Source organism: Sinocyclocheilus rhinocerous, unplaced genomic scaffold (assembly GCF_001515625.1).
Source record: "Sinocyclocheilus rhinocerous isolate Xijiao unplaced genomic scaffold, SAMN03320098_v1.1 scaffold1475, whole genome shotgun sequence".
Lineage (NCBI taxonomy): Eukaryota > Metazoa > Chordata > Actinopteri > Cypriniformes > Cyprinidae > Sinocyclocheilus > Sinocyclocheilus rhinocerous.
The window spans coordinates 89448-150396 of NW_015657965.1; the positions used below are offsets into that span (position 1 = coordinate 89448).

The 60949-nt window shown below is 34.7% G+C and overlaps 2 protein-coding genes across 2 annotated transcripts in view; both read right to left on the bottom strand.

Moving 5' to 3' along the window:
- Positions 1-10748, bottom strand: part of LOC107721796 (protein turtle-like) — a 28926-nt gene extending 18178 nt beyond the window's left edge. The window contains exons 1-5 of the mRNA XM_016529961.1: positions 10673-10748; positions 7325-7669; positions 6880-7227; positions 5466-5564; positions 2555-2867 (exon numbers count right to left, since the gene is read on the bottom strand). Of these exons, the coding sequence (XP_016385447.1) occupies positions 2555-2867; positions 5466-5564; positions 6880-7227; positions 7325-7669; positions 10673-10724 (1157 nt within the window). The 5' untranslated portion in view covers positions 10725-10748. The remainder of the gene's footprint in view (positions 1-2554; positions 2868-5465; positions 5565-6879; positions 7228-7324; positions 7670-10672) is intronic.
- Positions 10749-22628: 11880 nt separating this feature from the next.
- Positions 22629-57962, bottom strand: LOC107721799 (uncharacterized). Its single transcript, XM_016529965.1, has 20 exons — positions 57943-57962; positions 57471-57572; positions 53379-53726; positions 52925-53281; positions 50662-50763; positions 49323-49667; positions 39932-40279; positions 38915-39313; positions 33385-33471; positions 33183-33275; positions 32902-32976; positions 32190-32303; positions 30791-30928; positions 30498-30590; positions 26201-26299; positions 25903-26001; positions 23910-24005; positions 23580-23678; positions 23046-23074; positions 22629-22905 (listed from the first exon to the last, which is right to left on the bottom strand). Exons 2-20 carry the CDS (start codon positions 57520-57522, stop codon positions 22774-22776), a joined length of 3105 nt encoding a protein of 1034 aa, XP_016385451.1. The 5' UTR covers positions 57523-57572; positions 57943-57962; the 3' UTR covers positions 22629-22773.
- Positions 57963-60949: the final 2987 nt, after the last annotated feature.

Consider the following 60949-nt stretch of genomic DNA (forward strand, 5'->3'; position numbering starts at 1 on the left):
TTATTATTACTATTATTATGCTTCAAATTAAAGTGTATGTTGTAATTCACCTCATAGTTGGCTTGGTTCATTGTTTATAACACCTTAATGAAGACATATATCTTTTGGGGAATTACTATGGGAAAAAAGAATGGGAAAAATACTTCCAGAATCAGCGCCACTGAAAAAGCTCTAATGCTCTCTATAATACTACTGCTGGAGAACCTGAAGTGTTATGATATTTTGATGTACAGAGACCCAGAATCAGCAAATAAAATATCCGTTTAAACTGATGGACTCTAAACAATGAATAATCTGTTTAATGCTCTGTTCTGTTGGGATTTAAAGGGTTTGAGGGTTAACATTGTGCTGAAGAGCAGATGCTTCAGATGAGGATGGACTGGAAAACACTGACAATGTGCTGCATGCTGCTTTATTTACAAGACGGTGACTGTGTAGTTGCTGATGCAGTGATGCCTATATGTGGGTCAAAGACGTTAAGATGTCCGCATCAAAAGAAATGTACAAAACTGATTTTATGTCCATAGAAAGCACATTAAATCTAAGTAAAGTGTCTACTTTTAAGGTTTCAAATAAGTTTTGGGAGAATAAAATGTCAAAATTTGGTTGAAATAATGTTACATTGTCATTCAGTGTAACACAATGTGTATGTAAAAATTCAAATAACATGCTTATTCTGACATGTACATATTAAAATATATAAAGGAATAAGGGAGCATATTACATTTTATTGTGTTTTAAATGAGTAAAAAAGTCTTACTGACAAATGGGCGAAACCTAGGATAGTGGCACATTTAAAAAATGTAAAATTACAACTAATTAGTATTTGGGGTGAAAGTAATTAGTCTTTTAATATGTCATAATTGATTTTTGTTGTAATTATGCCTGACAAGATTGTTACACTGAATTATATTTTAGTGGCTCTCTTCTGTAAATCAGGGGAAAATGTATGATATGTATTTTTTGCTCAGAAAAACAAAAACAAAATTGCAATTAAATTACATTTTTTTTTAATAAAATTTTTTTTTAGGAAAAACAACAACAATTTAAAGCAGTATTACACTTATTGTTTTTATGCTTAAACCCTTTTTCGTCTTTGACTCGTATACATTAGTTCATGCATGTGTGCTATTGCTAGCTAATGCTTAACTGTAAGAGATTTACATTTTACAGTAAAGGTATTTGATATTAATAATTCAATAAATATCTGTAAAATAACAGCTTTTTTTCTGTAAAACGTATAAAGAAAATGTATGTAAAAGTGTTTGCACTTTACTTAAATTAGGGTATTTTACTTTAATTGAACAGTTTTTGTTTAATAGCTATTGCTGCCAGTCATTGAACGTTTTTTTTAATATATATATTGAAACTTAAAAGATCTACTTTGAAATCAGACCTCATCCTGTTACTAAATACAGAACCCAGTTAAACAAGCAGCACCAAGCCATTAAACTGACACCGCTGTGATTTACAGTTCAGTGTTTTGTTTTGAACAAATGTAAGGTTTCTCATTTAAACCGGACTCATCCACAAGGTCTTTGGCAAACTTTAGACATGTTTAGACACACGTCTCTGATGCAGGACAAGCTCATATTAGAGGTGAATAAACATGTACAATCCCATCCAGGAATACATGTTCAGACTTCAGCTCGGAGGAGATCCTTTACTTTCAGACTGAAGAGTTTCATCAGGTAATGTAGGAGCAGATCAGTGGTGCATTACAACATCTCACAATTATATTCATGACTGGAATTACATCGACTAGTTATGATAATTCAAATTTCATACCACAAATAATCAACCTAATGGAAATCATGTATTGATTAGGCTCAGTGTTCTTTTCTGTTTTATCGGTTTACTTACCACTTAAAAACGGAATATCTAGGGAGAAAGAAGAACAAAAACAAGATTTCAGTCAAAATTAACAAAAGCTTTAAGATGTAACAGGGTTAAATGTTCTATTATTGTTTCATTATTAAAATTATATGAAATTATGTGTTGTTAAGCTATTATCAATGATATTTTAATGGCATGTGCTGATAATATATGTCTTCTGTTTTTGTCACACCAGCTAATGCACAGCAGACACAAAGAGCATGTGGACACTGAAGACACACTGAACAATGTCTGGATGTCATTACAGTAGAAACAAAACATCAAAGCAAGTCTCATTTATGGTCAACAAAACATGCGCAGACACCCTTTAAGCAAAAATAATATTAATAAATAGTGTGGTTTGAAATGTTTAAACAATAGATGTAGTGTTGAAAAACAAGACATAAGTATTGAGTCATTTAGTATTTGTCAAACTTTAGTGGAACACGTTCATAGTTCATGTGATGAAAATGTTTTAATTGTACTTTCGGTGCTGAAACACCTTTTTTAGGCCTCTGCACAGCCTTATTTGCATAACAAACTCTGACAGTTTATGACTGAACATGCTTCATGGTAAAGTCTATAGAGACACATTTTACACTGATATAATGGTTAAATCGGCATACATTTTTATTCATCTATTCACTTACCCTTTTCCAAAGTAATCTGAGTTGAAAACACACATTTCTGTTCGCTGTAAACTCTACATGTGTATTCTCCAGCATCTTCTATTTTCAGATTGTCCAGCCGGAGGGAAAAGTTTCCATGTTGAATCTGATCAGTGAAGAAATGAGCTCTGTCCTGATAATCCTGCTGCTGTTTCTCTGATTGACTCTCTCCATCCTGATACAGATGAACCAGAGTCTTAGTGTCTTTTCTTCTCCACTCCACCTTCAGATCCTCCGTTTGTAAAGGTTTAACTCTATAACAGTTCAGAACCACTGAAGATCCCAGACGAACAAGTCTGTTTTGAGAATATGTCACAGTGAACCCTGAAAATGAAAAGAGTTTGTTAGTACTGTAAAGTATCTTGATGGTGAAAAGAATGATGTACATAAATACACACATGCTGTACTATTTAGAAAAAATGAAACATAAGTACAGTACTCAAAGCAGTGTTTGGTGTCAAAGTTGTAGTTAATCATTCTATAATTATTTAAATTCAGCCACATTGCAGAGGATAATAACATATGCACCTAAGTTTAGCTTCCCTCAGAACTACAATCATCACACAGCCCTGATCACAAGATCAAATATGAATTGAAATAGGAATTGTGTTATTTCTCCACTATATTGCAAAAACAATGATTGTTTTCAAATAGGTTTCCCAAATACTACTTACTTCTCTCAGTGTCATTGATCACACAAACGAGTCTCACACAAATGATCACATCAAGATACAAGGACAGACTGCTTCATAACTCTATGGGCCCTTCATACACTGTCACTGCATTATAACTGAATTACTGTCAGTCATTTACAGCTCAGGCACTTCAGTGGGAATGCATTTAAATTGAATTTACCACAACACAAAAAGATGGACTGAACTTGGACTTAAAATGGAGGAATTTACTGACCTAAAATTCAAAGAAATTCAACACAGGTGATGCATTCTGGGAAATCCCTCCATCCATCATTTCAATCTGATTCAAATTCAGGTATTGAATTGGAATTCAAAAGGCATTATAAATTCAATTCTCAATGGCACACAACTTTGCTGCTTATATATTGTAATTCTATTTTAATTAAATTTATGTATGGTCACTTGTCTTTCACCTTCTATTACATGAAAGTAAGTTGCCGGTTGATTATATATTTGTTTTGTTTTGTTTTCCATTGGACTCTAAGTGCATGACAATAAAAGTTTTGACTTTGGTTTGTCACTGAAAACCATTTTAAAATATAATCGTCTCAAATATCACAAAACTGATTATTATTTTTGTATTGGACTAATTTTCTAAAGGGTCCTGAGTGAATGAAAACAGACTGAACTGTATGGCGGTGATGTAAAAGAAAAAAATCCTCAGCTGGATTTCAAAGATTTTACTTGATCGGGCAGTTTTTCTCAGCTGCTTTGGTGCATTTCTCAAATCACAGTTGAAAGTTGTTCAACCTCCTTATCATCTAGTCACTTGTGCACATCATAAAAGCATTTTCTCATTCTTTTGAACAAATTGCCAGTGCTGTGGTACATTCATGTAATTGATTATGCACAATTGTCTGCTGTTTCATATGTTATCAAGTGCTATCAAGTGTTATCAAGAATCTACATATATTATACTGGTTCTCTGTTGATTAGTCTTACCGCCCAAAACATTAGGTATTACTTTATTGTATAAAAGTCATTAAATGCAAAATCATTGAACTAGTTGTCATATTCTGGCAAGCATATTTTCTATGCATATCAACAAGCCATTTTTTATTTTTTTTGTAAATTTGGATTTGTGTGAATCTTGAATTTCACTAATTATGGGGTAATGTAAAGTGTTAGATCACACCAATGATCAACCAGTGTAAAGGTACATCTCATGAAGCTTGGCAAGAATATAGGCAGAGCACTGTGTTACAACAAGAAAACAAACACGGTCGATAGCCTGGGAAGAAGAAGAGTAAGGATATATATATAAGGATGTATAATATGTATAATAATTGAAGTCTCTTGCAGTATCCCACAAACGGTAATGTGTAAATTATTACTGTTGAAATTTATATATCCAATATATCCTATTTGCTATTTTTGTTTTTTGCCTACTGTGGCCTAAAGAGCATGTTCTGCTTATCTTTCTTATTATCAGCAATCCAAAGGAATCAAGTATTTAATTCTGTTTCTGACTGAGCGGACTTTGGCACATTTGTCTGCTGTGATTTACCTGCTCTAAATGATGGCCGTAAAACACTGCATTAATTCACTAGGGTTTAGCTCATGAAGATTAATTATTGTGCAATAATGTTGCTTAACTGTATTAATATTTATTAAGTCATGCAAGAGTGGTGTGTTAGCACCATGACCAGGAGAGGCATAAAGTGGTCCTGCCTGTCCCTAACGGCACACTTTACATGCACCTCGTCTGCAAGAAACGTCTCATTTGGCACTTTATGAGTTAGATTAAGGGATGAACTAATTTCTGGGTTTGCCAATGTTTGTGCCATCAGTGTTTTGAAAGATCATTTTAAAAGAGTTTTAAGGCACAATGTTATATACTGTTTTGATTTTATGATTATATAGAAGAATCAGTACTCACCAGCATCTTTCAGACTAAGAACTCAATGTCCTTCATTTCTGACATTAGATTTTATCATTTCACCATTTTCCACTCATTTCGTTTGATACCTTTCTCTGTGATTGTTGTTTCAAATCTTTAAACAAGTTTTCAGTCTTTAAATATAGTCTTAAAATGAACTTTATTGTGTGCTGGTCTGTTATTGTTGTATCATTTTGATCATGTGAAAATCTGGCTCTTTTGGATAAAAGCCTCACTGAACCACTGAAGGCTATTCTAGCATTGTTAACACATATTGCTTGCACTCTTCTCTATTTCCTCTCAATATTCAAGTCCCAAATAAACTACAGTAAATAAGAATATGTGTACCGTTTTGATATCTGCAGTAGATCAGGCAGCAGAGCAGAAGTGCAGATCCAGACGCAGAAACACAGAGAATCAACACCATTATGTGTAAAACAGAGAAACCTGAAAAACACAGACATTACACTGAATACAAATGTTATGGGGTTTTCTTTTATACTGCCCTAAAAAAGAAAATATTCTTTATTTGTTCAAATATGTACAGTTTCTATCACACACACACACACACACACACACACTCTCTCTCTCACACACACTCACACACACACACACACACACACACCATGTTTCCATGTTTTATGGGGACATTACATAGGCGTAATAGTGTTTATACTGTATAAACTAGGGTGACCATACATCCTCTTTTTCCCGGACACGTCCTGGCCAGGATTTCTATATTGCCTAAAAAAAAGGTTTGACCAATAACATGCAGGCATTGCATAATCAACATAATCAACCAATCGTGGCAGATGGGATCTACAGAGAATGGTCAAAGTGATGAAAATACACATACATATGCACTGCGCAGACTGATCAGTGTTTGACATCAAAGGAGTCGTCTGCTCTCTATAGCTCTCTTACTTTTAGGTACTTTGATGTCATACAACGATTGGATATTTTAGGCAATATAGAAATCCTGGCTAAGATGTGTCTTGGAAAAAGAAGATGTATGGTCACCCTATATAAACTGAATTTTTTATCCCCTTAAGCTGGGCTCAGACTACATGAGTTTTAGGCCGATTTATCCCTCCTAACAACCTGAGAAAAATCGTATCCAGGACCTTGATCAGTTCCGGTGTTCGGCAGAGATTATCTGGTAATGTGAGGTGTTCACAGATCGAATCTTATGATTATGGCTATGATTACGTCAGTACTTTCACAACAGCCGATGTGCAACTGCAAAGCAAGCTGCCGTTGGACAGTGAAGATGGAGGAATGGCTTGTGGAAAGTTGCCAACAACACGACTCCCCCATTATAATGTGTCAAAAACATACCACAACCATAGAGACAAAGAGAAGATCTAATGGGGAAGATCTAATAGGTTAGGATTTAAAAACTCCTGTAGTGTGGGCCCGGCTTTATCCTAACCCTACCCCAAAACCTACCCCTCACACAGGAAGTGTCCTCATAAACCGTGTTTACATTGTAGAACCCATGTCTTCATATACATTTATCATAAACCATATATACCACACACACACACACCTCTGTAGCTCAACAATCCTGCATTTAAGGTGATTTACCATTTACTATCACATCCAGGAATAATCATTCAGAAATAAATTAGTTATAGAAATATCTGACAGTTAATCAGTTTCAAAGTACTGTAAACTAAACGTGACTAAACAACAAAAAGTAATTTATGTTACTTTAGGTCCCAATTATTATGTATGCATGTATTTATCCATTAGGCCTCACCCAGTCGCTCCAGTTCTACAGTTGTATTGGCTGAAAGTCCTCCAGCAAACACGTGACACATGTAAACCCCTTTATCCTCAGTTCTGACACTCTTCAGTCTGAGAGAGAAGTTTCCTTTGGGGATTTCAGCAGTGAAGAACTCAACTCTGTCTCTGTATCGCACATGTGCTGAATCTGGTAAAATTTCCTTATCTTGGTAGAGCAGAACCTGAATATTTTCATCTGTTTTCTTCCATGCAACTTCAATGTGTTCAGGTGTGATGTGAGAGTCCACAGAGCAGTTCAGAGTGACGTCTTCACCCACAGACGCAGATATGGACTCATCTGAGCCTGATACTAGCAAACGTACTGAAAGAATACAAATAAAACTAATATTATGAGCAACAAATATTCTCATGAAATACTAGATTAACTTTCTACTACAACTAATTGGGTTTTTACTCACCAACATCTTTTATTTCAATCACAGTCTCACCAGACTCTTGCTGACTGTAAACTGTACATGTGTATCGTCCCTCATCTTCAGCTCTCAGATCGTCCAGCCGGAGGGAGAAGTTTCCATGTTGAATCTCCTCAGTAAAGAAATGAGCTCTATCCTGATAATCCTGCTGCTGGGCTTCTGTTTGACTCTCACCATCCTGATACAGATGAACTAAAGTCTCAGAGTCTGGTCTTCTCCACTCCACCTCCAGACCCTCCACTGATAAAAGTTCATCAACATAACAGGGCAAAACCACTGAAGATCCCAGAGGAGCAACCAGAGGACCAGGGGGACCGTGCACAGTCAACCCTGAGACAGAGAAATGAAATAAAGATGAGAGATTAAATAACCTTTTGTTGTAGTAAAGTTTTAGTTGTAGGGTTTTCCCCCTTTACTATCTATATTATAAATTAAATTCAGTTTCTACTTTTAGACTTTGTTCACAAAATTGTAATGATGAGAGTTTAATAGAGCTGCTTTCACTTTCTTGAAGGAAAAAAAATGTTGTAAGGCCGGTTAAATCAAGCAACCAGGAAATATGAGCAAACGGTAACATCTAAAATAGACTAATGTGAGATTAACGTAAAAGTTAATGTAAAATGACCAAATCAAAAGACGACAGATAATAGATACTGGCCTGGTTTCACAGTCAGGGCTTAGATTAAGCCAGGATTAGGCTATAGTTCAATTAGGGCATTTAAATAGTTTTTATAAACATGCCTTAGAAAAAAACATCTTGAGACAAAACAAAGGCACTGATATATGTTAAGATCAATCAAGTTTATTTCAGTTGAAACAGCTCAGACTTACATTTTAGTCTCAGACTAGGCTTAAACCTTGTCTGTGAAACCGGGGGACTACTGTATATTACTGTAGACTGTGGACTACTGTATAAGAAATTCATCAGAAAATGAGGTGTGCATAGAAATCCCATCATCATCTCCCAAGAAAATAAAACACACACACACACATATACAGTATATATATATATATATATATATATATCTGGTTCATCCTTACTAACAATAGAAATGAACCTCCTCACACACCCAGTGCTGGTACAGTGTAAGTCTGTCTGCAGTCTCACTCTCACATTATACTTTTTTTTTTAGTCTACATGTAGGGTGCTGCTAACATCTGCTTGAAGCAAGGGTGTAGAATTGGGGTGGGGCTCTAGGGACATGTCCCTACCAATAACCAGCGACTACCAAACTGTCCCTTGCAATCATTTTGATCAAACAATTAAATATAGGGTAGAGTGGGAGAAAACACCCCTCTCGAGGACTGTGTATTTTTTTTTTTGTGTGAAAAAAAAGGTAAATCTGTTCAGAATAATTATCATAGTTTGCGTGGCAATGACATAAATTATAAACCAAGTATGAAAAATGTCAAGAGTTTTCATGTTATTAGATTTTTAACAAAAATTAAAGTAGTACATTTGTAAGTGGGGTAAAATGCCACCGTGGGTGGGGTGAGTAAAAAAAACTAAAACAACAAACAGTTTGAGTGTGTAAATTCATAAGAATCGACAAGGAGTGTCTTTAAAACCCCTCTTTTGTGCAGAACTACTTTTTGTGCAGAACTACTACGTCACTTTAGAACTAGTAACGAAGGAACGTTGAGTTGCTTCATTGAAAGCTTATTGTATTACTAGTAAAAGCAGTGTATTATGTTTAGTAGAGTATTGAGAGAGAGATTGTCTGAGCAACTGTGATTACCTGCATCTGATACAGCATTCATTCTTCAGATTAAACTCATATTCACAATAAAACATTAGTTTGAATGTCTGCCAAGGAAAGCGATATCTTTGATTTAACGTTAATATCCTTTCATCTGTTAAGGGTGATTTCTGATGACAGCGCTGCTCACCGCATTTGTTTGCTGCGTCAAGCTGTTGTTGAAACTAAACACAACTTCCGTTTACAACAGAGCTTATTTTTTTCAATGTAAAAGTGTTTACGTTACTCATAAAAACCAAAAACAGTCTCTTGTCGCCATCTAATTGCGGAACAACATAACTAATCACCATCATGAACACAAACACTGTTTCTCAATACTAAACACTACACTACTAATATTTATATAAAATATTATTGAATAATAATATTTAATAAACAACAACAACAGCCATCATAAGTTGCGAGGCAATTCAGCCAAAATTACAAAAGCAGCGCTGTGATATACAGCATTGAAGTTACATAAACGATGAGATTTTGCCAAAACTATTTGAGAAAAGAAGAAAGAACTGTTGTATATTCTTGTATAATAGGAATTAACAAAGTTGCGTCGATGAGTTTGAAATACGGTGTTTGAAAAAACAGAGCAAACGGAAAGAGAAAGCGCGATCTATGGCTATTATTAGCTCTATATATAGCCTAAAGCATACGGATAAAAAGACAAACGTTGTGCTGAAAGATGCACAATACACAGTCTTCCAGCCTAGGATGAAGTTATTATGTACATTAACAATAATTTGTGACAAATATAATGTGATTTTATGGTAAACTATGTGAGTGGCGCTCTTTGGTGCAGCATGATTTGGAACAGCGTCCTGGATCACCGCAGACAGTCTTTAACTTAATTTATCTTAATGTTGTCAAACTGAATTTACAAAGCAAACTGTTAGCTGAAATATAAAATAAAAAAAACAACAACACTGAAATAAGGGTGTGCGGTTTATCTGTCAATTATCTGCATGTGAAAGTTGTGTACTACAGCAACAGTACAGTTTCACAAAATCAAAAGTGTGTGATTATTGTCTGTTTAACATACTAACATTTAAAAAAAACTGTTTATGAATTATGAATATGTTGGCTACCATAAGCTATAAATAAAGCAGACTTTAGATAAAACTGCGGTCAAAGGTCTATCATAAATGCAAACTTGATCATGCAGTGTATACAGGATACACTAGTCTCCACCGTGGTCGCGCTACTCGTTTGATAGTTTGAAACTTAAAAGTCTGACAGAGCAGAGATTACACAAAGCTGCTTCTTTGCAAACATGAATATTAGCATAAGACTGTGATTTATTGAAATTGAACAGAGACAGAAAGCGTATTTACCAGCACTGAGCTGCCAAATAAACCAGCGACTGTCTTTTTTTAAGTGTTTTTCAGAGCATATAAACAAGCTCAAGCTCATTTCAAGCACGGAGGCAGAAGGTTTTTAAGATCACGAGCAACATAAAATCAGTCAAATGTGTCTAAAACTTTGACAGATATTGTAAGTTTGCAGAGATTTAAACTAGTTGTTATTATTGACGTGACTTGTTTTCAGAATCAGCTCAAAGAGAGAAAAACAATGTACTTACCATCAGATATAACTGGAATTACAGCTACAAAAATTAACATAAGTAACTCCATGTTCAGGTGAAGTTATGATCATCTCTCTGCATCGTCAAAGTGAAATCTGAAAGTGATCTGGTGCACAAAGACAATACAGTACAGGTTAATATTTAAACCTGTTTTATTTTCTTCCTTGTGACTGATAAAGAGTTCTGTAGAACAAAAGTTAATCCAGACAAACCAGTTCTGATTAAATGGAAAAACATCACTATGAAAAAATGAAAAGCATCCTCAATGGGTGTAGTCTCTGAAACTGCACGCAGGTCTGAACAGGAGCACTACATTAAAATTGTGTTTGGTGTATTTTAATAACACAACAATTCTTTACAGTTTAGTCTGATTTATCCTCAACATGAATAAGGGGCGGGGAGAAAAAGAAAGAAAAGGAAAAAGAAAGAAAGAAAAAAATAAACTATCGAGTTGCTGTGTAACCTGTTGATTCAGTTGAATGACTGTCAGGCCATTAAACATTGCAGGTTTTGTTGTTCTTGTTTTTTTAATGAGTATTTCCTCGTATGCTTCATAAGTTAAGTCTCCCAGCAGCTCATCGGTTAGGCCTATTTGTGTCTCATTGGACACATCTAAAGAAATGATGTTATTTGTTTAAACTTCAAAGCCAAATACAAGTTTGTAAACAACAAAACTTGTATATTGGGGTGACTGGGGCTAGTTGTCACACTTTTTACTCCAGTAAATATTTCTCAGAGTGAGTTTTTTCTTAAAAGCTAATTTCTGTGCACGTCTGATATACAAGTCAAATATAATTAAATAAATAATTTATACAACTAAACAAAATTATTTATTAATTAAGATTCATGTATGATGTTTGAATGATTGTCGTTTGCATTGTGAGTCCAAATGGCCTGTGAGCACAACAGTGTATTAAACTTCACTTCCCACAGTACTTCATCCCGTAGTCCATCATTAAAATGTCCAGAAAACCATACAGTTTTGAAGACCAGTGAGTTTAGTTCAGAAAAATGTTACAGTTTTTTTTTTAGGTGTATATTTTCAAAACTCTTTATACAAAAAAATCCAAACTGATCACACTTGTAACGTCGCGAGTCACTCCTGTTTCGAAAAATGTGCCAAAGCAATTGAGAAAAACTGTAGTATAAATCTAACAGCAATAGTCATGTTACTGCTTTAGCTTCATTACAATTCTTGTGTATTAACTCTGTATTAATTCACGTTAATTAGTACAGATAAAAATAAAAAACATGCATCTACTCCAAATGTTGAATTAAGAGAATGAATTAACAGAACAGTGAGTATAGTGATAAACCAGTTTGTGTGATTTCAGTGTCTGTGATTATAGAAGAAATGAGAAGAGTTCTGCTGGGGTCACAGCAGATGTTAAAGCCTCCTGTGGAAACACAATCTTTGGATGAAAGGTGTTCTCAGAGTCACCATCTTCATTGCATTTGTTTGAGAGGCATGATGGGATGGTGCTGACCTGTGAGGACAAGACGTGAGGAGACGCTTCCATCAGTCTTGTCCTGAACCTCATGCCCTGCTGCTAGTTTTCAAGTCTGGCACATTTACAGAGCAGGACAGAGATGCTCTCAAGCTCATTAACCTCATATTTGGTGAAGGTTCATCTGAGTATGTGATTGTTGTCTTCATGCACGAGGAGAAGGAGTATGTGAGCGTTAAAGACTCTGACACTGAATTGGTAAAGGTGAATTGGCTCTACTGCAGACCAGCAGACATCCACATTATCAACTACAGAGGAATGGAGAGCAATCACAAGGGCAGAAACTTTTGGAGAGCATCGAGAAGATGGTGGAGGAAAATGGAGGCCATCAACTGAAGATTCCTGAAGACCCAAGGCTGTTCTTGATGAAAGAAGACAGAGCTTGCCAAACAACATACAAGATACATACAGGTAAACCTTTACCTCCAGTGCACAAATATTTGTGAATTTAATTTATTATTATTATTTTGATGCAATAGAATAAACTGCTTTTATGATCTGTAGATTAAATAACTGCTTCCCAGCTCTCTCTCTTTCTCTGTTTTTTTTCTTTAATGTTGTCCGTTCAGGTTTTAGTAGACGGGCATGTAGCGTGAATCATAGTAAGTATGAAGTGCATATTAATTTTACAACACTCCTGATAACATTTATTAAAGACATAAAGATTATTTATTAATGCAATTATGCAATGCTGGATTTTGCCAACTAAACAAGAAAAAGAGAAAGTATGTCCATTTCTAGGTGATAAAGTGTAAATTGCCATTAACTTGCATCATTAAAACATTGTGACATAAAAACATGGCTCTACCTTCTTTTCTGTAAAATTCCCAAAACGTACCTACATGTAAATTGTGCTACAGTTTCCAGCTGAATTGAATATTAGTGGCAGTAAAACACCAGCAACTTTTATTCTGACTTTCATTATAATTTCCATGCATAATATTGATTAATGAAGATTTGTTTTAGTGCAGTGCCTTGTTCAATACTATGCTATTATCTTAAAACTCTTCACCATAGTGCAGGATTAGTAAACTAATGCATTTTGAGGTTTGTGTCACATAACCAGCTCGGCAGCTCCATATGTATGGCTTTTCTGACAAAGTAAACTTGCTCGGTAGTGCACCTGGTACAGCACTGCACTCAGGGTTGCCAGCATAGGCGGAGTTTAGGGGGGCTGGGCTCACACACACCCCTTGTATCCCTTTAAGTATTCTTAAAGGGGTCATATGATGCTATTTAATTTTTTCCTTTCTCTTTGGAGTGTTACAAGCTCTTGGTGCATAAAGAAGATCTGTAAAGTTGCAAAGACTAAAGTCTCAAATCCAAAGAGATATTCTTTATAAAAGTTAAGAGTCAGCCACACCTACCTAAAACGGCTCGTTCTAACACGCCCCCACATATCTACATCACTATGTGGGAAGATTTGCATAACACCGCCCAAATGTTCACGCAAAAAAAGAAGGCGTTTCTCAATACTAAACACTACACTACTAATATTTATATAAAATATTATTGAATAATAATATTTAATAAACAACAACAACAGCCATCATAAGTTGCGAGGCAATTCAGCCAAAATTACAAAAGCAGCGCTGTGATATACAGCATTGAAGTTACATAAACGATGAGATTTTGCCAAAACTATTTGAGAAAAGAAGAAAGAACTGTTGTATATTCTTGTATAATAGGAATTAACAAAGTTGCGTCGATGAGTTTGAAATACGGTGTTTGAAAAAACAGAGCAAACGGAAAGAGAAAGCGCGATCTATGGCTATTATTAGCTCTATATATAGCCTAAAGCATACGGATAAAAAGACAAACGTTGTGCTGAAAGATGCACAATACACAGTCTTCCAGCCTAGGATGAAGTTATTATGTACATTAACAATAATTTGTGACAAATATAATGTGATTTTATGGTAAACTATGTGAGTGGCGCTCTTTGGTGCAGCATGATTTGGAACAGCGTCCTGGATCACCGCAGACAGTCTTTAACTTAATTTATCTTAATGTTGTCAAACTGAATTTACAAAGCAAACTGTTAGCTGAAATATAAAATAAAAAAAACAACAACACTGAAATAAGGGTGTGCGGTTTATCTGTCAATTATCTGCATGTGAAAGTTGTGTACTACAGCAACAGTACAGTTTCACAAAATCAAAAGTGTGTGATTATTGTCTGTTTAACATACTAACATTTAAAAAAAACTGTTTATGAATTATGAATATGTTGGCTACCATAAGCTATAAATAAAGCAGACTTTAGATAAAACTGCGGTCAAAGGTCTATCATAAATGCAAACTTGATCATGCAGTGTATACAGGATACACTAGTCTCCACCGTGGTCGCGCTACTCGTTTGATAGTTTGAAACTTAAAAGTCTGACAGAGCAGAGATTACACAAAGCTGCTTCTTTGCAAACATGAATATTAGCATAAGACTGTGATTTATTGAAATTGAACAGAGACAGAAAGCGTATTTACCAGCACTGAGCTGCCAAATAAACCAGCGACTGTCTTTTTTTAAGTGTTTTTCAGAGCATATAAACAAGCTCAAGCTCATTTCAAGCACGGAGGCAGAAGGTTTTTAAGATCACGAGCAACATAAAATCAGTCAAATGTGTCTAAAACTTTGACAGATATTGTAAGTTTGCAGAGATTTAAACTAGTTGTTATTATTGACGTGACTTGTTTTCAGAATCAGCTCAAAGAGAGAAAAACAATGTACTTACCATCAGATATAACTGGAATTACAGCTACAAAAATTAACATAAGTAACTCCATGTTCAGGTGAAGTTATGATCATCTCTCTGCATCGTCAAAGTGAAATCTGAAAGTGATCTGGTGCACAAAGACAATACAGTACAGGTTAATATTTAAACCTGTTTTATTTTCTTCCTTGTGACTGATAAAGAGTTCTGTAGAACAAAAGTTAATCCAGACAAACCAGTTCTGATTAAATGGAAAAACATCACTATGAAAAAATGAAAAGCATCCTCAATGGGTGTAGTCTCTGAAACTGCACGCAGGTCTGAACAGGAGCACTACATTAAAATTGTGTTTGGTGTATTTTAATAACACAACAATTCTTTACAGTTTAGTCTGATTTATCCTCAACATGAATAAGGGGCGGGGAGAAAAAGAAAGAAAAGGAAAAAGAAAGAAAGAAAAAAATAAACTATCGAGTTGCTGTGTAACCTGTTGATTCAGTTGAATGACTGTCAGGCCATTAAACATTGCAGGTTTTGTTGTTCTTGTTTTTTTAATGAGTATTTCCTCGTATGCTTCATAAGTTAAGTCTCCCAGCAGCTCATCGGTTAGGCCTATTTGTGTCTCATTGGACACATCTAAAGAAATGATGTTATTTGTTTAAACTTCAAAGCCAAATACAAGTTTGTAAACAACAAAACTTGTATATTGGGGTGACTGGGGCTAGTTGTCACACTTTTTACTCCAGTAAATATTTCTCAGAGTGAGTTTTTTCTTAAAAGCTAATTTCTGTGCACGTCTGATATACAAGTCAAATATAATTAAATAAATAATTTATACAACTAAACAAAATTATTTATTAATTAAGATTCATGTATGATGTTTGAATGATTGTCGTTTGCATTGTGAGTCCAAATGGCCTGTGAGCACAACAGTGTATTAAACTTCACTTCCCACAGTACTTCATCCCGTAGTCCATCATTAAAATGTCCAGAAAACCATACAGTTTTGAAGACCAGTGAGTTTAGTTCAGAAAAATGTTACAGTTTTTTTTTTAGGTGTATATTTTCAAAACTCTTTATACAAAAAAATCCAAACTGATCACACTTGTAACGTCGCGAGTCACTCCTGTTTCGAAAAATGTGCCAAAGCAATTGAGAAAAACTGTAGTATAAATCTAACAGCAATAGTCATGTTACTGCTTTAGCTTCATTACAATTCTTGTGTATTAACTCTGTATTAATTCACGTTAATTAGTACAGATAAAAATAAAAAACATGCATCTACTCCAAATGTTGAATTAAGAGAATGAATTAACAGAACAGTGAGTATAGTGATAAACCAGTTTGTGTGATTTCAGTGTCTGTGATTATAGAAGAAATGAGAAGAGTTCTGCTGGGGTCACAGCAGATGTTAAAGCCTCCTGTGGAAACACAATCTTTGGATGAAAGGTGTTCTCAGAGTCACCATCTTCATTGCATTTGTTTGAGAGGCATGATGGGATGGTGCTGACCTGTGAGGACAAGACGTGAGGAGACGCTTCCATCAGTCTTGTCCTGAACCTCATGCCCTGCTGCTAGTTTTCAAGTCTGGCACATTTACAGAGCAGGACAGAGATGCTCTCAAGCTCATTAACCTCATATTTGGTGAAGGTTCATCTGAGTATGTGATTGTTGTCTTCATGCACGAGGAGAAGGAGTATGTGAGCGTTAAAGACTCTGACACTGAATTGGTAAAGGTGAATTGGCTCTACTGCAGACCAGCAGACATCCACATTATCAACTACAGAGGAATGGAGAGCAATCACAAGGGCAGAAACTTTTGGAGAGCATCGAGAAGATGGTGGAGGAAAATGGAGGCCATCAACTGAAGATTCCTGAAGACCCAAGGCTGTTCTTGATGAAAGAAGACAGAGCTTGCCAAACAACATACAAGATACATACAGGTAAACCTTTACCTCCAGTGCACAAATATTTGTGAATTTAATTTATTATTATTATTTTGATGCAATAGAATAAACTGCTTTTATGATCTGTAGATTAAATAACTGCTTCCCAGCTCTCTCTCTTTCTCTGTTTTTTTTCTTTAATGTTGTCCGTTCAGGTTTTAGTAGACGGGCATGTAGCGTGAATCATAGTAAGTATGAAGTGCATATTAATTTTACAACACTCCTGATAACATTTATTAAAGACATAAAGATTATTTATTAATGCAATTATGCAATGCTGGATTTTGCCAACTAAACAAGAAAAAGAGAAAGTATGTCCATTTCTAGGTGATAAAGTGTAAATTGCCATTAACTTGCATCATTAAAACATTGTGACATAAAAACATGGCTCTACCTTCTTTTCTGTAAAATTCCCAAAACGTACCTACATGTAAATTGTGCTACAGTTTCCAGCTGAATTGAATATTAGTGGCAGTAAAACACCAGCAACTTTTATTCTGACTTTCATTATAATTTCCATGCATAATATTGATTAATGAAGATTTGTTTTAGTGCAGTGCCTTGTTCAATACTATGCTATTATCTTAAAACTCTTCACCATAGTGCAGGATTAGTAAACTAATGCATTTTGAGGTTTGTGTCACATAACCAGCTCGGCAGCTCCATATGTATGGCTTTTCTGACAAAGTAAACTTGCTCGGTAGTGCACCTGGTACAGCACTGCACTCAGGGTTGCCAGCATAGGCGGAGTTTAGGGGGGCTGGGCTCACACACACCCCTTGTATCCCTTTAAGTATTCTTAAAGGGGTCATATGATGCTATTTAATTTTTTCCTTTCTCTTTGGAGTGTTACAAGCTCTTGGTGTTCAATCACAAATGCAGACATGGTTATATGTTTACACGGCATGATGCAACGCAACGCGTAAAAAGACAGTATAAGTCATTATAATCCATAATGAGGAGAAACAATAATGTACAGTATGTGGAAAATAATGTGTTTTTTTAACTTTAAACCGCATAAACACATTTCATTAAACCAAAATAATGTCAAAATAATGTTCTTTTTAGCAGCATCATATGACCCCTTTAAAGTTAAAGGTTTATCATCTTGTTTTATGTCTTAACTTAATACTGAAAACAAAGAATAAAACACTAAAAATTAAAACTTAAGCATTTGAACACTTTATTTGAAATAAAATGTATGTTTTTACTCAACCATTTCAGAATGAACTATTTTTTTCATACACATTACACAATTCTACACAGGATTGATTAAAGCAAGCAAATTCAGATCCATCAAACCCAAAAATCAAAAAACAAAATATATTAAATTTTAATAAAATAAATTTTTCCATTTAAGTGGCGAAGGCATAATATACAAAAAAAAAAAAAAAAAAAGTGTTTCATTTTCAGGTACAATAGGTGGAAAGGCTGAAGGCTCTTTGGCCAGTTGTCGGTCATCATCTGTTTCAGACTCTGAAAGCTGAAGAAGGCCTTTTTCCTGGTCTTCCTCTTTCAATTTTAGAAAGCACAGCTCTTCCACTAAACCTCTGAAGACTTTTGGTTGTTGCAAAGCCATCCGACTGCAGTGCAGACAGGGGTCTTCTGCTATCTGTGGCTATCTGTGACAGGATGTCAAAAATGTCAAATGCTGACAGAGTCAAGAAGAGACTGTATATTTCTTGCTTTTATAATCTAAAAAGTACATTCCGGATAAACTTGATAGTAAAGTCAGCTGTATGTAATATGAGCATGTGCATTGCCTGGGCATTTTTGTATCATATCGCATGCAGTGTCTGTCCAAACAGTGACACTGATGCAGAAAATGTGCATATAAGCATGTTTACCTGGGGTTTAGTAATGTACAGTGTAAAACAGCAGCATATGAAAACCCAGGATTATTTGTCAACCCCAGGTAAATTATATTCTGTGTGAAACATGAAGCAAGATAAACCAGTATTGAGTTTACCTGGGGTTCACATACACCCAGTGTTAACTTTTTCATGTGTGAAAAGGACTCATGTTTTTCATTCTAATTAATTATAATAATCATAATAAAGAAATATGCAGAATATTATGCAAATGAACATCAATGAACAGCATAACATATCGCTGTTAGGTTGTGTGTTTTACTAAATTGTGCAGGCAAACTACAATTTGCCAAAAGACTACTATTAAATACCATTTCTTGCCACTGTATATTAACAAATAACTCACAAAGTTCATACTTTCTGAAGTGAATTGGAAGCTGCGCCATCTGGTCCTTTTAATAACACTGGGCAGTGGAAATTGTTGCAACAACTTTTTCCAAGTAAAGCTGAGTGTCTCTGAATCGTAATATGCCTGTATAAATAAAAAAATCTGCATAAAACATTGGTCAGCATCAGAAAATTTAACCATTGAAATAAAATACAGTGCCAAGTTAACAATCCATAAAGTGAGACGATCAAGTTCTAAAATATTAACAGACGTGATAACGCACTTCATCACATATAAAAAAAATAGACTAGAGAGAGACATGTTCTGTATAAACTGCTTATATAGGTGCTTTCTGACGCTTTGACGGAAAACAATGCATAGTTTTTTTTTTGCATAGCTTGTCCAAGGCTTTTCATTTGAAGTACGTTTTATTTTTATTGTATTAAAATAGAATTAGAATTCATTTAGATACTATTTATACACTTATTTGCTTAAAGTTGTCTTGTGTTTGATGCGAAAAAAAGCCAAAAGTTTAAGATTGTTTTAATCAGTTTGTACATAAAGAAATTATTATTATTAATAATTATTAACTCATTCATCACGCGAAAAGTCTTGTACCGGCAAATGACTTCTTCTCACCGGTGATTCCCGATGGTTTTAGAGGACAATTACTCCTCGTCGCCCCCTGTCGTTTCAAAGAATAGTACAACGGCGAACACGACAAGTATAAAAGCCTCGTCCGTTTGGGGAGGTGCACGCGCAGTCAGCGGAGGCTCGCAGAGCGGAGCCAGGAGAAAGTATAAATCCCGCTTAATGGCTTTTGATGGCTATTTATGGGCTATCGGCTCCAGTGGTGCAGATGGATAAGCGCTTGCCCTTGGCTTTTTGACGCGATCGACCCGGGTTCGATCCCGCCTTTGGGGAAGAAGTATGGGTCACCACTGATTGATGGATGTCTAAAACAGGCCAGAGGCCTGGCCCGCGTCTGAACTATGACGTGAAAATTGGCCCGAAGCCCGGCCCGAGGGGTGTAAAAAAGTCGGGGCCTGGGCTGAAATGCAGGGCTCAAGTTCGGCTATCAGAAATAAGTTTCTCAGTTATGAGGAGAATAAGAAACTGGCTCTGATCTAGCACACATAGAATGATTTGACTGAAAATTTATCAGAAGAGATGAAAGATAGTGGTCATCTATGCAATTTGGAAAAGAGGCGGCTTTTCTGCATTATGGTTTTTTTACTCTTTGTACAGCAGTTATTGTTCATTCTAAATGTATTTTTAATGTAGAATATATGTGTTACATAAGTACATGAAATGTAGAACATATAAAAAAATGGAGAATACAGAAAAAAAAATGGCTCATGGCTCGTCTGTCCCCCCACGCATAAAAGTGATGCTCCGCCTATGGTTGCCAGGTATGCATAACAATAATAGGCATTAATCCAACATCATAAAATGTAGCCACAGACACAGACAGTCATGTTTAGCTGTTTCAAAGAAAACGGAATGTAAGTTTGTAAACTTTTTTATTATTACTGTTTAATAATATTTTTCATTTTTAGAACCCATAATACAGAGGTTTCAACCAAAGTCAGAAAATCCCAGAAAACTAGTGCAATCAAAATGTTAGTATTACACAAAATTATATCAATTTACTTTGGAGTATTATTATTATTATTATTATTGTTGTTGATGTTGTTGTTATTTCTCACTGGCTTTATAAAGTTTGTGATTGCACATTTGTGTTTGTGATTCATGATTTGTCCTGATCAGGTTGTGAGTCTGTTAAAGAAGATTGATGAGATGATGTGGAATAATAACGCCAGTTTCTACAATGACAAAATGTTTCAGGAGCCCGAGAGAGCATTCAGACTCATGCAGATCAATAGAGAGAGAAGAGGAGGTCAGACAAGAGATGGAGGCAATTAAAGCCAAATATGAGATTGAAATAAAAAAAATTCAAGATGAACTAGAAGCGAAAAATGCAGGCAGATGATGGATGAGGCCATGAGGAGATACAAAGAGACCGCTGATATGCATGCTGCAGAACTCAAGAGAACTGAAGCCAGAAATGCTCAAAACATTAACAGCTGGGTGAAGGACCATGGAAAATCCTGTGTACTTCAATAACAAATGGTAAATGATTGATTTATAAGATTCTGTCAAATTAAAGTCAATATATAAAAACTGTTCTGTGCTGTTGAAAGGATCTTCCTAACCCTAGCAGGACATCTCATTCCATGAGCTTAACTTAAATAAATACATAAATAAATAAAAACAAATCAATCACTCTTTCTCTATGCTTTCAATATTTCTATTCCTCCCTGTTCAAGCTTACTATTCATGTTTATTGCCTCTTTGTGATGAGTGTAAATGTATATTTAAATAAGTTGGTTAATGTACTGACACAAAAATATAGTGTATTTTATACAAATAAAACTTACAAAAAAAAAAAAACAAAGTTTAAGGCTGATGTCTCTATTCATTTTCACAGAAGTAAAGCAGCAGATGTTATAAATAAAAACAGTTAACAATGTTATTGAATAGAATATATTACAACCGTTATTGCACGACATAGGCCTATTCTTATACACAGACAAAACAGTCGGAGATGCGTTTATGCTTTTTTTAATATATTTTATGCATTAGTAGTAAACTTCGCAAGTTCTCTTGTAAAATAAAATAATAAAACAACAACATGGAATAAACTGTGTACAGAAAGCGAGTAAAGCACTCTCAACATTAGGCTACTAAAAAGGTCAGTTTAATCTCGCAAAAACTACCGTTAATAAAAAATCTGACTACACTGCACAATTAATCTCTTACACTGCATCTTTGTTGTTTATGATGAATCCGGTGCTTGCACGTACACCGATCTTATTATTATTATTGCAGCTTAGATGTTCAACTAGCTGCAGCACTCCGACTTTGCCACAAGGAGCAGTGCGTACGCCTGCTCAGACCCTGACGTGACGGTAAGTACTTTTCCACGTCAAAGACCATTTTTATAAATATGAACGTTGCCGTGGATTTTAGCGTACGCACACTCTAAGATCAAATCTGTGCATACGCACATTTTATAAATGAGGCCCCTGAACTCTAGATCAGCACAACACACACATCAACTAAACTTTACTGAAGTGATCTTATAATATGATAATAATATGACTGAATCAGCAGCCACTGACCTTGAGTAATATTTAATTATTCAAACATTGTAGAAATGATGAGGATGATGATGATGCTGTTGTCTTTATTCTCTCAAGCTCCCAAATTAAACTCAAAGTAAATAACAGTACGTGTGTCATAATGCTTTTATAATGTGATAATGTCATAATAAAGGATCTGTTGTCTGAAGGTTTAACTATTCAGTCTCAGTGTTTCTGATTCATTTATGTGATTGAAATTTGCTTACAGCTAGAATGAGTTTTTAAAGCACAAATAAGCATCACATATATACAAAGTAAAAATGTTTTGACACACTAAAACACACCCTGCATATATTTACAGCTATTTACAAAAAAACAAAAAACAAAACAACAACAAACAAAATACAGAGCTCTCAGTGCAAAACCACTGATATTAACAGTGAATAACATCAGTGTAGAAACACATGAGATTCTGATCAAACATCAGTGAGTTATTGTTTGATTGTTTGGTGCTTTTCACAATCCACGTGTCGTCTCAAAGCAGCTTTGCAGGAGATTGTGCCTCAAGATCACTCTGTAATAATCTCTCTCATGTTTGAGACCGCACTGAATCAGGCTGATTCTGCTCCTGGTCTCCAGTATTCAGAGGACGCATCTCTTGTGTGTCTCCTGGGCTCTGGTTCTGCTGTGATCTTTTGACTCGTATAGATCTCACTTTGTTCTGCGTTTAGGACAAGACACGTCATTTAAACAAGTAACATCCTCATACTTTTGGATAACTATCTAGCATGAAGTAAAGTCTCCTGATGTTGCAGGTCAGTTTTACTCTCAAATCAATGCAGTTTTATGAATGACACTAACCTGACAAGACTTCAGACAGCTTGCGATCTCTGTGAGGTCAGAACAGAGAGAAAGACATTAGTGAATCTGTTTGAATCACATCGCTCTCAGAACTAGTCCTTCACTCAGACCTGCACGATGACTTATAGTTTTAATAACTGCTGTGTGGCAGCTTTGGTTTAAAGTGTTATGTTTAAATTGATCCGGTTGATCTATGCTCACACTTGAATCTCTCTGAATGACTGTAATGGTGACCGAGTGAGTGAATCTCAGTCTTAAGGGGCATTTTTAAGTGTTATGACAGAGTAAAGGGCAGGTTATTATTAGATTATTAGAGTGTGAGATGAATAAGGTAAGGTAAGAATCTCTCAGTTATTAAACACTCGCTGTCAAACAGCAGCTTCACAGCAAATCAACACAAACAGAGACACACAGCACTGAAGGAACAATCATTATATACTGAGAAATGTGAAGAAATGACAAGAAAACACACGAAGACATGCAGCTGATTTTGATGTAAATGTGATCTAATGGTTTGAAATGGTTTATACTCACTGGATCCTGAGAATCCAGAAATCAGCAGAGATGCAGCAAATAAACATTCAGAAGGAAAGACAATGAATCTCAGATCTGCCATCACACGATCACCGTTCACTGAAAAACACAGTTATTTTTAATATAATCACCACTGTATTGAGAAATTAATTCAGTCTTAACAGCTGATGAAAATTCATATTTTACTGTAGAATAACTGCTCCAGATAAATACAGGTGAATTCAGCTCATAATAATAATACATGTTTAAAGTAGATTCACCATGAACTTTCTTCAAAGTTAGTCTCCTCAAATGAAACCCTGTATATTAAAGAGTATGTTGTTCACTCACCTGTTTTGAGGATCAGTTCTGTTATTAATGCAGCAGAGTTCAGTAAAACTACACCGACTGATCCAAACACATACACCGCAACATAACGCTGGAAATCTGTCAATCAAGATTAAACATTTAATATGAGGTTCAGACAGATGCAACATGATAGTGATATTAATATCATACACAATCAATGAAACAATGCTTTATTTTAACTCATCAACATTTACTTAAATATTATTAGAGAAAATGAGGCCACATTAAAAGCTACATAAAACACATAGTCTTTGCTTGCTTGAATTATTTGATTTCTTACTAACAGTTTAATCTGATATGAATGATTTCAGTTATTAATTCTTCTACAGATTATCTGAGACTGACTGACTTTTTTCCTATGAAATATTTTAGCACTCATCATAAATTAGTTATCATTTGAAATCTTAAACACTCTCAATTCATCCTGTAAAACTGTTTTGTAATTGGACATTGTGTTACCATAGAAACAGCACTTTAAAACAAACCAGCAGGCATTTACAATATTTACTGCATTATTATTATTATTACTTTTTCTAAATCTTGACAAAACACATATCATTGCAACGGTCTGAGACTCAGGGTTCTGTATTTGGCCGCTGTTTTATGATAGAAGTGATATTGTGACAGAAAAGTATTCATTTGTGACAGGAGAATGCATCAAAACAATGTTCAATAGAGTGTGGGAGTTTGGCTATTTTTGGTACAGCGCCTGAATAAAATTACACAGAAAACTCCATTTTTGTTTTATCAACTTAACATTGAGAACACAACTGGGTCACCCTCGGCTTTGACTGCCCATCAGTTTTATAAAATATAGGCAATATTTTGCATAAAAAACTGAAATGTTTAGTGCTTTCACTTCAGCAATAATATCCTGAGTGTCTTCTTTAAAAAGCAGCCTGGTCTCATGTTTATACGTAGGTATTAATACGTAACATTTACAAGCACAAAACGTACACTTTTGTACGTTTTTATTAATGATAAAACGTACAATTTAGACGTATTTCAACGTTTAAAACGTACAAATCGCTACGTATTTTTAGCTAAAAAACGTAAAAATATTTACGTATCTTTTATATCAAGATATTCATATCAATGCATTTTTATCATTTTATCAATAAGCGATTTAGACCCCTTAACCTACCCTCAAACCTAAACCTACCCATTTTATAGCGAATATGCATTTTTATCATTTTATCAATAAGCGATTTAGATTTTTAGACCCCTTAACCTACCCCCAAACCTAAACCTACCCATTTTATAGCGAATATAAAAGGATATAAAACGCAAATGACCAAAATACGCAGGAAAATAACCATTTTAGTAACAATATAGCATCAAAATATTTTTGTAGTCGCTAATTCCACTCCTACCTATAAACCTAAACATTTCTGTACAGCATAAGAAAAACATGACAGACAGATGCCATTACAATCATTTATTTATTGCAAAAATGTCAAAAGCAGTACCAAAATTCAATATTCATAAGGATTCATTTTTAGGTGTCGTCAATACTCAATTTTGTACGTTTTAGTGCCTGTAAAAACGTAAGTAAATGTACTTTTATAGAACCACATTTTACGTAAAATAAATACGAATTATCATGAGATCACGTTGTAAAAAGAGACCAATCTTCGGACTGTACTCTTAAACATTCATGAATTAAAACCATTTCAGAGTTCAGAGCACTTTCTCAAAAGAGGATCGCCAGTAACAGGTTCAAGTTTAGTGTTTATCACTGATTCATATTGATTTATATTAATGAGATGAATCAATGTAACCGATCCCACTGTGTGTGACAGCCGTTTCCATCATTCACAACTTTATTCATTTATTTAGTCTTTTCTGAACACACACAGACCTGCTTAATATTGCTGGTCCTGCGCTGTTTAATATTGTGAAGCGCATGAACCCAAAGTGATGCAGAACAACATCACACAGAGAAGATGATCAAAGTAGATGATCGATACTGTACCTCGAGACAAGCTGAGAAAAGAGTAAGCAGCATCTGTGAAGAACATAACTGTCCAGAGTATCTGCAGAAACACCATCACACAGCCCCATCCGATCGGATCTGTAACACAATCAAATACAGTCACATTCTTCATCTTCATCTTCATCACACAGAGCAGCTGTAGATCAGAGAGTGAACCAGACACAACACAGATCAGATTCAGATCTCCATAAACACTACAGCATCCTGATCATGTGATCAAGCCTCTGAGACACCGCTCTGTTAACAAGTTCACATCAAAACACAGATATTACTGCACCTGTCTGATTGTCCAGAGTCAATATGTAGAGGCCGATCATCACTGCATTCGTCACTAATGTGAAGATTAACATCACTGTCCTCACGACTGAATATGATACTGAAAAACACGAGAGTGTGAGAATAACACTTTCATTCTGACAGAAACAGAACTGACTGAATAAAGAGAGACAGAGACGCCATGATTCAAATCACTGAAGAATCAAATCCTTCACTTCTGCTGGAGATTACACTCAAATCATCAGAGACACACACAGAGAGAGAGAGAGATTCAGAAATCAGTCATGAATACACTGACAGACTTTAATGTTTGGTCAAATCAGGGACAAAGACAACACAAACACAATCAACAACATGACACATTCATCCAAACTTGATAGATGATTTGACTTTGAGACTTTATTTCGAAGATGTGAAATAAATACAATAAAAGCTAATAAACAATACAACACAATACAAAACTATATTAACTTATACATGTCCGAAAAGGAGTAGGAAGAAGCATAAACTTATTTAATCCTACCCCTTCTCCACTCTGCATCGATAATAATAATCATAATTTATAATAATAAAAAAAACTATTATTTATAAATAATAATTTACAGTTTAATGCAGAATGTCACGGAATTTGTCAAAGTTTGGATGAATTAATGAAAAGTGATGTGGACTAGTATCTGTGACTATTAAGCCGCAAAAAGACTATTTAAAAATGAATCCTGCATTTATGCATGTCTCTGTGTAAATAAATGGCTCTGAGAGCAGAAAAAAAAAAATATGTGTATGTATATATATATATATATAAATAGCATCATATCATATACACACAGAAATTTAAAGGTATTCACAGCAACCCATCAAAATAAAAGTTTGGTTTAACTTGAAGAAGACATTGTGGCAGAAATATATAACTATAATTCAGTAGAATGTAAGTAATACTGCTACTACTACTGTTGAAAAATTAATAAAACGTTATTTTTTAAGGAATAATTACACAATATTTCTTCCATGTTTTAATTTTAATAGTAAATCTCCTTTATTTGCCCAAAAAAGTAACATTTGTTTAATTTTCATTAATTAAAAGATAAATAAAATTAATGTTTTGTCCCTTTATTTGATAACCAGAAAAATTTAAATACACAACACAGAATTCCTCATAAGGCTATTGTTGTTATGCTTTCAAATAATTAGACATGCTAAAACACAGAATTTGGTAACAATAAAACATAAGGTAAAGAAAATAAAACATTTCATAGGGCTCTAAACATGTACTTTTTGTTAAACTTTTAATAAACTGATGTTAAATTGTATTGTTTTCATGATTTTAATTAATTAGATATACGTAATTAATCCAGAAAAATTAAAACAAAAACAAAAAAACAGAATTTGGTAAAAAATAAAACATTTCATAGGGCCCCCCAAAAACTATTTTAACCCTGTAAAGCCTGAATGTTTTGTATCACATTTTGTACGAATGTTTTGGCTTTTATGGCTCATATAGTGAGAATATGAAGCTCAATGTACAGTTTTTTCACACATTTCTCAACACTAAAGTCACTTTTTCAAAACTCTTCACACAGTTCTCCTAACCATCTTTTAACTTGACACAGCAGTTCATTTCATATTCAAAATGCACTAAAACGACCAAAACACGTCATTAATGTCTCAAATCAACTCATTCTTTCATAACACTAGCAAAGGTTTTCACCAAACAAACACACAATGACCTCACAAACACTAACAACAGGTTGCATTAGACAATGTTTTCTTCTGTAAAGTTTCTTTAGAAAACAAGAGTAATACTCTCTACTGTTTATAGTTCACTGCAGTATATGTTACACATGTTTGCATTACAGTACAAAATTATTCCTAATTTTTCCCCTTTTGTGTAGATGGTAATGAAAGTGCAAGACTAACACTTGTGAAGATGTTCAGCTACATGCAGCTGCTTTGATTGTATTTGATTTTCTGCATTCAGAATATTTGTCTATATGATATTACTGTAGAAATGTTGCACATTTCTGTCTTATTCATTTCTGTTCTGTGCTAGGTTTTAAGCTCACGTTTAACAGTTTTGAAAACAGTATGCAAGCATGTGCAAATTGGCTTGTATAGTACATCAAGTTTTGCTGGTGTTTGTGTCGAAGTGAGAAAAGAATTCATGTAATTTAACAGATGTCGTCAATGAATGCATTTTGTGCCAAAGCAATGATAAATGATCCAGAGTTTAGCCCACAGACACTGATGTTGTGCTCACTGTGTGAAGAGTTTTAAAAAAAGTGACCCAAGTATTGAGAAATGTGTCTTAGCGATCATAAAAAAACTGTAATTCAGAGACTCAATCTGTATTTGCTGCAGATGCTGATATTTCTATGATGGAATTCTGATGCTTGTAATGTAAATCAATGAGATCTTTATAACAGCATTCCTGAAGATCATGTGACACTGAAGACTGGAGTAATGGTGCTGAAAATTCAGCTTTACATCACAGGAATAAATTACAGTTTAACTGAGATTCACAGAGAAAACAGCTATTTTAAATTGTAATACTATTTCACAATTTTTACTGCATTTTTGATCAAATAAATGCAGTCTTGTGCAGAACAGACTTCTTTCAAAAACACTAAACATTCCCGGTGAGCCCAAGCTTCTGTATGTAGTTCAGATGAAGACAGATTTCAGCAGAAACTTGATATATTTGAGAACATTAGTAGCACAGAGCCATGAACGCTGACAGCGTCTATAATGTCTCCATGTTTCTAGATGAATATGTCTCTTTGTAAATTCTGGATCAGTTCTAGATTCAGCTCACATGAATATTCCTCAGTTCTGAGTATTTCTGGATTATTTTGCTGCTGTTGTAAAGGCAGAGTTCAGCTCATCACATCACTCCAAACCCTTCGTTTAAGACTGACGTTTGCATTCTTGAACGAGGAGGATGACATGTTTCTGAAGGACTGCTGCTGTTCTTTATGTCTGAGGAGCAGTTACTGAACTCATAATATTGTTACTGTATGAACTTCGAGTAATTAAGCAGAAGAAAATGTCTATATTTACATGCGAATGAGTCATCTGACAGGGTTTTTTATTTATAATTACTGTAGCAAATGAAGATTTTCAACCTGAAAATGAAACATTTTTTTCTTTTTCTCTTTTAATTCTTTCTTTTTCATTATTTCATTCATTGTTTTTTCCCCTTCATTTCATTTCATTTTCTTTTTTTTATTGTTTTCTTACTTTTTGCACTTCATGCAATTATTTTTTCTTCATTTTCTTTCACGTCTTTTCTCCTTTCTTTTGAATTGTTTTTCTTTTATTTATTTTCTTTATTGTTTCTTTTTTTCTTTTTTTACTTTTTTTCTTTAATTTTTTTATAGTTTTTTTTTCTTTTACATATTTTTATTCTCCATTTCTTTAAAATTGTTTTTTTTTTCATTTATTTTCTTTTTTTTTTTCATTTTCATTTTTCGTTTTATATTTTTTTCATTTCTTTTTTTGTTTCATTTCCTTCTTTTATTCATTCATTGTTTGTTTTTTCTTTTAAATACATTCCAGTGTTTCACATTGCATGTGTAATGCACTACATTGAATGTCAGTAGCATGTCATTTTTAGTTGATCATTTACATGAATCCCCCTCATTAGTTGTTAGAGTTATTAATATTAATAATTATTTTTGATGTAGAAAAGCATTGATGGATTTTAATGATTTTTAATCTTAATTTTTATCTTATTTTCTGTCTATGGGATTTTAATGATTTTTAATCTTCAGTTTCATCTTATTTTCTGTCGGTGGCATTTTAAATGATTTTTAATCTTCATTTTCATCTTATTTTCTGTCTATAAGATTTGAATGATTTGTAATCTTCAGTTGTATCTTGTGTTTTGTCTATGGGACTGAGCTCTGAATGCATCAGTGAATCAGGTCATTATATGAAACACAGCTCAATAAAGGAACCGAACTAGAAACCGGATGTGCTGTGATTTTTAAATACTCAGTGAAGCTGTTAACACTGTAAACCGGCTGCAGCTCACAAACAGATGCACAGATGATGTTGTAAATGCATCCCATGCAAAATAAAACAAGTCCTGAAGTCACATGATTCAGTAAGTGTAATCTGATTTGAGGAATCACTTTGTTTCTGTGAATAAGTCATCATCATATGACTGTGTTTCTGCAAACACTGATGATTAATATCACAGAGACACTGATGATTAATATCACATAGACACTGATGATTAATATCACAGAGACACTGATGCAGTTCAACAGAGATCAGATCACGATTCAGCAGATACTTACAGTTGAGCCCATCACTGGAATAGCATTTATAAAGCCATCTGTCATTTGTCATCATCATCAGTAACACTGGTAAAATGACAATCATGATCAACCCTAAACACAGGAGAGGAATTATATTAATGCTGGATATTATAGTTCATCAGCAGGTTCACAGCAGATTACAGTAAATCATAACGAACATCAGTCTCAGTCAATAATGAGAGTTATAATGTGACACTAGAGAAGAATTAAAATGTTCAAATGTCAACAAAATGAACACAAATGAACCACAATCATTATGAATATGAACTCACCTGCTTCACCACCGGCTCCAAAAGTGTAGAAGAGGAGGATGAATTGTAAAGTAGGCAGAATTTGAAAGGTCATATCAGCCACAATATCAAAGATTTTAACTATCCGGCCACTTTTCTTCCCAACCTCTGTAACTAAAACTAGAAGAAACAGTTTTGATCATTATGATCTGATTCGATTATTTGATAGAAGTTGTGAGCCATTAAAATGGCAGAATTTAAAACAACAACAAACAATAAAATCAACAACAGAAACAGATGAACTGAACGGAATTAATTAACACGACTGTGTTTCTAATTAAAAAAACTGCATTATGATATTATAAGTAAAAGACCACTATGTACTATTTCTATTAATACTCTAAACTGTCAGATCTGAACATTAAAATCTGTTTGTACATCATTATCGAAATCTAATGTGTATTGCATATAGATTATTACATTACAGTTTTTCTCAGTTGCTTTGACACTTTTCTTCAAAGTAATGTAATTGGTCTCAAAACTATTAACAGAGCTATCTAAACACACTCTTCACACACACTCCAGCAAAAAGAAGCGCTGCATTGTTTCTATTAATGTACTTATTAAAAGTAAATACTGACGTCAACAGATGTCTTCTCTATTGAATTAACCACAAATGTTCAGCTATAGATGCACAAATACATTAACAAAAACACGTTTTTTTGTCAAATTCTTCAGGAGGGAGATTTATATACTGTTCGGTGGAATTTTGTCATACTTTTAAACTTTGCCAAACTGCTTTAGTTCAGCCAAATACACGTTCACAGCTCTGTATATATACAGTATGCAATGATCCACTGCTCTTCTTCCATTCAAAATGAGCTTGAATGTTGTCAAACTTCAATTCTGAAAAATGCTTGGACGTCTAAAGAACTGAAGTTGTCCCAGGAGGACTGCAAACCTGCACTATCAACAGTACAATAATTATGAATATAGAAGTGGATTGAGTTAGTAACTCTTCAGATCTGCCCACTCCACCACCTTTCACACTTACACCTTTCTTTTCACATATTCTTGCATACTCTTATTCTTTTCATGCTCTTTGTATACTTTCCCTTTTTATAGTTAAAGCAGTCGTGTTAAACGTGTGAACAATTAGGAAAACGGCATTTTCTGATATTTTAAAGATTTAATTGCCTGTATTAACTGTTATGAGAACATCAGAGCATTTTGTGCAGTGTTTTGAGAAAATGATTCACGTGATTTGTGATTTGTATGAAATGATTGAAAACGTACAATCTGTTTAGGATGATTACAAGTGTTTGGAGAAATGTGTCAAATAGACTGTAAAGTGATGAAGGACGTTCAGTTTCATCTCATTCACTCAGTGTGTCTCTGGTACCTGATGACTGACAGGAATGAATCACGCAGAAATACTTACGGTAAATGATTTTGCAGAGGCAGCACACAAACACTATTGCAAACAGCACTATTACCACGGCTCTGTCAAACGCATCATAATTCAGAAGTTTTTGCCAAGCACTTGTAAAAAGAGCTGGAAGAAAGGAAGAGATAAAAAAGAAACTAGTATTATCAAATATACACACAGCCGGAATATAAACACAGGTAAGAAGCACGACAAACACTCCTGTCATGAATGAAACTGAGGTTTTTAATGTAAATCATCTTGCAGTATTGTATTTCACTGACAGCCTGTGATAATCTGAGGTTCAGCGTTTTGTTTTCAGTGTGTTCCTGATACTGACCCCGTGACCTTTGTGCTGCTCATATGACGTGTGTCATGACCACAAAACATGCTAAGAAAGAATTTAGTGGTAGTTTTAGTTTTAAACTCCGTTGAGTTTGTTAACGTAAACTGATATTTAAGTGTAACAATGCAGATTTCGTTCATAATGAGCTGTAGATCAGTGTATTTAATAAGATCATAAAAGTGTTTCAGTCCTATAAACATACAGAGATTCACTGAACACACGTACTAACACAAATCATGCTTCATGTATGAGCTACTTAATGTTTCTGCATATGTTATGCAGAATATTCAGAATATTACAATCAGATTCTGACAAGCACAGTTTTTGTTTATTTCTGTTAATGTGCACTTTAATGTGTTCATGATAATGATAATTGTTTACCTGAATAAACAACAAGTGAGAGAACTAAATATTCTGCCACGTAACTGTATTTCAAAATCAATGATTTGATTTTGCCTGTAAAACAGAAAATATTTAATGATTACAATCACAATATCATTCACAACATCAACAAACTGAAACAAAATGCCACTAATACACAATTTAATGAAAGTTTTAATCAATTCTCTTTTGGTAAATCACACAAAGATTAAATGATGTCTGAACATCTGGGTATATAGTTCACTTTCTGATCACTAAAACACAGATCACATGAATCATACCTGTAAAATTACTAATATACGGAGCTGCCCAGAGCAACAAGAGAGGTCTCAGAAAATAAAGAGCACAACAAGATACTGTCTCGCTCAGAGAGCCTGAAACAAAACAAAAATATATATAATAACGTATCTGCACTAACAAAACACTAATATGTTACTGACATATTATAATGCATTGATAAGCAATCAGTAGTGAAACACTGACCTTCAGAAACACCCCAGAGGACAAAAGCAAGAAACATCAGAACATTTGGACAGAAGACTAGAGCCACCTGAAGACGGAAGACTAGATCTAGAGAGAAAAACAAAACAAAAGAACTCACACTCAGTCACATGGTAAATTATTCTTTTATTAAATATTCGTCCCACTGGTAACACTTTAGTATAGGGACTAATACTCACTGTTAACTAGTTGCTTATTAGCATGCCTATTAGTAGCATATTGGCTGTTTATTAGTACTTATAAAGCAAATATTAATGTTTTATTCTGCATGAACATATGGTAAATCTCTTAATCCTGCCCAATACCTAATCTTAACAACTACCTTACTAACTATTAATAAGCAGCAAATTAGCAGTTAATAATAAGAATTGGTCCCCAAATTAAACTGTGACCGTCCCACTTTATATTAAGTGTCTTAACACTCGTGCGCTGTTCAGGGTCATTTAAGACCCAAATGATGTTTGCTAAAAAAAAAAAAAAACTTCCCTTCATCCAAATGACATGAAACTTCATGACTTTGTCAACACTTACTAGCTCTGCAAAAAAATACAATAATAATAAATAAAAAAACAAAACAATTAGGATGATATCTGGTTGCATGTTACTGTAAAAAACTAAATTGCACTCAGGATGTTCGGGGTGTCTGGAGACCCCACATTTAAATGCATGGGAAAACAATAAAATAGATTCCTTTTCTTTTTAAATTGTCAAATAACATCACTACATAATCCACAAGCAGAACACAAAATACACAGAAATTAAGAGTCAACCCTTGCACACATTCATAATGCAGAACGCTCGCACTCACATGCACACACACACACACACACACACACACACACACACACACCACCCTCCAAAAAAATCAATCTTAGAAACCAATGGGAGACTATAAAATATTGCTTTCTGCTACATAATTTGTCCAAAAAGTCAGTTACAATGCAGAAAAAAAAAAAAAAAAACTGAAGGGGTGATACCACATCACAGGGAAAAACACATACAACCCCCAACCCACCCTCCAGAGCCCCCCAAACCCACATAATTACTCATAAGAAATGAAAAGTGACACGATACTGTGAAGTGGCTGTCTCTTACATAATTTGTCAAAAAAAAAACAGCTACGATGCAGAACACACACAGAAATGGAGTGACACCACAACACATCCATGATGGAGACGAAATGCATACACACACACACACACACACACACACACATACACATATACACACTTATTCACACATATAAAACCATGTTCAGGTTTGACTGTAATAATGTGCCATAATTGCATAAACATACAGTGTAATAATGTCATAAATGATACTTCAGTACAAAAAATGTTAAACTTTGATAGTCATTTTATATTGTTATAATAATGATTTTATAATGTCTTAACAAAGATCTAAAAAAAAAAAAAAACTTGTGAAAAGATGCATGTCTTTTTAAAGCAAATTTTACTTAAAGAGTATTTTTTTTTACTAATTTTTAAAAATATTTTTCAATTTATTTATATAAATAAAAAAGAAATACAATAAACCATCCCAAAACTGCACAAATGTAGAGGAAAAACATTAAATTACATTATTACGGGGTGTGGTTATGACTTGTCTTTTTAGCACTTTTTGTGAGCTCCTGGCATTATTCTGTTAAAATCCTGTGCAAGGCAAGGCAAGGCAAGTTTATTTATTATCTAGCACATTTCATACACAATGGTACTTCAAAGTGCTTTACATGAATGGAAGTAAAATAATCATTAAATACTACTAATAATAATAATAATCACAACAATAAAAACAAGGAATTTAAAAAATGTTAGTGATCTGCTCTTAACACACACACACACAAACATTCTGAAGCTTTGTTCAAGCTTTTCGCCACTAAGTGAAAAATCCTTCCAAAATACCCAACTATTCCACTACTTCACACCCTACTTACTTTGACCATTATAAACCAAACAAATAGAACTCAGAGGTCCTACTTTCAGCAGATTAACCAACAAACTTGTCTTTCTTTGCCCACATTCTCTTTGCCTTCACAGCATTTCTTTACATAAAATGAAAATAATCATATAAAAATAATCACAACAATAAAACAAGGAATTTGAAAACTTTTAAAATGATTTAAAAATGGATTTAAAATGAATTTAAAACAATTAAAAATAGAAAATGATTATACATAAAGTACATATGTACTACTATATATAAACCTGTGTGCTGTTGAAAAAGCTAAAATTAAGCACAAATCGAAATCATCCCCAGTGAAGGAACAGGACATTGAATGGGGTGCTAGTAGTGCAGTTAGCTCAACGGGCGCTTGCAGTACCCCCCAGTCTGAGGAAATTTGCACAAACACTAGGCAGAATCTAGACGTGATTCAGACATTGGATGCAATGAGAAGTGACTTTGCCACAAAGCTCTAAACATGAGTCATGATGTTAAAAGGATGTGAGGGATTTTTCGGGGCGCATGGATCTGGCCAAAGAGCGCATTAGCAACATGGAGGCATTAGCAATAATTTGAAAAGATGTGGTTTAAGGCATCAGTATTTTATTTTGTAAACTTTGTAATAATGCCAGGAGATTCAAATGTCTCCTGTTTGTTTTATTGCTCTGTCTTTGTATTTTGATTAAGCTAATTGTTAGCTTGATTTGGTTTAACTGCTCCCTTGTTGACATTGGATCAGTGTTGGGACGTAACTATATCCCATGGTGATGGAGTGGGGATGGGGGTGGGACTGACTGTATTGTTCGGATGGACAGCATGCGGGATTTGTTCACGGCAGCTTTCTGAGTTATTAGTTTGTTTTTGTGTCCTTTTTTGTAACTCCTTACCTTGTCAGCCCTTTTGGTTAACTTCCACATTGAATATGTATTTATTATATTTTTGCTGTTCTTATATTGTACAATCTGTCTTAAGGTAAAATTTTATCTAAATAACCCCAATTTTTGGGAAAATATTTATTTATTTTATTAATTGCCTTTCTTCCCGGTACAGCTATAATAGCAGGTGACTTTAACTGCATCCTTGACCCGTTGCTTGACCGTTCATCAGGACTGGATGGCTCTCAATCTCAAAGTAGGAAAACAATTTGACAAGCTATGAAAAATCTTAATTTATGTGACCCTTGGATAACACAAAATCTATTAAAATAAGAATATTAATTTCCCATCTTCTTCTAAAACCTCTTCTCGTATAAATTATGTTTTAATTTATATTTCCCTACTTACAAATATAGACATTTGTATATATGATCCTCATTATTTTATATGCTGCAGATTCACAATTATCCAATGGTTACCCTACATGGCGGCTACACCCGAAATGGCTGCAGAATACTGACTTTGTTAAATTTGTTGGTGAACATATAGACCTGTACTTTGCAATAAATACTGCCCAGACTTCAGCATCCACTGGATGGGAAGCTTTTAAGGCATATCTTAGAGGCCAAATGATTAGTTATACCAGTTCTGCACCTAATACATTTAAACAAAATAATAATAATAATAATAATTATTATTATTATTTAGATGCTGAAATTAGATATTTAGAGAAAATTATAAGCATAGGAAAATCCACTCAAATTAAACAGAAATGATTAGTCCTAAAAACTGAATATGAGGAATTTTCCACACACACACACACACAAAGACTTAAAACCGTTATGATCAGGGTGAAAAACCCAGCAAACTGTCAGCTTGGTAAATTAAGTAACTAATATCAGAAAGAGCCATTAATGAAATCAGGAAACTGCTACAGATCCAGAGGAGAGAATACTTTCATTTTGTTCTACAAACCTCTGTATCAAACTGAATTTCCAATAAGTTCCTCCAATCAAAACATTTTTTTTTTTTTTTTTTTGATGGGTTGGATATTCCCTCACTCTCTGAAGAGACAAGATTTGAGTTAGATAGGATATAGGAGCTGAGAGGTTTCCAATGCCTTTCTCCGCATGAGGGGTGGTAAAGCAATGGGTCCGGATGGGCTCCCAATTTACATTTATAAGGAATTCAAAGAAAAATTGATAGCTCCTCTACTGGATATGTATGTAGAAGCTTTTGAACAAGGTTACTTCCCTCCTTCATTTAGAAGTGCTCTGATTACTCTTATCCTGAAGCCTGGGAAATTGCCTGCAGAATGTAGTTCCTATAGGCCAATCTCGCTTTTAAATGTGGATACAACATTTGTAGCTAAAGCCTTGGGAATGAGACTTGAGAGGGGTCTACCACTGGAACCATTTGCAATAGCAATAAGATCACACCTTTCAATTTGTGGTATTTATACAGGAGTCCCTGTATAAATACCACAGAACATTGTCTTGCATTATATGCGAATGGTGCGATTGTATTTTTATCAAAACTTGAAGTCATTGCCATCCCTTTTAAAACTTATTGACATGTTTGGCAACTTTTCTGCTTTTAAAGCAAATAAAGACAAGTCATCAATAATGTTTCTAAATGAGCAAGAGAGAATAAATCCAAAGGTAGCTCACCCATTTGTAAATGCTGTAAACGGCCTGGAATACCTTGGAATTACTATAACCCCTAAGATTAGCTCTCCCAGTTCAAATAATTATGATCACCTGTTAGCTACCGTATCAGAAGAGACTACTAGATGGACAACACTGCCCCTGTTTTTAATGGGAAGAATAAAAGTGATTAAGATGAACATACTACCTACATTTTTATATGTTTTCCAATCCTTATCACTTGCCTGTTTGTCCTGTTTGCTAGCATGAGTCAAAGGAGCCAAGTCCCATGTCTATATGATGTTCTGATGCAGAGATATAGGTCTTTCTAAACGGTTGCTAGGGAGTGGCTTGGCAGATGCCAGTGATGATACTCCATCAGCTGCTTTCAAGTATGAATGATATAATCCAACCCACATGCCTCTATTATATTTGGATTTGAAGATATCCCTCTTTAGGTTTGGGTTGCTAGGGTGTGGCTAGGAAGTGGCGATGGTGACTGGTAATTGGCTGTTTGCTGCCCCGAGTCAAACGAGACCACGTTCATGTTTCTATAACACTCTTTGAATGGAAGTCTATGGAATTTGTTTGGAATTTGTTGCTAGGGTGTGGTTACAGAGTGACCAGGAAGATGCTTAAGACTGATTGGCTTACTGAATCAAACGAGCCCACCCCCATGTCTCTAAGTTATTCTGGTTCTGAGATATGTCCAGTTAAGTTTACGATATAGTTTCTAGGGTGGTCTAAATGGTTACTAGGGCATGGCTAGATTGTTGCCAGGGTGATATTTAAATATTTAAAATCCCCACCACTTTTTTGAAAAATCTTGTGGCACAGACGTACCTAATGCAGATGAAACACTAGTTTCTGTTAAATAGAAAGTTTCTGTTAAAAATGAGTTCTGTGTCGATTCACAAGCACCACTAATTACTATGATTCAAACTCACTTATATATGTTTACTGGAAACACAGATATATAACTAATAAATTAAATGAACCTACAGTATTGATTAAGGCTACAAAATTAGGTCTTCTTTTCTATTGACTTACCTAGTAATCTCAGTATCAGATTTGTCTCGGCTGAAAACACAGATCTCTGCTGACTGTAAACATTACATGTGTATCGTCCCTCATCTTCAGCTCTCAGATTGTCCAGCCGGAGGGAGAAGTTTCCATGTTGAATCTCCTCAGTAAAGAAATGAGCTCTATCCTGATAATCCTGCTGCTGTTTCTCTGCTCGACTCTTACCATCTTGATACAGATGAACTAAAATCTCAGAGTCTGAGTCTGAGAAGTCTGAGTCTGAGAAGTCTGAGTCTGAGTCTGAGTCTAAGTCTGTTCTTCTCCATTCCACATGCAGACCCTCCACTGGTAAAGGTTTCTGACCATGAGATGACAAAACCACCGAAGATCCCAGAGTGGCAAGTATGTGACATTTAACACCAAACCCTTAAAAGAAAAGAAAACAAAATATTTTCTAATGTGAAATACATGTTAAGGCAAATAAACAGTAAGGACTTTGTGTTTTGTGTATGAATTCTAATTTTAACAAACATTTATAAGGGCACAGAAGATGCGGGAGCCTATTGCTTGTGTTTTCTCCTCTTGTTATTCTTCTGCAATGGAAATCATTTTCCGAGAGACTTAGTAGCAGTTATACTAGATATTCATGAGTAGAACTGAATAATTATAACAAGTCTACATTTATTTTCTGTGCAGCATTTTTTCCCCTCCACAATAGTCTATTATTGTAGTTTTACACTTTTATGCAATATCTGTTAATAACATTCATTTTAATTTAGTTTAAGTTTTTATGAAATGCAATCAGATACGTCTACATACACATTATTATTCAACATCGTTGAAACTGATTAATTAATACTGCATATGACCAGTCCAGTGGTGCATAACAATATCAGACAATTATATTTATGACTGAAGTAACTAAAATGATCATAATATTATTTTAAAATCAGGAAATGCAATGTTTATATTGTAACTAAGCCACTAAATTAAAATCATATATTGACCAGGTGTAAAATAGCAGGTCCAGCTACTTTCACTTACCCAGTATCTCGACCTCTGCGTCAGCTGAATGCACACAATCCTGGTCACTGTAAACTTTACATGCGTATTTTCCAGCATCTTCTGCTCTCACTTTTTCCAGACGAAGGGAGAAGTTTCCATCTTCAATTTCATCAGTAATGAAATGAGCTCTGTCATGATAATTTTTGTGCTGTTTCTTTGGTCGACTTTCACCATCTTGATACAGATGAACCAGAGTCTCTGAGTCTGCTCTTCTCCATTCCACCTTCAGATTTTTCTGTAACAAGTTTTCGTCAACCTGACAGGGCAAAACCACTGAACCTCCAAGAGGAACTGTCTGATCATCAGTGGAACCTTTCACTTCGAACTCTGTAAAGGAACAGACACAAAGTTTCTAATGTGAAATAACTACAAACAAACAAACAAACAGATAGATAAATACATTGATATATATTTTGTCCATTGTAATGTTGTGAAGACTTTACATTGCTGGTGATAACCAATTACTCTCACTCTCTGAGCAAACTGCACTCAAAAAAATGATTCTTGGCACATTTTTTTATTAAGTATATGCATCTATTTGATTTTATTTAAATAATTATTGGTAAAAAAAAAAAAAGATGTACTCCGATTACATAGAATCAATATGAATCTGTTACCTGTCAAAACTATTAGATTTAATCAGTTAAAAATTATGAATAGGGTTTAAATACAGCTGGCTCTGAAACAAGTCAGATCCAATTAGTTAAATTGCATGAGATTAGTTTACATACAAATGGAATAGTTTACAATACTCCAGTCGGTAGGTGGCGGTACTGCACAATAACGTGTCTAAAGCGGCTTTGGTAATGCACGTGCAAATTAAAAAAAAAGCAGTGCCAGAAGAAGCGTTCTTCTGAATCTCCTTACCATTTTGCATTGGAGCAGCCTGGATCAAAATCTATTTGCAAGGTAAGCTATATCTTCAGGGTGTTCGCGGGGTCTTAAAAAGTATTAAAAGTTGATAAATCAATTTAGAGAAAATTAAGGCCCTTAAAAAGTATTAAAAAGTCTTAAATGTCATTTCCCAAGGTATTACATTTTGTATCATCTTTTCATTATGTATATTTGTCGAATAGTGGGGTTCTGTGTATTTTATGTATGCAATCCCGCAAGATTTGACGTCATCTGTTACAGCGCTCACTGACTGACTGTGCCGCTGCGTGATAGCGCGGGGATTATTGATCCTGCTCTATTTGAACTTCTGACCATTACCGCATGCTCCCATCCGCTCCCGCAATTTTTGTGTGCGCTCCTGCAAACATTCTAATATTGTATATAATTTTCGCGCATCAGGGCACCGCTATCAATATGTGGGGTATTTAAATCCCCTTTGAATGAGTGCTCGCAGTCATAGTTCACTTTCACATTCGATTTCGCACTGTGTAAAGGGAACACATCCTACGATAAAATATATTTGTCAGTGAGCTCGGGATCTGTTGAGGAGCAAATCCTCCAACATCTTGTCAGTTATCTCCTTACTTTTAACCCGCGATCAGTCAAATCTGACTTCTGCAGCTCGTGTTGGATGCAGGGTTGTGAAATTATTCATGAGAACAACTGATTATAGTGTGTATAAGACATTATGAATGCATTTGCGCTACACTGTAAAAAATGATTGTGATTTTAACAGTAAAAGACTGTAAAAATGCTACAGTAAAAAACTGTTAACTGGTTAACAGTAAGTTTTTATACTATATACGGTGAATAAATGTTATTACATTTAATGTAATTTCACAGTAAAATACTGTTAAAAATACGGTTTTTGGAAGTGAAAAAGAAAAAGTCATTGTATAATTTACAGTGAAAACCGCAAATTGACACTCCCAGAATTCCCTGCATGACACTTCATATTGGATGCTTTTTTGTTGAAATAACATGTTTCTTCTTAGTTTTTTCTTATCAGTTGTGTACATTAGGGTTCAATCTTACATCTAATGTTGTTAAATTAATGTGTATTGCATTTTTTCAGTATCATGTGTGTCACCATGATGGGGTTTAGTGTTTGTGTGAATGACACTGTGTGCTCCTTCTATATATGAGTATTGTCCTCCTCAGCTCATAGAAAAGCTGTTTGTGATGAGCTTTGGTTCATCATGTGACTTTCTCATCACCAACAGTTTTTGGTGGTTATCAGTTCGTTACAATGGTTCAAAACAGATATTAACACTTAAAATATGTTGGTTTATTAACATTACATCAATTAATGAAATACGGTATTTTATTGTGAATTTAAGTTAAGTCTGTAAAACCTAAAATGTTGCTACCATATTTTTTACGGTGAAGTTCTGGCAACCACAGCTGCCGGTATTTTACCGTAAATGTCACAGATTTTTTTTACAGTGTACTTTGGGATGTTTTTTTTTTACTGGCATGGGCTTGGGATGCACAATTAAACTGATGTAATAGTTGTGATCATTATTTTACCTTCCATGATCATTCAGACACGATCAGGTGCAGTATTACTGACACTCAGTCAAGTCTGCATCAAATCAAGCACTCCGTAATCACAGGTAAACTGTCTGATCAGTCAGGTGTTTGTCATGAGAAGTGTTCCACAAAACAGCTATGGTTTGGTCTTAAAATGTATGGAAAGAGTCTTTAAAAAGGTCTTAAAAGGTATTAAATTTAACGCCATGATTCCTGTATATACCCTGATCTTATATGTACTCAGTGTATATTATTTGACAGATTTAATTGTATATATATATGTATTATTAGTGCGGTTGATATCGTATTACACTAATGTCAATGCACGGACTATCGTTTAATTCACTAGCTAACTAATGGTACTAATTATAGGGGCTGGGTTGAAATCTGTTTTTCGATTTTAATCGTTTCTCATTGTGACAGTGATCTCATTGTAAATCCTAAGAATCGATAGATGCTGTTTTCACTTGATTCGTGAACAAAACTTAATAAAACATAATAAATCACAGTAAGTTTTGCTACTTGTGATATGAAAACAGTTTCAGTGTTAAATGTAACGTGAAAGATCATTTTAACACCTCAGTACAAGCAGCAGTGCAGAACTCACATGAATCGATCATCTCTTCCTCTGTATTTCTAGTTACCACAGCAAATAAACATGAACGATCATCAGAAGGTGTTGAAAGAAACAGAATCACATCTCATGTAATTGCTCAGTCAGAGTTTCAAGACATCAAAGAAATGGCTTTTAAACAATGTCATATAAAAGCCATTGAGTGAGTATAAACTCTAAACTTGTTACTTAACTAGAAAAAAATAAATAAAAAGGAAACTTTTGCTAAATATATGCACTAGATGACATTCATTATATTTTTACTTTACTTGTTATTTAAGACTAATTTATTCAAAATTACATTACATATTGAAGAACAAGTTATGACGTCCACTGTTTAAATGTTTTTATTTCAGCAAACTGGAGAAGAAAAATATAATTAGAAATGTATTATTTAAAAAATAATAATAATATAAAAACTTGCCTTACATGCAATTTAAATGTTTCTTTACAAATCACTGTAATATACTAATGTACCAATTGACAGGGTTTATTTTATAATTACAGCATTAGCGAGATTTTTAACTCAGCTTTAGCTTTATGTCTGAGTAAATCAATGACTAATGTCGTGTTTTTGGGATCTTGTTGTTCTGCATGTTTGAGAATGAAGACAAAAATCAACTGCAATTACATTCCGAGGAGCCCAAGTATCTACCTCAATGAAGACATGGAGACACTCATTAAAGAATATGTGGTAAGTGTATGTCAACCTGCTCTTTTTACAATTTAAATGTCTTATGGATGTATTTACATTGATAGTTATGTTAATTTTCTTATTGGCATCACAGTATCGCTTTGCTCATGTGTGTGTAGTATGCAGCAAATTAGCTCATTTTTGATTTGATATAACTCACTATCTCTTAGTAGAGGTAACTAGAAGTTAGTATGAAAACTTGAGTATTGGTAACTGTTTTGCAAGTTCAGTCAACTTAAAGATTTAAGTACATTGAATTCAAAATACTTTTCTTAACAAGCTTGTTCTCTACACTTCATTTGAGAAATAATAGCACATTCGAAGCTGTTACAAATGGCAATGCAGAGTAAAGTTTAAGTACAAATAATTACAAAGAAAGATCGATTAATAAATTTAAAAAATATGACATTTTGAAGTAAAATACTGAAATGGTGTTTTCTTGCAAAAGGTACTCAATGTTTAATGCCTTTTTTAAAATTATTATTTTATTTTTTTATGCAGTGCAAGTGATATCAAGCCACTTCACCGTCCTGGAACAACACGGTCATGTCACAGCTCATGTTTTTAAGCTTGGCTGTGTCCAGCTCCATCAGAATTCTCTTCTCCTTAAGGTAGTATAGTTCAGAATAACTGGCTATACATTTAATTCTGATTTTATACTGCCAGGCCAAAAAAGGTCGCTGTCTGGATTTAAACGAGTAAATACTTGATATTTAAGGATTGACTCATTACTTGAAGTGATTAATATGTTTCTGGCATGTTGGCAACAATTATTTTAACCCTAACTGATGCAGTGTGTAGTCTTTTATTTCTCAAACAACCAGGTCGAAAGTTGTACCCATGTTTGTATTCCAGGATAACAATGTCAAGATTCATCAGGCTCAAACTTTGAAAGATTGTCCACCACAGAGTCCTGACCTAATCCCTATTGAAAATCTTTAGGATGTGCTGGAGTCTATAGCTTTCATAATATTGTGCTTTGTTGTGGCATTGTTTAAACAACATTATGCAACATCACAACATTTATTTCCATCAAGAGTTGCATTTATTTTTGGCCTGGATCTTGTATTGACAATGGGAGAGTCTAGCCACTCTGTAAAGTCGGCTCCAGCACATCCTCAAGACATTCAGTAGAGTTAAGCTCAGGACTGGTGATCAGTTCATACATGAAAATGATTCCTCTTCAACCCAAATATTCAGATGTGTGCAGCACATTTTATGGAGGACTGTTTCCTGATCCTGGGAGAGTAGACTACAATGCCGGCTGTTCTGACTCACAGACAGTAAGTACGTTTTTTATATTTAAAGAATTTGCCACTGATGATTCAAACGCGAGTTTTGAGCAGTGTAGAGTAGTGAGCAGCATCATATGACCCCTTTAAGTAATGACATTTGAGATGTCATTTGTGAGATGTCAAATTTTTGTACTTGAGTCAATTTAAGTGTTAAAAGTTTTAAATGTAGATGTAGAATGTTCCTTTCGTACTCATGTACTCCTAACATGTAATTAAATATTCATGGTAAGTGTGGTGGTGCAGAGCCACTCAACCCCTGAGTAGGCTTGCCGCGATAGACGGTGCTGACGGTGATACCGTTGTTAAGCCGCAACACCGGTTACGTCACTTGCCCACCGCTTCACCGACACCCACCGTCGTTTTGATTTTTTATAGTAATAAAAATCATTTATTTCAGTAAAAGAACAGACACTACAATTAAAAACTGAACGCGGCTGCTCAATGCAGTTGAACGATTTGTTGTCGCACATTGTGCTTGTTAATAAACATTACGTAAATGTGATGCATTTTAAGTACATTGGGTTTATTACATAATAGTACATAGTCCTGTTTCTTATGCATTTAAAACAAATCGGATTTATTGGTACTATTACATAAATCTTATTACTTGTTTCATTTACATAAGGTTGGCAAATTTGCATCACATAAAGTTTATTAGTTTAAGTTAAAAATATGTAATCAAAATGTATGGAAATTTTATATACAATTGAAATACATAAATCTTAAGAATTGGGCCTAAATATTTTTTTGAGTGTGTGTATTTCTGATTTCATCTCAGATACCTCTCATTCACACTTCATCTCTACAGCAGCACAAGCTCATAATCTAAGCTCCTTTTTAAAACTTTTTGGTACTATTTTTATTTATTTATTAATTGCTACATTTTAAGAGCTCTAAGTACAAAACTCCAAAACGATCACACTTGTAACACAGCTAGTTGATCATTAAAACCTTACCTTTATGTTTTCATTAGTAACAGCAAAACACAACAGAATGATCTTCTTCCAATTTAGAAAACAATGTAAGATATTTGTTTCTGAAATAAACATTTTACAGTACTACATTCCCTAACCAAATTGTCATAAAATGTAATATCCAATTCATCAATTAAAATATAAACCCAGGGGCCTATACTATGAAGCCGGTTTAGCAGGCTGGCTAGGTTAGTTTCAGTTTAGTTTGCACCAATCCTGGGTTTTTAGGCTTTTAGCAGCGTTTATCACCATAGTAACTCACGCTCCACAGCTAACCTGCTCTGGGGCAGGTTATGTTCTGGGTAAGAGATCACAAACTGAAATTTGACCAATCAGCTTCAAGCAAAGTGACACATATCTGACCTAATAAAGCCACTCCTCCAGTTTATCTTGCTGCAAATTAAAGGATGCTACATAGTAAAACATTTTAAAAGATAAAATCATCTGGCTTTTAGTGATGATTATTTATTATAATTATTTTATATGATTTATATATTTAGTATAGCCTTAATCCATTACACAAGCCATTTTAGTTAAATAAATATTACATTTTTATTTAAAATTAATATAAATATATACAGATATGCAATATAAATAAGCTTTAGGATCAATAGATAAAGCTTTAAACATGACTTCAGCTTAGATTTTTGAGTCTCTGTATACTTTTGTACATTATCAACTATATAAACTAACTTCATAACTTTCACTTGCACTGATATGGCTCCATAAGCTCAGGATCAAAGCCTGAGTTAACAGAGAAAGTTGATGATCAGTGTCATGGTGCCATCAAAACTGGATTGGATTGGTTTGAATTTGTTCAACTCGAAACTAATCTGGTAACCCTGAGTTTGTGTAGCCACCATCATTTCTGTATAATGCCTATATCCTGCACAGTTTGTTTTTCCTGACCAAATGTTCTTACAGTAACTAAACTGTCAGATGAGGGTGGACTACAGTAATCTGGCAGCATCTGCCTTTGTGCAATCTGTTTATCACATGGCGAACAATGACAAACCAGAGTTTATTTGACAAAGACAAATATCTGCCACCTGATGTCCATCTTTTTTACCTCTCTTTTGGGCCTCTTGTACACAAAATCTTTGCCTGGTATATCCTTCTCAGCCTGGTCTCATGTTTATACGTAGGTATTAATACGTAACATTTACAAGCACAAAACGTACATTTTTGTACGTTTTTATTCATGCTAAAACGTACAATTTAGACGTATTTCAACGTTTAAAACGTACAAATCGCTACGTATTTTTAGTTAAAAAACGTACAAATATTTACGTATCTTTTATATCAAGATATTCATATCAATGCATTTTTATCATTTTATCAATAAGCGATTTAGATTTTTAGACCCCTTAACCTACCCCCAAACATACGTCAGTATTGTACGTTTTAGTGCCTGTAAGAACGTAAGTAAATGTACGTTTTTATAGAACCACATGTTACGTAAAATACATACGAATTATCATGAGATCACGTTGTCCTTCTATATGCTGACAAACTGAACAAGTAATATATTAACACTGATACTTAACATACACACAACCTGTCACTCACATGAGATCATAGCAATAGCAAATGACAACAATCCAACGAACCAATCAATTCCAGATGGACAAAATCAAGTCCTGCCCTACATTTTTTTTTTCTCATTTAAGAAGCCATTTCACTCGGATATACATCACAAAACGGAAAGAAAAGACAAAGATCTGGACAAGATTTGAATAAGCAGAAATTGCATCCAGATCTATGTCTTTTCTTTCTTTTTGTGATGTATATATGACAGGTTGTGTGTATGTAAAGTATCATCGTTAATATAACATGTTCAGTTTGTCAGAAGGATAGACTGTAAAACAGGAACCAGGCAAAGATTTTGTGTAAAAGAGGAGTAGTTAAAGAGATGGATATTAGAGGGCAGATATTTGTTGTCTCAAAAAAGTCTTCTCTAGCACTGTTGGCCATGTGATAAACAAATTACCCAATGGCAGAAGCTGTCAAATTACTGTTAACTTACCCTCTACAGTTTAGCAATTGTGTTACAACCCTGTGGTTGTTCTGTTTTCTCTGCTGTGTTGGGGCTGGCTGTGTCTCTGCTCTCCCTAGGAAAAGATTGACTCCTGCAGGTTGATTGTTGCCGTCTCCTGATTGGTCTACAGAACTTTAAAAGTCACAACATCACTTCCTCAGCAGTAATTTTTGTTGCCATTTTGTGATCTAGTGCAGAGTTTGTGTGTAAGAGTTTGTATTAAGAGAGTTGTGAGATTGTGAGTACTTATTGATTTGCTTTGTTTTGTGTTCTGTTGAAAACGTCTGCTGGTGTATTTGTCCCCTTTGCCTGTTTGACACTGATTTTTGGATTGCCCTCTAAATTTGGTTTTTGCCTGGCTCTTTAAATATTTTTGTAAATATTGTAAATACTAAATTGGGATAGTAACGAGTCTGACACCATTTCTGTTTGTGAAACTTTTTGATCTCTGTTTCTGGGTAGGTAGGTAGGGTAGTAAACTGTACTTTATTTTCTTTTCTTTTGGATGTAAGGTAGAGGTTTAAAAACAGGAACATTTTGTTTGCTATTTTTGCATTGTCAGCTCCTGAACTCAAAACCCCAATAAACCTATTGTTGTTGCACATTTTTTGTCCATGCTAGTCCTTTCATGTTGTGCTTCTTTCCTAGACGGGGCATAACAATTGTTAGAACATTTGGTCAGAAAAAAAAAAAAAAACTGCAGGATTTATGGAGGGGGACTGACTATCTTCAGAGCAGTTTAGATGGTATTTTCTTTTCAACTTGCCTCTGTATAATGCATAGTAGTGTTTATAAGCGCTGCACTGCTTTGTTTACAGCGGTAACCAAGAAAACACTATATTGCTGCTGTTCCATAAGCGCCACCTGCTGTCAGGGAGTGAATCTGCGTCTCATTCAGAGCTTCTGTTTTTTTAGTTTCGTGTAGATATGTTTTATGTAGCATAATTTCTAATTAGCTAAATTCAGACAATTCTGTTTTTGTTTATTTAATTTAAATAAAAAAAACTGCTTATACTACATGTACTTAGCATCTTTGTTTGGATTGTGATTAAAAAGCAGTGGCTGCCTCTAATTTTCAATGGCGACAGATCTACCTGCAATATAGCAAATACACATCGTGATGTACTTATATTTTGATTCTTTCTTGTCTCTTTCTTAAAAAATGTAATACAATTTAAAAAAATGGGCAATTGTTATCAGAATCTGCAAAAAAATCCGCAGTTGGAATCAGCCATGAGAAATCAAGATTGGTGAATCCCTAGTATCGTTATGTGTTATGTAGCAGCTCAGTAGGTTCTGTTTGTTTTTATCCTTTATTTATCAACTTACGTGGTTCCAAACTTGTCTCTGCTGTCCTCGTCACTGTAAAAAGGTCACTGTAAACTTTACATATGTATTCTCCAGCATCTTCAGCTCTCAGATTGTCCAGCCGGAGGGAGAAGTTTCCATGCTGAATATCGTCAGTAAAGAAATTAGCTCTATCCTGATAATCTTTGTGCTGTTTCTTTGTTTGACTCTCTCCATCCTGATACAGATGAACCAGCGTCTTAGTGTCTTTTCTTCTCCATTCCACCTTCAGTTTTTTCTTTAATAAGCATTCATCAACATGACAGGTCAAAACCACTGAAGATCCCAGTTCAAAATAATCGTTATAGGTTTGCTGGCCAAAGAAACCTGAAAAATAAAAACATGTTTGCATGACGCCTTTTTAGTTATACAAGTAACAATGGTTTCATATATTTTATAATTTTTTGACTATACAGACTAACTGTGTACTGGAAAGGGCAATGCACATGTTTAATTTCCCTGCAGGGAAAACAAAAACAAGTCGATCTCTCAGCCTGGTATGTTGATTGATTTTAGATGGGTTTTGAACACTTTTTGGCTGGTCAAGCTATAGGAGACCAGCTTACCAACCAGCTGAGCACAAGCTGCCTGGGAAATCAGCTTAAATAAGTGGATTGACTGTTTTCTTAAACCAAGTCCACACTTATGGTAATATAAAGCTTTATTTTGCAAAGAATCAGTGACATTATTTACATATACACATTTGCACACATATAAATTAACACACACACCTCTCTCTCTCACCCTCACTAAAGTTGCTTCAATAATTGCTTGAGTAAGTAATGAGTCTCAAGACAAGTTAAAAGGGTCAACAAGGAGAATAGGAGAACATGTAAAACACAGGTGTATTTAGACTAATTAACAAAATGATCTCAAATATCACATGACAACTTCAGATTCAATGGCCGCTCACCCATTCAAATTAGTCCTACATGGTGCATAAATTAAGGATCACAACACTGGCCTATCTGAGCTACTCATTATACAAACAAACAAACTACTGCTAGTATATGATGGACATTATACTCACACCCACAACATGTCCTATAGTTTATATAACACAGCAATCATCACCATTTCAAAGCTTAAACACAACTGACAAAGTTACAATTTTATCCCAATCCTAATCTACTGTAGGCATCTCAACATTTTCCCTATTTGTCCCCTCCAATATATTGCTCCCTCACCACCACAGACTTCACAAACTACAAGACTAAAGAAAAACTTCTAAATTCCTAAATCCAAAAAATTATTTCATTTTCGTACCAGTAGGTGTCATTGAATTAGAGCTGATAAGAATATGTTCCAGTTTTACACATACCTTTATATGGTGATCTGCAGTAGATCAGGCAGCAGAGCAGAAGTGCAGATCCAGATGCAGAAACACAGAGAATCAACACCATTATGTGTAAAACAGAGAAACCTGAAAAACACAGACATCAGTTACTGAACAAAGAGAAACAGTAATGTGTACCATTCCCAGTATTTTGTCCTTGAAATACCATTTCTACTAATTTTGTGATGTTTTGTGATCATAATAATGAATGTCTAATAAACCTAAAGATTATCCATTTGCTCTTTCTTCACATTATGCTTCAGGCAATAACATGCCACGACTCTTTTTTTTTTTCCTTTTTAAAATGAATGTCTAAGCAATAATGAAAACTCTTGATATCCTGGATCAATAATTATTGTTAAAAGAGTTCTCTCTCTTTTTCATGTAAGTTTGGGAATGAATGAAAGGAAAAGAAGGATTGAAATATAGGCTTTTCAATGAATTTACTAGGGGTTGTAAGGTACTTTTACTTTTAGATGTTTTAGAACAGTATGTACAGTGAAATGTGCTTTACAAATAAACTAAAAGAGAGAATTACAATTATAATTGCAGTCCTTCCATGTCAACTCAACCAGAGGCCCCCAGGAACGTGGTTGGGAACCACTGGTATAATGTATGCAATACCAACGATTCGATTTACTCAGAGTTTAGAACACAGGTGTTAGGCTAAAGCCTGTGTTATACTTTCCGCATGAGCAATCCGGACACATACACGGACAGCGCGGACGCGGACTACTTGTATTTATTCTACCGAAAGCATATGCTGATGGTCCGCTCTGCGGACGTGTTCCATACATGCATAGTAGATCGGCTTGAACAATAAACAAACATGTGAACAAAGAATTGCCCAGAGTTATTGCACATCTGGCTGTCTTTATATTGTTTTATTGACGGATTGTACAGGTTCGAGTAGCAACGGGCTTCTTCACACAGCCTGCGCATGCGCAGTAGCCTATTGAACGCGCGTACTTGTCCACGCGGTCACAAAAAATGGGAGGCACGCGGATGTCCGCGCACACTCTCCGATGACGATTTTTACGTCACGCATACCATAGCGGACCCTAGCGGACTCGCGGTTGCGGAAAGTATAACACAGGCTTAACTCAGCTCCTGGAGAGCCACTGTCCTGCATAGTTTAGCTCCAACCCTAATTAAACACACCTAAAAACACCTGATCCCAAGTCTTGAGAAGTGCTGGAAACTTCCAGTCAGGTGTGTTGGAGTTGGTTGGAGCTAAACTCTGCAGGCCAGTGGCTCTCCAGGAGCTGGGTTTGACACGTGTGGTTTAAAATGACCAAGGGTTAACTATTTCAAGTGTGAAAGCCCTTAAATGTTCCAAAGTTTGAGGTACTATTAGTGATTCTGGTAAATATGCCCCTTAGCAATGGACACTACTTGATCTATCACTATGCTTCACATTTTATAACAAGCGGAGATTCTAATAGAATCCAGGTGAGGCAAATCTCGGTTTATTGATGTGAATACAATGTGTGGGGAGCGCAACCACACTTCCCTAGGACGCATGAAACTTGCTTCAAACAAGTAGATACAATACTCCTATTTTAATCTCTTGGTAGGCTTCAGAAGCACTTAAAATGAACAAAAATCCCTTCTTCCAAATTTCCCTAAAACTGATTCAAACTTAAAATCTTATGAATAGACCTGTGAGATTAAGTTAATATTCCTCAACTTGACCATTCTGTGTATTTTTGCCTCTGAGACAGGTATGTCCATTTGCAATTATTTTGATATAGGGGAACAAGCTACATTTCTAGTTTCAACATTATTTGCTCTTCAAAGGAATAGTTGTGGCCTAATGATTACAGAGTCAGACTTATAACCCGAAGGCCATAGGTTCGATTCTCAGTACCAGCAGCAAATGAAGGTGGGGGAGTGAGAGAACAGCACTCTCTTCCACACCATTTCAAAATAAAGATGCCAAAAGAAGAGTTTAAGAACCAAAATCTAAGAGGATATTAGGATATATTTAATACTTCTTGAGTTACGGGCCTGCAAACTTGAAAAAAATATTGAAAATTACTTTTCCTGATTTTCCTTCAGCAAAAATTGCTAAAGGCAACATATTTTACTAAAGGCAACAGACCTACCAATCTCTGTGTAAAAATAAAATAATGATGCTGCCATCTTTGTAAACCAAATTTTGTTGATTTGACAAGGCATGACCCTGCAGCCATAAAAAGTTCTGTTTCACAAAGTATGACACGTGCATCATTTATCTGTTACTCACCCAGTCGCTCCAGTACTACAGTTGCGTTGGCTGAAAGTCCTCCAGCAAACACCTCACACATGTAAACTCCTTTATCCTCAGTTCTGACACTCTTCAGTCTGAGAGAGAAGTTTAATTTGGGGATTTCAGCAGTGAAGAACTCAACTCGGTCTCTGTATTGCTCATCTGATGCCTCTGGTAAATCCACTTGGTCTTGGAAGAGCAGAACCATAATTTCTTCATCTTCATCTGTTTTCTTCCATGAAACCTCTTCAATATCTGCAAGTGTGATGTGAGAGTCTACAGAGCAGTTCAGAGTGACGTCTTCACCCACAGACGCAGATATAGAGCGACTCGATCCTGATACTAGCAAACGCTCTGAAAGACAAAACAGTTATATCGCACCATAAAATATATTAGTTTCTGTAAAATCATAGTGAAAATGAAGGAAGGAACTCATGCAGTCAAAACTCACCAACATCAATGTTTATTTGAACCACGGTCTCACCAGACTCTTGCTGACTGTAAACTGTACATGTGTATCGTCCCTCATCTTCAGCTCTCAGATTGTCCAGCCGGAGGGAGAAGTTTCCATGTTGAATCTCCTCAGTAAAGAAATGAGCTCTATCCTGATAATCCTGCTGCTGGGCTTCTGTTTGACTCTCACCATCCTGATACAGATGAACTAAAGTCTCAGAGTCTGGTCTTCTCCACTCCACCTCCAGACCCTCCACTGATAAAAGTTCATCAACATAACAGGGCAAAACCACTGACGATCCCAGAGGAGCAACCAGAGGACCAGGGGGACCGTGCACAGTCAACCCTGTAAACAATGTTTTCCCCATAGAAAGGGAAAGAGAAAAGTGAAATACAGCTTGTTTTGTAGTCAAAACCGATAATGACATTTTTAGCTGTCAAAATTTTTTATCCCTATTTTATCTCATGTAGACTATTATAAAATGATGTACTTTAGTGAGTAAGCACTGATGTCCACCCCATTTCACCAAGGTCCACTAACTTAATACTACAGCCAGTGAGAGATACAGGGCATGGGAATGTTCAGTGGGAGGAGTCACAGACCTACAGCCAATGAGAGAGCAGATACAGGGCAAGGGAAAGTTCAGGGGGAGGAGTCACAGACCTACAGCCAATGAGAGAGCAGATACAGGACAAGGGAAAGTTCAGGGGGTGGAGTCATAGACCTACAGCCAATGAGAGAGCAGATACAGGACAAAGGAACGTTCAGGGGGAGGAGCCATAATATACCTACAGCCAATGAGAGAGCAGATACAGGACAAGGGAACGTTCAGGGGGAGGAGTCATAAGAGGCCCACAGCCAATGAGAGAGTAGATACATTAAAATACTTGAAAAAAGTCTGCACACTCTCAAAAATCAAAAAGTCACAAGCGAGATGAAAGCAGTGTAAGTAATTTACTGAAAAAAACAAGGCAAACATTTTGGTCACTTGCTGACCATTTTCAATGCCAAGCTAACAATGTTGGAACTAGGAGCCATCTTGATTTAAGAAATCACATGTTGATTTAGGAGATCACATGATCAACCGGAACAAGCACTGATCCAAAAAAAAAAAAAAAGATGACACACAATATCAAGATATGAAGAAAAAAAAATTTGACCACAACGTGTATATTTAAAGCAATGGATCATATACATCAAATTGGGGAATAATTGTTGTCTGACGGAGTTGACAAGAAAGTAGATACACTACCGTTCAAAAGTTTGGGATCAGTTTGATTTTTTAAGTTTTTAATGGAGTCTCTTATGCTCATCAAGGCTGTATTTATTTGATCAAAATACAGAAAAAAAACAGCAATATTGTAAAATATTATTGCAATTTCTAATATTGGTTTCCTATTTTAATATACTTTAAAATATAATTTATTTCTGTGACGCAGTGCTGAATTTTCAGCATCATTACTCCAGTCTTCAGTGTCACATGATCCTTCAGAAATCATTCTAATATGTTGATTTATTATCAGTACTGAAAACTATTTTTTTGGAACCTGTGATACTTTTTTCTTTGAGTCTTTGATGAATAAAAAGTTTAAAAAGAACAAGAGTCTCTTATGCTCATCAAGGCTGTATTTATTTGATCAAAATACAGAAAAAAAACAGCAATATTGTAAAATATTATTGCAATTTCTAATATTGGTTTCCTATTTTAATATACTTTAAAATATAATTTATTTCTGTGACGCAGTGCTGAATTTTCAGCATCATTACTCCAGTCTTCAGTGTCACATGATCCTTCAGAAATCATTCTAATATGTTGATTTATTATCAGTACTGAAAACTATTTTTTTGGAACCTGTGATACTTTTTTCTTTAGATTATTTGATTAATAAAAAGTTAAAAAGAACAGCATTTATTCAAAACAGAAATCTTTTGCTATCACATTTTGTCCATTTAACACATCCTTGCTGAATAAAAGCATTAATTTCTTGAAAAAAAAGAAAGAAAAAAATTACTGACCCCAAACTTTTAAATACTAGTGTATGTTGTAACACAAAATTTATATTTTGAAAAAAAAAAAAACACTGTTCTTTTTAACTTTTATTTATCAAAGAATTCAGAAAAAAAAAAAAAAAGTATCACAGGTCTCAAAAAAATATTAAGCAGCACAACAGTTTCCAGCACTGATAATAAATCAGCATATTAGAATGATTTCTGAAAATCATGTGAAACTGAAGACTGGAGTAATGATGCTGAAAATACAGCTTTGATCACAGAAATAAATTACAGTTTAAAGTATATTAAAAATTTTTTTTATCAAAATCTGTGTGGCAAAGCTGCGTGACGCACTGGACAGTGCCGAGCGAATGCATTCACATTATAGTTCTTATTGAGAGTTAACAGAGGATTAGATGTTGATGATTTATTGAAAATATATATATATATTTTTACTTACCATTAAGGGGATTAGTGTTTAGCTTTTGTTGGGCTCTTGACTTTCGAATGTTAGCTTTTCTCTGGCTGCTGCAACTTTGTATTTATAAGACACTTTTGTAATAGCAAGAAACGCCAGGAGAAATTATGATCAGGTGTTGATGGTTATCTATTGATGTGATACACTGGTCTCATTCAGAGTCTAAAACTGAATAATTATACAATTTTATTAAAGAAATATCTATGTATTTTTGTCTTCTTTTACTCTTGGATTTGATTATTTTGATTATTGATACACTATAAAACCAAAACAAACTCACAGTGGTGATGACATCAGTAACCCAATCCAAGATCCAAAGATACTTTGTTATGTTTAATAACAATATCGGCATTTTTACAGTGATAGAAGGGAATTGGTGTTATAGGATCAGGACTACAAGGTACACAGATATTGTCTATGCTGGATTTGCTTTTAATCTGTAGGCCAGTAGCGTGTATGTTTATGGCCCGCCTTTATGTGGAACAGGCAGCTTTCGTGATAAATTGTAAAGACTTTCCGGCCCATTACCCGACCTGCAGAGACACACACTTGACCCAGAGCTGAACTTTAGACATGAAGGGACATATAGGAAAAGCATAGATGATTCTCTATCATCTATCATGCAAATATCAATGTATATAATTTATAATATTAAAAAATATTTTGTGTGTGTGGCTCAGAGAGGATCAAATTTACAAGTCCCTATGATTATCTGTGTCAAATTAAATTCTGTTTTTTTGCTTTTGCACTTCACAAGCAAACAGTGTTTATTAATCATTGACAGAAATTCTTTCACTTTCATTGTTATAGAAAAAAACAGGTTGTAAACGCTGGGTCAAATCAGGTAACCAGGAAACATGACCTGATTAAAATGTCAATGTGACACACCTCAACATGACAATAAGCTGACATGAATGTTACCAAACCAAAGTTAATCAAATCTAAACATCTCTGAGCTTGTTTTTTTAGGTCTAGATTCCAGCTCTGCTCTTTCTGGACCTTCAGCTTCAAGAGGTGCATCATGGGAAGCATTTAAACACTGATTTTCCTTTGCTCATCCACAGAAATATTCTTAATGAAAATTTTAGGTGCAAAAAGAAATACATATGTGTGCCTTTTCATGTTGTTAATTGTGTGCGCTTATTTCACCAGCATTAGATTAAAGAGAAAAAAAGAGCGTACAAACCATTTAATATTATTAGAATTACAAACACAAATATAAACATATACAGGTGCATGTTCACTTATGATAAATTATCATTATCACTTTGGCTCGTCAAAGGCAAGTCAAACTGACGTTTTAATAAGAGGTCATTCTGGTGCATCTGGATATGTTGAAACCTGTTTTACCTTACCAAGGAAAAACTGCAACTAATCAAGACATATGGTAAAGTAATCCATATGTAGGCACAATCTCATTTCAAGCATTTAAGCAGAAGCCTCTACAGCAAAAATGATTTTTAAGATCTTTAAGATTTTTAAGATCACGAGCAACTTAAATTCAGTCAAATGTGTCCAAAACTTTAACTGATACTGTAAGTTTGCAGAGATTTAAACAGGACATAATTAACTATGTGCCTTGCCTTCAGAATTAACTTGAAGAAAAACAATGTACATACCGTCTGATATAACCGGAATTACAGTCACTAAAAGGAATATAAGCAGGTCCATGTTCAGTTGAAGTTACGATCATATCTCTGCATCGTCAAACTGAAAGTGATCTGGTGCAATGAAGGCAGTACGATTAAACCTGCAGTGCTTTGTTCCTTGTGACTGACAAAAAAAAAAAAATAGAAACTGCAGCTCATCTAGATAAACCAGTTCTGATTAAATGGAAAAGCATCATGAAGAATAAAAAAATAAAAAAAGTAAAAGAAAAATAAGAAAAAGCATCTGTAAAGGGAGTATAATCTGAAAATTTAAAAATATTTTTTAAAGATAAAAAAATGAGCAGAAATTTTACCCTAAATTAAAAATGTGTGACTATACTCCTGACTGCTGACTATATATAATTATTTTAATTATTCTGCTATATATATATATATATATATGATTAGAAACACACATAAATTATGTTTATTTATAGCCTACATCAGGAGTGTCCAACCCCGCTCCTCCAACTTGCCTCAACACACCTGCCGGGAAGTTTCTAGTATGCCTAGCAAGAGCTTGATTAGCTGCTTCAGGTGTGTTTGATTAGAGTTGGAGCTAAACTCTGCAGGACACCGGCGCTCCAGGACCGAGTTTGGGCACCCCTGGCCTACATAAACACAATGAACTTATACTGCGTTAATCAATGAAACATTCATAAATGATATAAATGCTTCTCTAATGCTTCTTTCTTTCACTGCAGTTTAGATACGAGACTCTCAGCATTGTACATTTATGATGTACAGATTATGATCTTTAAAGAGACAGTTCACCCAAAATCTCCATTCAAACCTGTACGACATTATTTCGTCTGTGAATCACAAAAGCAGATATTTTAAAGAACATCTCAGGGTCTTTTGGTCCACACAATGAAAGTCAGACTGAAGTTTCATTGCTGTGTTTAACACATTAAATGCACTCCTTACTGTCATGATCTACCTTGTAATTATTGCAAACTTTCATTAAAAGCGTCACACACATCTGTCCTGATGCAGCAGAAATGTGTGTTATGTCCAGAGACATGTTTCTTTATTGTAGCTCTTTTAATTGAATCTTCCACATTTGAAGTGAATCATGATGATTATGAATGATTTTTCAGCGTGGAATGAGACAGACGCCATCAGCGGATTGACACCAACTCCAGAATCCTGTGAGTTTAGCTGTATGTCAACACAAATTAAAACACACTCAGTCCAAAGTTTAGTGGAGGAGAAATAATTTATAATTTAGTTCATTTATAGTGGTAATTTATAATTCAGTTGATCAGATTTCATTATTGTCTATTTCTTGTATAGATCAGCTGATTTAGTTATTTATATGTTATAGCTCAGTTGTGGTGGTTGTTTGCTCTTTTGTTCATCTTTGTTCTTCTCATCATTTCGATCTGTTTTATACTGCGTAAAAGGATCTTCAGGTGAGTCGTGCTTGACTGATGTATCACCAAGGCCCCGATATATCAGCCAATATTTGTATTTATGTTTTTATTTTTTTTTATCAGCGGATACGTTTTTCTGTGTGGTCAGTGTGTCAGAAACGGAACTTTTATTTTGACATTGCTGAGAGGATAGGTCTTTATTGTTATTGCATATGTTTATACAACGAAATTATGTCAGAGCAATCCAATTAGCAACATTAAAACAGAATAAAGTAAAACACAAACACAATCTCTTGCCTGCAAGTTATTAGTGCCCAGAATCCATTGTCCACTTCTATGGAGGTCATTATTGCACCAAATCTGTTATTGCACTGGACCCGGAGGCTACAGAGAATGACTAGAACTTCTGCAGCCTGTCCACAGCTCTGTTAGTGTGTGTTCCTGGGGTCCTCAATCTACCGGAAGGGAGAGTGTCAAAAAAAAAAAAAAAAAAAAAAAAAAAAAAAAATTTAATCGAATTTAAAGTTGCAAAAACCTCTATTAAAATTAAATAACTGGTTGAAATGGTCTTATTAATCACTTCCTTATCACATTAAGTTGCTTGCAATTTGTTTACAAGATAAATATAAATTCACAAATAAACAAACAAACAGAACAAACCTAGTACAGACAATGTAATTACAGCTGAAACAGGCTTGGGATATGCAATGTTCAAAATGTAAAATAATCTAAACCATGTATCAACTGCTTGTAAAAAGACGCTCTTGCTTCAGTGCCTTTTCTCCCACAATGAAGAAGGATGGATTTTATCCCAAACTGCAGGACTTCAGGGTATCGCCTTTGTTGCTCCTCCTCCAAATACAGAATTAAATTTGTTCCAACCTTTAAACAGAAATTTACAATGGCTAATATGCATACATTGGATGGATTATTACCCAAAAATGTATTGTCATAAAAGATGCACTTACCCACTTTGTATGGCTATGGAGGAGGATGTCGGGGTTTTAATGCAACTTTAATGCAATCTCCAAAGACCATCTTAAATAGAAAGAACAATGGATTAATCACTGAACAAGTATTGGGGGAAAAAATTGAAAAAATCCACACTTTTCTAAGCCATGGTAGCAGTCTTTCATTTGACTTCTTACTGTTGTAATAATGGAATAATGTCTGTTATATTAGCCGAGTGTTACAAGAGTGGTGTTTGTATCATTATAGACAGGTGTGGGGATTTTTTAACTCTTTCTTTCTCTTTACATTGTTATGCTAGCGGGTGGTAATGTCAGTGTATCAATGACATATAGAATGAAATTTAAGTTACCGGTATGTAAAAACTATATATCACTCTCGTAATCATGCTGTTAGACTCTACAGAAGAACCATTTTTGGTTCCACAAAGAACCATTCAGTCAAAGGTTCTTTAAAGAACCATCTCTTTCTTACCTTTTTATAATCTGAAGAACCTTCTTTCGCCACAAAGAACCTTTTGTGAAACAAAGGTTCTTCAGATGTTAAAGGTTCTTTATGGAACCATTTAGACAAAAAGGTTCTTCTATGGCATCGTGAAGCACCTTTATTTTTAAGAGTGTATATCAGCAGGCTGTGGTTTTCTGTGGTCTCATACCTGATCTAGAGTCAATTCACATTACAAAGATGGCACAGAAGCACTTCTGAAAGTAGCTTTTATGTCTTTACATACTGTTTAATGCCGCAATGCTATACAGAGTATTTTGAGCAGGCACAAGCAGCCTTAACTCAGCTATTTAAAGACACCTTCACAGTACTCTTGCTTGTGTGATTTTTCTCAAAGGGATAGTTCACCCAAAAAAACTTGTCATTTACTCACCCTCAAGTTGCTCCAAACCGGTATGAGTTTCTGTCTTCTGTTGAACACAAAAGTAGATTTTGAAGAATGTGTATTTATTCATACTATGAAAGTAAAATATCTTGTGTACAGCAGAAAAAGAAAAAAAAACTCATGGAGATGTGGAATAACATGAGTAATAAATGATTAAAAAAAGTTCATTTTTGGGAGAATTAACCCTTTAAGAGTCAGTTTTACTAACAGCTTGC

What these genes read in the sequence shown, in the direction of transcription:
- LOC107721799 (XM_016529965.1), bottom strand. Translation starts at nt 57,522, where the DNA reads ATGGACCTGCTTATATTCCTTTTAGTGACTGTAATTCCGGTTATATCA. An exon ending in AATTCCGGTTATATCAGACG is followed by an intron (nt 53,727 to 57,470) that starts GTATGTACATTG and finishes CATTGTTTACAG; the next exon opens with GGTTGACTGTGCACGGTCCC. An exon ending in AGAGACAAGTTTGGAACCAC is followed by an intron (nt 40,280 to 49,322) that starts GTAAGTTGATAA and finishes GTTCCTTTACAG; the next exon opens with AGTTCGAAGTGAAAGGTTCC.